The sequence below is a fragment of the Culex pipiens genome, chromosome 1, assembly GCF_016801865.2.
Source record: "Culex pipiens pallens isolate TS chromosome 1, TS_CPP_V2, whole genome shotgun sequence".
Classification (NCBI taxonomy): domain Eukaryota; kingdom Metazoa; phylum Arthropoda; class Insecta; order Diptera; family Culicidae; genus Culex; species Culex pipiens.
Genome location: NC_068937.1, coordinates 9,165,232 through 9,237,320, shown reverse-complemented (window position 1 = coordinate 9,237,320; position 72,089 = coordinate 9,165,232). Strand labels below are relative to the sequence as shown.

Sequence of the window (72,089 nt, the reverse complement as noted above, 5' to 3'; positions counted from 1 at the left end):
CGGGGACGACAAGGGGCCATTAAACGGGCTTTAAATTTACCGTGAACGGTCAGTCCTCAGGAAGAGTTTCGGGCTTCGATGTGGGGAAGATGGAGTTAATCAAAGGTTTTTTTTTTGAGTTTCACAAAAAAAGAAGTGAAAAAACTGTTGGAGTTTATGATGTTTTCTGGTAGATTGCGAAAAAATTGCCACCGTTTCGAGTTAACCCTCAAGTGACGAAAACTAAAAATTGTTTTCAAACAAGAAAAAACTGCAGATGTCAAATGGTACAACCCAAACAAAACACTGTGTGACAGCTGTATTGTCACCAATACAGCTTCACTGAGAATCGGAAAGAGTAAGAAGAAAGAGAGCGAAAGCGTGAAGAACATGGCTGCGTTTTGTCTCTCTGCTACATTCTAGCCCAGCGTGGCGCAAAGGTAGCGCGCAAGCGAGGCATTCAAAGAGCTCCGGTTTGAATCTCGGTGGAATCCTCGCGTTATTTTTGTTACTGTTTTTTTGTTAAGAAATCGCTCAAATTGACAATTTTTCACCGTAAAGTCAATGGTCAAGGGTTAATCCCACTTTTTTCCAACCATTCATCCAACATTCATCTGACAATCATTCCTCCGAGGATGGCCAACCACACGGAATGACCCCTACCAGTACCCGCGAAATATGTCCACCGGCAGCTGGGTGATCTCCGCCGGGCTGCTACTGTTGGTGACATCCCGCCGGTTGGCCGTCGGACAAGGTAATCATTACTCGCTCTCGTACCTGTCTGGCGATGCAATTTCGGTGTCACTCAAATGGTTGAAATTAGACCGGGGTTTTCGAGGAGGGGGATGGAAATGGATCTGCTGCATCAGGAGGTCGAATCGATTTTGGAGTTTAATTGGGGTCCCGGTTTTAAAGTTAATTTTAGAGTATGCATGGAAATTTAAGATCAATAAGTTTAATATAAAGTTATAAAACAAACCAATTGCAAAAACCAAGATTTTAAAACAAAGCAATTTAGTTAGGAATTTACGCAATGCCACAAAATGACCAAATAAGTTGTGGATAACGCAGTTACTAAAGGTAACTGCAAAATCATGAAAGGCGCCTTTAGTCATTGGCGATGTGATTCTCTTATAGTGATTAATAAAAAAAATCACACTTGCTTTATGCACATATAAAATCATAAAATAAAAATCCAGCAAATATGGCAATACAAAATTTAAAAGAGTTACGTTTTAAAATTTAACGCTATTTTCGACCTGGTCACGATTTTAATAAGCAAATTTGAAGAGTATCATAAACATTTTTTTAAGCAAATTACAACTTTGTCTTTTCGCCCTAAGCCAAGTGATTTAACCTTTTTTATCGAGCTTTGTGTGCCCTGTTTATTTAAAATGTTATTTTGCAGCATTCTTGGGACCTTCATAAAAAAATAAAATATAGAAAAATATGAAAATCTTTTCTGAAGCAACTTTTTAATTACTTTGTCATATATGTCATGTCTGTAACATAACCTGCATCACCTGTACTGCTTTTCAAACGACTTTTAAATTTACTTTATGAAAATAAATCAACGGTTTAAATTAACTTTACGTTTCCCAAAGCTTTTTTTCCAAAGTAACCAAAATTGGAATGGTTTGCTTAAGTCTGAATTTTTGTTTTAGCATAGAGCAGAAATTAGAAAAAAAACAATTTTTTAGTAACTTTTAGATGATAAAAAAGAAAAACATTATTTAAATTAAAAAAAAAATCCAAAAAAATCAAACCATCCACATTAACGACCCCCGGGTCTTTTGTGGTCTCTATTGCAAGTTTCTGCTCGAACCTAGGAGTCCGAAGGCTTGAATGGGGAGAGCACCCAAACCTCTTTCTACTCCAAGGAACCTTCCACCCCAGTGTTTGAACTGACGACCTTTGGATTGCGAGTCCAACCGCCGCCAACGATTCCACCGGAGTAGGCTTGGTTTGGTGTGTTGTTTGTACTTATGGCATGGAGACGACTCCTACACCTGGAATGACTTAACGGCCTAACAACCAAGGCCGGGACCGATATTTTACTTCCTCATCCGATGGAAGGTTGGAGCAGATGGGAATCGAACCCAGAATCATCCGCTTACAAAGCGGATAGCGTAACCATTCGGCCACGCACTGCCAAAAAAATCCATTGTGTGGTAAAATACATCAAAGCTATCTTCCATGATCTTCAGGAGTCATCCATAAACCACGTGAACAATTAACCAGACACAAAAATCTGTTTGCATGGTGGACATTCATATTTCGATAAGGGATTTTCTGATCTGGTGTCTTTGACAAACGGAAAAAAGTTTTTTTTTCAATTGTTTTAGGCCGTTGCAAATATTTTTCAAACTTATGTCACCCCCTACTCCCCCCTTAAAATAGATTAAAATTACAAAATTTACAAAATTTACAAAATTTACAAAATTTACAAAATTTACAAAATTTACAAAATTTACAAAATTTACAAAATTTACAAAATTTAAAAAATTTACAAAATTTACAAAATTTACAAAATTTACAAAATTTACAAAATACACAAAATTTACAAAATTTATAAAATTTATAAAATTTATAAAATTTATAAAATTTACAAAATTTACAAAATTTACAAAATATACAAAATTTACAAAATTTACAAAATTTACAAAATTTACAAAATTTACAAAATTTACAAAATTTACAAAATTTACAAAATTTACAAAATTTACAAAATTTACAAAATTTACAAAATTTACAAAATTTACAAAATTTACAAAATTTACAAAATTTACAAAATTTACAAAATTTACAAAATTTACAAAATTTACAAAATTTACAAAATTTACAAAATTTACAAAATTTACAAAATTTACAAAATTTACAAAATTTACAAAATTTACAAAATTTACAAAATTTACAAAATTTACAAAATTTACAAAATTTACAAAATTTTAAAAAAAATTACAAAATGGTGTTGGTGGTGTTTATATTTAAATGAAAAAAGTTTTTTAACATGCACTTTTCACCTGCCCAGTTGTTTTGTAATCATTAGTTTTCAAAATATCTGTGCTTTGGAAGAATTCTTTTTTCGCCAAAATTTTTTTGTTGCAGTTCTGTTCAACGGAATTTTACCAAAAAAAATCAAAATATTTATGATCGATCCCAGACATGCTAGGGGAAATATACCCATTTTAATTACTCTTAGCCGTTTGACCAATTCTAATCACTTTTGTCGTTTTCCGCTTTCCAATCAACATTTTCAGATGTATCAATAATGGAGAGTTGCTTGCTCACTTTTATTTGAGCAATTTATTACTTTGGAACAGTCAAAAACACTTTATGAAAGCTGTAATTCATGACCAAAGTGCTGATAGGCCGATAATAGAAATAGGATGAAAAAGGGTATAGTTCCCCAAAATACTAATTTAAACGTAGGAAAAAATTTCATTGAAATTTTAAAAAAGAAAATTGTTTTTGCCCTCTGATTTTTAGGACTGATTTTGAAGGAAGGGCGAAAAATTTGCTGCAGCCTAAATATCGTAGTTTCGTAGTTTTCAGATAAATAATCTTGCTAAATGTTATTCAAGCACTCCTCGAGTTTTATAGAATGCAAAAACCAGGAAAAAATATAGACATCACATGAATGTTTTTAAGCTGCTATTAAAAAAAACTGATAAGGTAAAAAATGTAAAAATATCAAAATATAAATTAAAAATTTCTTCTCAAATTATTCACAGATTATGGCTTTAAAGAAAGCAAATTTTATAGAAACTATATATTGAAAAACCTTCCTGGTTTAAAAGATTTATTTTTTAAATAAAGAATACAAAAACTACAGAAATAAGTTTTGAAAAACAAATTCATTTTAAAAGAACTGGGCATGTTAAAAGAATACAAAAACTCATAGAAATTGTGTTGGAACAATTGATTTGCTAAAATTAGGAAAGAATGACTCGTTGAATTTTATTTCTCATCATCAAAAAAAAAATGAATAAAATCATCGTATAAATTGAGTTTGAAAATTCGGTGAAACGACTTTACGCGAAATGTCTTGTATCCGATATTTGGTAGTGGTAAGATTTTATTCTCAAGGCAAGCGATCGGATGGTGCTGTTGTGACATTTCTCTTTTATTTAAAAAAAAAATGTCAAAATTGTCAAAATTGACAAAATTGTCAAAATTGACAAAATTGTCAAAATTGTCAAAATTGTCAAAAATGTCAAAATTGTCAAAATTGTCAAAATTGTGAAAATTGTCAAAATTGTCAAAATTGTCAAAATTGTCAAAATTGTCAAAATTGTCAAAATTGTCAAAATTGTCAAAATTGTCAAAATTGTCAATATTGTCAAAATTGTCAAAATTGTCAAAATTGACAAATTTGTCAAAATTGTCAAAATTGTCAAAATTGTCAAAATTGTCAAAATTGTCAAAATTGTCAAAATTGACAAAATTGTCAGATGATTTGCGTGTTTAGATTACATTGTCTCAATTCTCATGTCTCATACTGAGTGCAACTGAAATATTGGTATTTTGAATGTTTTGTTTACCAAAGATCTACTTTAACAGACATTGCACTAGACAAAAAAAAAATAAACAGACTGTTGCAAAACCCATTTCTCTCAACCAACCAGATAAAACCGTTCCCTCTGATTATTCTGGTTAGTATTTTATAAGAGTGAAAATTTATTTTCTAGGCAAACAATCGGATGCGGAAATGATAAAACTGACCAAATTGATCAAAGCGACTAAAAATATTAAAATATTCATATCAATAATTATTTACAGAAAATGTAAGCGCACCATTCAACAAACGACTACTGAACTCGCCCCAGCTGATAACTTTTCACCAGCCAGGCACAAACATTTCCTCCAAAAAGTGCGTCACTTGGCAAACGTGTTTGTTGCGCGCGCAGTAGCTCCGAAGAAACATTATTACATTCAACAAAACGAGCTAATAATTGCCAACGGGCTGCAGCAACATCAATTTCAAAAAGGACTCTCCTCTCTCTTTCCAAAGGTGTATGATTATTTCGTTTCGGGTGCATTGTTTTTGCGCGCAAATTGCCCTGGCACGAGCCCTCCAACAACACAGTCAACGAGACCTTCAAGAGAACTTTAAGAAATACACATGAGAGGTAGCAACAACAGACGGCGACGGAGGTGTGTCTCTTGATAATAGTGATTGCGTGCAACCGCAGTCCGGAATCGACGACGACTTGAGGTCTCTCGCCGCGGCGGAACAGTAGTAGCAGTCGGCGGCGGTTTTGACGTCCTGCGGTCAATCAGAAGGTATTTGGGCGTTTTCAGTAATTACCGTCCACGCGATCATCACCCGTTCTGGCCACAGTTGGACAGTTTTGGCTCGTGCCGAGTGACCGAGTTCGGGACTCGAGATGGTCTCTCGCAAGATCCCAATTTCTATCGATTTCTACGCAACTAGTTCCAAAAACCTACCTCGTCCACTCCGGCCGACGAACCGCAGATCGTTAAACTTGGCCACCTGGTTGCGCATCACGGCCGTGCAGTTCCGCAGCTCGGAGCAAAAGTTCTCGTCGTTGCCGGCCTTGATGGTGACCATCGTGCCGTCGCAAACGTCACCCAGGCACACCACCTTGAAGGCCGCCGGCAGCGTCTTGTTCGAGCGCCAGTGGTTGGGCAGGGCCGAGCAGAGGAAGTACGGGCTACCGGTGCGGACTGAAATAAAAAATTGAAACAAATAATATCAGCAAAGTGAAGTTAAATTACATCGATGACAAGTCTGGGTTGAGAAGCTTTGCTGGAGCTGCGCGAGTAACGCGATATCCCGTAAGGAGTAATTAGTTTCATCTCATTACATCTTTTCGCTTTGGCAAACACAAATCAACCGGCGGAATGGGACTACTGCTGGGGACGGTGGAGTTGAACATTTTAAATTAAAATGAAAAATACATTAACTGTCCTAATTCAAACATGAGGTTTTTTTATCTGAGTAATTCAATATAAATTTTTAAATTTCAAAACAATATTTTCGAAAATCTGACAAAATTTTCTACAATTTTCGTTTCTGGAAATAAAACACTCTTTTTTTAATAGTCCTCAATAACACTTGCAATTATGCCGAAGACACCAATTTTTTTTTCTTGAAATTTGCCATGTTTTGATGAATTTATTCTAGAGCGTCCAATTTCCTGGAGTTACAAAATTCTCGGGAAACGGGAAATTTTCAACCAATTTCTGGGAAATCCCGGGAATTCCCGGGAAATTTTAAATTTATTAAAAATTGTTCTGATTAATATTTTGCATCAAAACTGTATAGGTCAACGACTTTAACTTTTAAAATAAGTGACGATCAACTCTTAGCTTGACAGCATGTAAAAATTCATGCAACTACAAGAAATTTTTTTTTTTATTTATTATAGAGATTTTACACCATTGTGCATTCATCTCTTCAAGGTGGATAGTAGAAGAGGAAAGTTTACAAAGTTTTAGATCACTTGTCTGGCTATATTTCAATAATTGATACCATGCCTTTTTTCTAACGATTTCTGTCTTAGTTTCAAATATTTACGGGCAAATTTGGATCTTAAATTATCAAGTTCTTCACTTTTTTCTTCGTCCTCTTCCTTCGAGGACACTTATTGTAATAATATTTTGCTTGTATGGCATCTTCGTCTTCTTCATCTGTTGATTCTTCTTCAGCCATCTCTCTTCGTTTTGTTCTTAAGTTGTAATCCGCGTCCAAATATGCTTGTAAGCGCTTCCGGGATTTGCGAGTGTGCTTAGAAAGCACGGTCTCGAATCCATCGTTAGATTTTTCGGCAATTTCACTTGTTTGCATTGCATCTGGTTTACTGTTGTTGCTTTTTCTGCTGCTGCTGCTGCTGCTTGGCTCCGGTTCAATCGGTTGTGTAGTGCTTTTTTGGTTCACCTTTTTACTTAAATCCGCACATTTTTTGTTCTTTGCTTTGAGTTTGCAAAGCGATTTTTTGCCTATAATCGTCACTGTTGCAGCAGCATTGTTTACAGTGATTGATTTCGTTGGCTGTTTCAGCAACATCCGCAGGGTCCGAACTCCATTTGGGATTCCTGGGAAGAAGTTAATCCAGCGATCGTTGGTGATGGTCAAAATTTCGCCGTATTTACTCATCACTTTGACTACGTCATCATTGCTTATGCCTAGAGGTAGGTCAAGCACACGAACTTCCGTAGCGTTGTTGTCCAGGTAAATCGGGATTTTGCAACCCTGATATACCAGAGGTTTGTCGATGATGGACGAGGCCATTGCTGAGTCGGCGAACTGCAGCACGGCTATTCTTCTTCTATTGCATAATTGCAATGCTCGCAAGTTTTCTTGGTTTATTTGAAGGTCTGCGAGAAGTTTTTTTACAAGCTTTGGGCTTGGTTGGTTTTGGAGTTGACAAAAATCCAGAACCACACTGTTTTTGTCTACGGTGCACATTTTGAAAAAGCGACGACGCGTACCCAAACTGCGGACTGGTGTTGAGAATACGACTTGTATTGTCGGCGGTTACTTTGCAACTGAACTACAAGAAATTGCATTTTTTCTAATTTTATAAGCTCAAATCGTACAACATATTAAAAAATGAACTTTAGTAATTTTTGTTAAGAAATATTTTTTTGTTATTGAAGTGTTTGGACAGTAAGTAAAATGAATCCATACTCAACAATAATACAATTTCTTTAAAACATGCCTTTTTGTGACAGAGTATGGTTTGACACACATTAAGTTTGAAATGAAAAATGCAGAAATTAAGTTTTTCATAACAAATAAATTTTCTAAAGCAAGTCATACTGGTTTCAGTTCTTGAACAAATTTGTTAAGCTTTTAAGTTTTTTCTTAAAAATCTAACTTAATGTGTTTATTTTACTTTAAACAACTCAGTGTTTTCAAATATTTGGAGCGAGTTTTTAAAATATGTTTGCATTCTTTTCAGATTTTCAATCGACTTCGGTTGAACTTTTTTTCATAGCACAAAAACATGAATTAAATTTAACAATAAATTAACATCATTCCATTATCACTCTTCCATTTTTTAATGTTTAACCTTCCAACACTCATTGTTACACCAGTGCTTCATAATTCTTTTACTTCAAGTTGTAATTTATTGAATACAAGGTATTGAAAGAATTGAAGTAATTCTTCTTGCAAAAACCGTTTTGAAATATTAAATGATATCAATTCAATTTTCACCTTATTTGATCATGGTAAAAAAACGTAAACAATCTCAATTTTGCTTTGGCGGTAAGGGGTTTAACAATTCTCTATTCTTTTTCTTCCATTTATTCTTGAAAAAGTTCACCTGAGTTGTAATAGTTTATTTCCATTAAGCATATTTCCAGTTGCTTCATAAATTAATATAATCAGAAATAAATCTTGATATGAAATAGTGTTTCTTCATTTATTATTTTTTGCAGAGCATTTTCGAAAAAATGGTTCCAAAAAACTAAAAAAATGTATATTTCCGCTTGAATTTTGGGAATTCCCGGGAAATTTACAAATTACAATGAAAAATTTTTTTTTTATTTTTTTTTTATGTTTGAAAGAATGCAAAAGATAATGGATTATTTTTTTTCAAAGGACTGTTCTTGTTTAAAAAATGCAATGCTCAAAGATTTTTCTTCATTCATGTTTTGAAAAAGTGATTCTTTTTTTTACTGTTTATTTTGAAAAGAGTGTAAAACTCATCGAAATAAATAAAATAATAAAATTGATGTTAAAAAGCATGTAAAGGCTCACGAAAGCTACTTTTTTCAAAATTCACAATTCATTTTCAATGATTTTTTACCGTTCGGCGAAACGACTTTTGGCAAAATGTCACGCACCCTTTAAAACATATTCCCATCGGCATTGTAAATTCTGATGTAAATAACATTGCTTCGGAATAGTAGAAAGATAATTGAATGATATTCTGACATTCTAAGAACACTGGAAAGAGTTTAATTTTGGAAAGGGACCATCCATAAATCACGTGAACAGCTGAAATTTCGAATCTCAAGATTTCTACATTTTTAAGAAATGTTATAGAGATGAAATAATTTCTCTTATTGATAGATGTTCAAGAAATGGAAAAAGTTTTGTTTAAATTTATTGTTTATTTTTATTTGTTTATTTTAAAATATTTTTGACATAAAATATTTTTTACTAAAATAGATTGTTTGCTTGATAGCAAACAGAAGAACAATTTTAAAGAATTATATTTTCAGAACAGCAGATTAGAGCCATTCATTATTCCTCTGAAAAGTTTGTTTAAATTAAACAAAATTTACAAAACAAACACGGATTTTAAAATAATACACAACTTAAAAAAAAACAATTTTATAGTTAGGTTAAAGAAATTTGTAATTTATGTTTTTGTCCTCAATCTTATAAAAAAATCCGTAAATAATCCAAAAAATAATATTTTCTTTGAAAAAAACTTGTACAAATTGCTAGTAAACTATTTGAAATGCATTGTGTAACGTTTGATATTGTATTCTTCATCAAATAATGAAAATTTAGAATTTTAGCAAAATTCAAATTTTGGAACCACAGAATGGAATGAAACATAACATTTCAGAAAAATAAATTTATTGATATTTAGCCAGTTTATGGTAGTAGCCTAACTGGAATATTGTGTTAGTTTTGCTTTAAAATTCTGAAAAATAAAATTAGATTTTTTTAATGACGCAAATGATGATAACATAAAAATTGGTCAGTTAATTCTGGCAAGCACACGATTAAAGATGAATTTGAACATTTTTTGTTACGTTTAATTGTCTTCACAAAAAATTGAAGTTTTTGAAAAAAATGTTCTGAAAGAAAACGGAAAAATGCAAATAAAATATGAATCGAAAAAACGTAGCAAATTGCACTAAAGCAGTTGATCAGTTCTCTGAGAAAAGAGCCTATGTGGGAGTTCAAAAATCCTAGGCCTTGGCAAAATTTCACTTCGGATAATCGAATCACGAAAAAAATATTTTTTTCGCTGTCTTATTTGTGATTGGCAACCTTTAGTATGACCTATAATCTACTCTTAAGTGATTTAGATTTTTTTTAATTTCAAGACGGCGGCCAAAATGTCGGTGATGAAATATAATATAAATAAAAATGTATTTTTAATTTTACAGGCAATCAATCATTAAAATTCGACTAAAATGGGGTCGCAGAAATCGAAAAAAAAAATTTAAAATAAGTAAATTAAAAAAATACTAAAAAATATTTTTTTGTTCATGATTCGAATATCCAAAGTCCACCTTCGAATAATCGAAACTTCGGATAATCGAGTCTGAATTGTGTCTTTTGAAGGACTTTGTTGATCGACAAAGTTGTAAGGATGGATGAGAACTAAACAACAAAAAATAACACGCTTTTTTGCTGATTTTTGAAAACCGCTTGTTGTTACTAAAACTTAATTACCGACAAATAAAAAAAAAAATTATTTTTATTTATCTCCTACATTAAAAGCCATCTTTTCAGAAAATTCCAGAAAAGGCAAAAAAAAAATTCCAGAAAAGGCAAAAATAACTGCATACTTATCACTTTTATGTGGATTTATTTTGGAAAAGGTGCACATTATCAAAGAGTTTTGAAATTAGATTTCATAACTTAAAATGAAGCAATTTTCAACTAAATGTTGATGTTTTCGAAAAATCGTTGAAATTCGGAAAATTCAAAAATCTGTACATTGTAAAGATTTTTTGATCGATTTTTTGGTGATTTTTAAATTTCTTTTTGTAACTAAAACTTGATTAAAAAAAACTGTTTTTTCAATGTTTTAAGAGACATAAAATGTCACCTTTTTGGAAAATTTCAGAATAGGCCAAACATCTTTGACAAAGTTAAAGTTTTTTGAAAAATAGTGATTCTTTAAAAAAAAAGAACGTCAACAAAATTAACTCCATGGTTTATGTTTACAACTTTGCCCAAGACACCAAATCATTCAACAACAAAATCCTTGAAAAGACACATATATTTTTTTAAATTTTCACATGCCAATTTTGTACCCGAGCAGAAATAACTTGGGAATAACATTTTTTGATGTTTGAAAATACTAGGCCAATAACATTTTTTGTTATTTATAACAAGATTTGTTTTTTGTTGTTATGATTTTTTTTGTTATTGAATTGTTATTGTGATAACAGACTAATAACATTTTTAGTTATTCTTCGAACAAATCTTTATTATTTTTATATTTTTTTGTTATTTTAACAACTAATCCGATCATCCCAATAACAGTTGGAGGTTATTGCAAAGTTGTTTTGTTATTCCAAAGTTGTTTTGGCTTTCAATCAACATCAGACCAATAACAAATTTTGTTATGATAACATAAACTGTTATTAAACCCTTATACAAATATTGATTATTCAAGAAGATTCCATAACACTTTTTGTTATTTTAACAATATTTGTTATTAAAATTGCATGAATTTCGTTATTACCGTCTGCCCGGGTACGGAAAGCTACCAAATTTGTATGGTAAATTATATGGACAAACTAATGATGCAAAATGGTACCCAAAAAGTTTCAGCCAGAGTCAAAAAAGCAAAAAAAAAACTAATTTAAATTAATTTCTAAAATTAAAATCATCTTTCAAACCCACCCTGTCCTCCCTACATCTACTCCCAGCAGATCTGTCGAACGGGTTTTCAATTTCCAGCAAACGCTGCAACAGTTTTCATTCAGCTTTATTTTTCTGCTGTTGTTGTTTCGCAACTTATCACGCAGTTTTCATAAACCTGAAAGCCTAGCGAAGCAGGAAAATGAGTGCGCATGGCGCAAATCTACGCGCGCGCAACTATGCAAATAAACCAGAAGACTTGAGGCAGAGCTTAGGGTTTCAATCGGGTTTATTTCGATGTTGCTGATGGCGTCGAGTCGAGGAAAATCGAGACGGTGTACTGCTTGATGAATGTGTAAGGTTTCCCGCCTGTTGCCAGGTCGAGATCTCCTCCAACTGTCAGCTACGCGCGTGGGATTCATTCATGATTGAAATTCTTGAGTTATGCTGGTGGAAGCTGGAGGATTTATGTTTCATTTGAATCTATCGTTATTTTTGTCATCTCAATTACGGACTTCAAATTTCAAATCTCCACAAACAGAGAGGAAAAAAGTGCTGTTTTTAAAATAAGGTAAGTTTTAACTGTAGCTGTTGATCTCAACTCTGGTAAGTACAATCACAACCTGTCACATTCTGTCACCAACTGTCACAATCAGTCAATTTGTCACTAGTTCATAAGACTTAACTCGGCGGCTTTGCCGCCGGTAAATGGCCACAAAGTGTCCACACCACATCACACAGACTCAACTGCAAACTCTGCCTAAGCTAATTACCCATTCTTAGACTAGTCGTGGCGGCCACTTCAGACAAAGTCCCAGAGTCAGAGCCCGACAAGCAAAGTCAGTTATACTTTTGTGTAGTTTCCATTTACCTAAAGCGCCTCAACCCCTTCTTTTGCTGGTCATTCAGTGGTAACTAATGCACTTTAGGTCCTCGACGTCGCCGTCAAAATGCAACAGAGTAGAACAAGTCAAGTCTCGAAGTTCATTTACATTGCAAAACGAAACTGACAAACTCAACTTAAGAAGAAAAAAAGCTGGCTGGTTTCGACACTTTTGACACAACAACAAAAAAATATGAAAAAACTCACAAGAACATGAAATTTGAAACCCTCCCGGACGAGGAACGCACACGCTCCCCCCGTAGAAAGGGTTATGCTTCGGAATCAGGAGAGGTGAAGGTGATTTTTCGGGAGCATCGATATCCCTCGATTTTTTGTTTCGTTTCGAAAGAAAGTTCATCATCGTGATGCGCTTGTGGGGTTTCCGACAGCAATCCGGGTGCGTCCGGCGCGTTTTTTCTTGGGTTTGTTTTTTTATGCTGTGATTAAGTATTTTTTTATGATCATGATATAGTTCTGATACCTTGAAGGTTCTTGGGACAAGAATTTTGAGGTATCGATTCGCACGGTAAGGCAGGTTTAGATAAACAAAATTGACAAGAAATTGGTTTGAAGAGGATTTTTTTGGAATTTTCTAAATCTGGAAATGTCTGCGAATTTTGCACTAAGATATGAAAACTGAGATCGTCAGCGAATAATGTTTTGAATATTGTCTTCAGGGTTACCAGGTCTGAATTGAAAAAAAAATATCTGGAAAAAAAACTGGAAAAATCTGATAGGCAACATTCCCCAAAGTAATCAGCAAAAATGTGATAAAAATTGCATATTCTCAATTTTTTCACATAAAAAATAAGCTATCTAGACGAATTTAGTTTCGTCTCAATAAAAAACAGAATTTTATTTGATTGGATTCAAAAATCTGGCACTTTTAGAATTATCTGGCATCCTGGCAGCACTGATAAAAAAATTAAGAAAAAACGCGCTTGAAAATTTAATTTTTAGCATAAAATTTGATTTTTCGAAATAAAAAAAAATCGGCGGCAGCTTTACTGCCCATACTTTTCTATGGCCCAAAAGATGCCCTTGTTGATCGAAAATCTTAAAATTCAAATTTGAAAAATTCGACTCTAAAGTTAAATAAAAAATGATAGTTTTGTTTAAGGGTATGATAATTTTTTCCTGAACCAAAACCATTTAAAACCTGCAACATTTCTGAGGATTACAAATCGATCAGAACATGTCTTCTTAAAATACAGATTTTTGAACATCTACCTTCAATCAATGTTTGTGTGGACAGCTGCCAAAATTGTATGGAGACTTGAATGAGCGAACCAATGATACAAAGTAGCTTCTTTGATTAAAAAACTAAAATTACATGAAATTGCCTATATCGTGGAGAACTATTTTTTTCCTAAATTTCTATTCTGAATCAGGCTTAGGATAGATTAAAAAAATAGGGATCGACAAAACTGGTTCAGTCTGGCTTCAAATGTGTAAATTGTTATTAACCACCAACAGTGAAAACAGAACATGGTAATACACAGAACAAAAATATGATGGTAATATTCATCAGGAAATGGTGACAGATTTTGTGTAAAAAAAAGTGTAATATTACATCAGGAATTGGTAAATATTCTTCAGTTTCACATTTTTACAATTTTTTTAAAGTAAAATTAATCAGAAAAAGAGGTAATATTCAACCAACCAAAAATTCAACCTTCAAAATTAAACTTTTTTCTGTATATTACATGGATGTAACATTCCCAGATCTGGGAATAAGTACACGAAAAAATATGGTAATACTCATCAGGGAATGGTGACAAATTTTGTGTCCGAAAAATGTGTAAAATTACATCAGAAACTGGTGGATTTCCATCAGGTTCACATTTTTACACATTTTTAAAGATAAATTTATTTTGGCTACTAATTTACTTTTCCACCTTCCAATATTAAACTTTTTTTTTATATTTACTGCTAAAAGTGTGTAAATTTAACCGAAATCCAGTGTAATATTACTTCTTCAGTCTTAATTGAGGTAATTTTACATCATAAGAGTGGTAATATTTAACCTTCCAATTTGACACCTGTCAGGTTTACACAATATTTTTACTGTGCAGATTACTAAGATTTTTTTTTCAGAGGCCAATTTTTATTATATTTTATAGAAGCGTAGACTGGACAAAAAAATTGTGTAATTTACATGTAAGAAACAGTTATGAAACAGTTTTTTTTGTAATATTGGATGGTGTAAAATTTAAAGTTTTTACATAAGCTCTTTTATCATGTAATTTAAACAACAGAAAAGTAGTAAATTCACATATTCTCATATGGAAAATTACATATTTTTTACATAAAAGATAAACTCATTCCTAGATGCAATATTAGGGGAAGGTGGGGCAAGACGACCATATGGGGCAAGAGGAACAATCGCTCGTACGGCCGTAATTTTTACAGTTTTGATTATTTCCAGTATGAAGAATTGTTGCTAGCAATGCAATTAGCTGATTCTACTATCACATAACCACCAAAACGACGTAAACGCCACGGGGCATGAGATTTAATGAAGTTTTTTTCAAAAATTTTGTTTTCTTATAATATTTGGAAAGTACAAAATAAGGCTTAGGGTTCGTTTTAAGGCTCATTTTATCAAATTGCTATTTTTCTTAGATCAGTAGTGTCCCTACCAATGACTTGCACCTATTATGAAGTATGGTTTAACTTTTGGTTATTTTTGTTGAGAGCTTTTAAAAAACCTTGTTCAGGTGGGGCAAGTGTAACATATGGATTTTTAGTATGGGAAAGAAATACGAATTGCTGCAACAACATATTTTTTTGGAAGATTAATACATAAAAGTACTTAAAAACTGATAAATAATTGTTAAAAAAAATTTCCATACAAAATATAGTGATATTATGAAAATTTCCTTTTTTTCATCTAAGAAATAATTAGTTTTTGCATAAACGATCAAAATTTTAGTAAAATATTATAATTGAATCTAAAAATGAAAGAAACGTTTCAAATACATTCTAATCTGATGTATCTAAGTGATAACAGTTAAATTGTTAGCAAATTAACATGTTGTTTCATGCATTGTTCCTCTTGCCCCAACGGGTTGTTCGTCTTGCCCCACTAGTCGAGTAGATCGTACGGAAAATCAAAATTTTTAAAATCAATTTTTTACATTAAAAAACAGGATTTTTTAGAAACTTGTTCTATCAAAGTCTTAGTCAAGACCTGGAATAAGATGATTATAAAAAAATCCGACAGATTTTTTAACGTTTTTGATGGGTTATAACGAGCATTTCCTAAGCTTGTTACACTTGCCCCACTTTCCCCTACTATGATTTTTTTTGTAGAATAAAAAACCTTTTTTTAGTAAATAAAAAATAAAAGTTTTATAAGCTTTTGAGTCTGAACTCTTCCAATATATCTTTAATTTATAATTTTCTAGCCAAATTTGCAATTTTTTTATGCAAAAAGCACCACAAAGTACTTGATATTTTATCACAGATTTGCAACTATTAAAAAAATGATAAATATCATTGAATTTAAGAAAAAATACAAACAAATATTTTCCGACCTAATTTTCCAACATTAAAATTTGATTAATTTTTAATTTAACATTTCTAAATTTTCTAAATAAATAAATAAATAAATAAAAAAGTCATAAACGGTTTCCTGACTAATTTACAATCGGTTTTTTTATAAGATTTCGTCAATAAAATTTTTTTGTTTATAAAAAAATTGTTTTGGTCCTAAAGTGATAAATTTAATTTATTTGATTTTTTTGGATTTGAGGAACAAACATAATTTATCCCAAATTTTAGAATAATAAAAATTTAATGACAGTTTTGAAAGCTACTTTTAAAATAGTGCTTCATAATTTTTTTTTTCAAATTTTGTAAATAAAAATAAAAGGAGAGGATTACGATTAAGAAATCATGGCAATTTGACGGTTAATTTTAAAATAAATAAGAAATTTGCTCTATGCGTCAAATTTTAAATTAATATATTTTTTTTTGCTATTTTTTTATTTTATAAATTGATTTTGCACAAATCAAGAAGACATAATTGACGAAGAACTTCCTGAACCCAAATAAACATAACTTTGACAAATAAAAAAAGAATTTGTCATAAATTCTAATATTGATATGATCGCTAATAATAAATATTTTGAATTTTTACATAAAGCTGGCCAGAAATGATCAGTTTTTAAGGTCAGGTAAAAACAAACCGTGAAAATGAGCAATTTAAATGAAAATATATTTTTTTAAAGCTGATCAAGGAACATTTAAAAGGAAGATACCTACATTTAAAACATGATTTTAAGGCTAATTTGTTTCTAAAGAAAAATAAAACCAATGTTAGACACGGTAAAATATATGTTGAATTTTTTGCACATTAGAACTATAATAGACAGTTAAACACACACACACACATAATAATATTTTTATTTTTCAAAACATTCTTCAGTTACACGATGTTGTTTTTGTTAATTCATTTATTTCTGGCAGCTTCATCTTTCTTGGTCATTCGCTGCCCTTACACGATACAAGTTAACTCTCCAACCAAATCACCAAATTTTACCGACCTAAATTTACCGATTTTTCAACTACCGAATTCGGTAAAACAATCTGAGCGTGTAAATTTAAAATTTCATGGCCATTAAAAAAATAAATTTAAAAAAGCTAAACACTTTTATAGCTGTGCTATTGTCACAAATTTGCAAAGTATCAATAAATTTATGAAAGTATGTTTTTTTCCTGAAGTTCTGGGGTTTTTGTTAAAAAAGAATTATAAGCAGAGTTGCCAGGTTAAAATAACTAAAATCTGCACTGAACAAAAAATCAGGGAAAATCTGGCAGACGAAAATCTTTCAATTATAAATGGGCAAAGGGAGGGAGGATATGAATTAGATCAAAAGCTTGTAAAATTCTGATGGTATCATAAATTTTCGACCTCACAATTATTAATTGCATTTTCATTGCAATAAAAATCAGTTAAATTTATCAAATTTTAATTAAACTCTTTCATTTGAATTCAAAAGATGTACGAAATTGGCAGAAAATGAAAACACTTGAAGAATATGGCATACTCAGATTTTTCCTGCAACCCTGTTTATAAACCTTATTTTAATAAAAAAAAAAATGCAAAATTCAACGTGACACTTTCTACTTAAAAAACGAAACCAAACTCACCCAACTCGCCCGGGTACTCCTGCTGCGCCTCCATCACCATCCGCTCGATCCACCACAGATCCCCGGACCCGCCGGGACTCGGCGAGCTGTTCTCCGTCACATTGCTCCCGGTTCCTCCTCCACTGGTCAGTCCCGTCCCTCCCGTCCCGCCACCTCCCCCTCCCGTCGACCCATCCAGCATATCTTCGTCCACTACTCCGGCGGATCCCGCACTTCCGCCACCACCACCACCACCCCCTCCGTCCTTGCTGCCGTAAATGTCCCACTCGGCTTCACCGCCGCCGGACCCAGACGTCGCCGTTCCACCGCTGCTGGGCAAATGCATCCGGAACGACGTTTTGGGCGCAATTTTGGAGGCCGTTTTTTTTGACGTGGGAACTTACGCGAAACCGATTCCCGTTTTCCCCTGAATCACTTGGTCACTTTGAGGTTAGGTTCGATTAGTCACTTTGGCGATCAATCGGCTGAAGATCTGGGCGCGCGCGCGGAATACCAACTAGTTCTTCACCGAAGAAACTGACGGCTGTTGACACAATCGATTATGAGTCACTTGCTAACCCGTGCTCCAACGTTGGCGTAGGTTCCACCGACAGAGAGTGTGAGGTTATGTTTGGTCAAACGTCGCACGCGTGATTCCGAGCGTCTCCAACTCTTCCGGGAGGGCGTCCTAGTAGGCGAGCTGCAAAAATTAACAAACAGGAAAGGTATGACTTATTAATTGCTACCGGCTTGCTGCGACCTAATCGATAATAATAATATTTGTTTAGTTTAGAGAGAGAGCTAGTTTGTGTGGTTGTGGTTGCAAGCCCGGAACTCTCCCCCCGTGTGTTGACCAATTTAGTTTTATGGCCACCGGAGACTGACTTTTCAGGGTCGTCGTCGTCGTTTTGCCACCCTTTTTGCCCATAACCTAACCTCCAAACCCCAAAACAAAACAAAGATGGCACCACCACCACCACACGTGTGAGGTTAGGGTTAGGGTTGTGTGGTGGTCACCGGTTGGTTGGTGTGGTTGTGTGGGGGTTTTGTGGGTTAGTGGGATGACAGATTGGGATGAGGATTGGTGTTTTGTTCTGTGGGTGAATAATTGATAGTGGTTTGTAAACTGAATAAAATCAAACTCATCAATAATTGATTTGTAAGAAAAATCTGATTTTTTATATCTTTTGTTGCGAAAAAATAGAACATCACATGCTTCAAAATTCAGGGCTATTTTTAAACACTGTTGAATTATAAATTACGAAAAATTGTATTTTCTGAGAGAGTTCATGCCAATTTTGTCAACAATTCAGTTTGATCAATGCTGTAGTTTATTACACTGATAACATTCGTTACTAAAAGTGCAATATTTTTCAAATCAATTCCAAATTTACTGAAAAAAATGTTTCGTTTGAAAAAAACTTGAAAAAAATCAAAAAAAAATTTGTTAAAAAATATTATAAAAGTGTATTTTTTCCTAAATGTTATCGACACATTCTTCCGTGACGTGACGTTTCTTTTTTTTCAGTTGTTTGGCTGTAATTCAGAAATTTTTAGGGAAGCACTTCAATATCATTCAATTTTCTAAAAGTACGTAGAATTTGCCATGAGAAACAACTTTGGGTTAAGGATTTCGTTTTGGTTTCTGTTCTACGAGCGAATATGCGAATGAAGTGCTTGAAAACATGATATTTTGAAAATTGGAAGTTAACACTTCACTTGCGTTAAATGTGGAGTTCATATTTTTTTTAAAAGTTTGTGTTGGTTTCAAAAACCTTCAACTAGACAGTAAAAAATATGTAAATTTGGAAGGTGTAATTTTGGATGGTTGAAAATTACCTTATTTATTACCTTATTTACCTCGATTCAGACTGAAAAAGTGACATTACACCAGAAAGGATGTAAAATTACACATTTTCAGAGGTAAAATTACACACTTTTTCCAGGATGGTGCTGTGTCCTATCCCTCGCCTAGACCAGACCAAAATCCATGATAAAGCTGTCAGACCAAGACTGTCAGACCAAAGAAAAAAAGTAAACAATCTTGGTCTTTGACGAAGGTGCACACAAATCAAAAACAGAAAATTTAAAAAGGAATTTTTTTTTCAGTTCAATGACTAGATTTAGGCTGCAAAATTAAATGTACGCCAGAAAATGATTAAACAGTGCGGCGTCCTGTACACCAACAATTAAATAAGCAGTTTAGAGTCAAACCCTCAATCAAATCATATTTATTTTTATCAGAAATTTTCCACACTTTATTAACTGAACAAACTAAACACTCTCGATAAAAATCCAACCGTTCACCTTCGGTTTCCCGGCGCAAATCGGCACTGTTTACGCGTCGACCGGTTTGTCCACGCGCCAATATTTCTACGAAAAAGGCGGCGAAGGTAAATTCAGTAGACTGTTTAGCGTCGACCGTTGACGCTGGGAAGAAACTGGTGACGAAATGCACCTCGTGTCGTCGTCGTCGTATTTAACTTTTGCGCGTGAATGAGTAATCAGCTTCGATTACGAATCGCACGACGGACATGCCTCCAGAATCGACGGCCGATCGACGGGGCCCCCTGGGCAAAGGCCTCTCCGGGCAGTTTGGCAGTTGTTGAAATTTTGGGTTGTGTTTTCTTTGACTTTGAAAACTTTCTATTCAATAAACTCAAACTAACTTTTTTATATAAATTATAAATGTTCACCCTAAAATCCTTTAACAAAAACTTTTCACGGTTTGGATTTCCCCTCTGACGTTGGAACAAAAAACCCCTGGTGACTGTGTCAAAGCTGTCAATAAGGGACAAAGTTGCTCTTGTGAACGACCACCCAGAAGGTTTGGACAAGCGGCGGTGGTGTGCTAACTATTGGCAAACATTGGCTTCTCGTGTTAATTGCTTTGCTAAAGGGAAAATTGTCTTGGAAAGTTTGAGGCTGATAGTTTATTTCTGGATCAATTTGTAGCTCAGTTGAAAGGTGGGATGTTTCTAAGGTCGAGTTAAGAATCTTTATTATAAAAAAAATAAATAAGTTAAAAAACATTAATCGATAATTAGAAAAAAACAGCAAAAGGCAAACTAAAACTGATAGTAAGTGATAGAATTAGCATAATTCTATTAAAAATATGGTTTTTCAAGTATAAAATCATAGAGATCGCTCAATACACTTCAATCTAGACACGAAAAGCAGTTTTTTTAATATATAATAAATTGTAATTTTTTGATCTTTGATGTGTTTTGGATTTTGAATTAACCTTAATTTAAAAAAAATGTGATGATTCACTATGTTTTGTTTTAAATTATTTCTTTTTTATCATTTTTTATATGACATGACCACAAAAGTTTAAAAATTTCTTTGAAACTGTTTTTAAAAACACAGGAAACGAAAACGAATAAAATTCAATGTTAATTTTTTTGATAAGTTTAGAATCTCATACTTTAAACAAAACATGTTTTACAAATTATCTTCAAGTCGCTATCGCCAATTGGGGAAAATCGGGGATTCGTTACTTTTTGTCCTGATTTGCTCCAGATGGCGACAAGCCAAATACAAATTTTAATGCTTACAAATTCTTATCGTTTACTTAGTATTCAATTTGTTTTTATTTTCAATTTCGAGAATTCCTGGGACAATCTATAAAAAGATCCCGGTTTTGGAAAAATTCCGGGAATTTTGTCCTGGGAATTCCCGGGATGGACGCACTAATTTATACTAATCTCTGGAACACGATTTTTAACCTACATCACTAATTCAAAAGTTCAAAAACATTTATGCGAACGGGCCAAATGATTAAAATCAGGAAAATTATATTAAAAACGAAAACAAAGAAAACTTCAAAAACTAATTGAAATTGCTTTTCAAATTTAAATCAATTTGAATACAGTAGTCGTTCGGTAACTGGGCTGAGAACGTAGCCCAGTCACCGAATGTTGCTCGTTAACTGGGCTGAACGAAAAATAACGAGGGGAGCACCGATGCATAATATTTTTCAGATGAAATTTAAAAATAAAAGTTACTCAAATTTATTTAAAATGCTTACTTTTCTTTAATTGTAACTTGAAATTAAACAAAAGTTTGAAAAAAGTTTTTATATTTATTGAATATGATTTTTGCATCCATTAAACCCTCGGTCATTTTGGTTTGTTTTGGTTTTTCGACGTTTGTCTGCTTTTTAAAAAGCAGCCCAGTTAAACAACGCCCAGTTACCGAACAACTACTGTATAATCATATATGCTTAATTTTTTTTTTTTGGATTCACAACCCTTCATTTTATTTTTTTATAAAATTATCAAAATAAGCGAAAAATTTGAAATCATTTATGTTTTGTCAAAATAGACCCTTTAAACACTTTCCCAAAATCTCGCTAACTCACAACTTCAGTCTGAAAAAGGAGCAATAATTCAAAAAAATTATATCAGCAAAACAGCCAAAGAAATTGAACTGGAACTGTTTTTGACAATTTTGTACTATTTTTTTACAGGATTGAATGTTTAATTAATCGTGAGTGGAATTTATAAAAAATTCCGGCCGTTTTAAGGAGAATATATGTTACAGTCTATTGAAAGTCAAACAAATTTCGTTGCAAAAGTCTAAACTAATGATTAAAACAGTAATCAACTAAAATGAATCAACAGTCTTTCAAAATAAATAAGTAAAAACAGGTTAAATATGTAATGTTAAAATTTAATAGATGAAATTGACACTTTTCATGTAAATTTACCTAAACTTCAACTAAAAACCTTAATATTTTAGTCGAGCTCAAAAATGATAAACATAATTTTCAACACAGGAGAATTGTTGCATTTAAAATTGTTTCAGTTAATTAAACTTCTATTTCTTTTAAAATTTTGAAGATGTCTTGAAAAAAAAAATTGCTTCAGATTTTGACACACACTTTAAAAAATATTTGCAACGACCATGATGTGTATAAAAGTGAAATTGAACAGAAATTTAAAATTTTTCACCAGTCTCTGATGTGAAATTACACTTTTTTTCGACACCCAAAAACAAACGTTTAATAGTGTGTGTGAACTCCGTGTACAAGGGGTGCCAAACTAAAAAGTGACCCCGTTCGTTTGACAACAGTTGGTGTCAAACCATCGGGGTTTGAGTGTATGTCTAGCGTTGTTGAAAATTTGAAGGATAAATATTAATCCTATTTTTATGTAATTTTTCCCAAAATAAATAAATTCAACAGAAACTGATTGAAATTTCATCAATTCCTACAATAAAATCGTCGCTGTCGTGTTATCTTTTTGCATGTGCATTTTGGGCTAAATTGAGTTAAGAACGCCATTTTGTGTAGCTCATAATACCTTTTGACCCTCACAGATCCCCAAAAATTCGATTTCAATCCTGATATTTAATAAAAACCGAAAAACTCCGGTCCCTTTCCATATGAAAAAAGTTTCAATCTTGTCGTGTTATCTTGACACACCCAGAAAATTGATGAAGTGCGACAACTGGCCAACGGGATTTCGGGTCAGAACGCGTTTGACACACGTACAAGCCCGACTACCGTAAACATATGTAATTTAAACTCGGGACTTCGGCAACAAAATTCAACCAAACTTCGGGACAATGCACAGAATGGTCAACCAAACAAAACGTGTTCGTTATTCTTTACATAGCGTGCTCTCGTTTTTGTTTTTTCATGGTCAAACATTAAAACGCGATTTTCTCGAAACGTCAAAAAACGATGTGTGACAAGATAGCGTCGACTTGGTAAAATATTACTAGATTCTGATGAATTAAAATTTTTACGCTTTTAATTTGGTACAATTTCATAACTTAAACCTTTTAACTCAACTGTTTTTACAGTGTAGCTTTGCAAAATAGTTTGCCTCATGAAAACAAAATGTTAAAAAAAAAACATATTAAAAATAACAATCTTAACGCTAAATATGCAAGTCAGCTGGCATAAATGTTGTTAAAAGTTATGTTATTCAAATAAATCTTTTAAAAAATGTGTAAAGCTTACCACAATACATGATTAAAAATATTAATCATGAGTCAAATATTACAAGTCAAAGTACATGTATTCGAAAATTATTTAAATTCAAGTCAATGTCACCTCAGTGTACAGTACTTTGAGTCGCATCAGTTCGCTTTAAAACTGTAAGTTGCAGATTGCAACTGTTTTATTATTAATTGAAACTAAGTTTTCTTCGAAACTCGTCAACAAGAAAAATTCATGATTACTTTAACATTTAAGCAAATTAGCAGTAATTTATTGTTCAACTGTATAACACAGTTGACTCATTAAATTAAACCAAAGTTTAAAAAGTAATAATTCCTTGAACAAATGTTGCCCTTTAATAATTTTTGACCATAACAAATGATTCGATAGTAGAAATAACAACACAAATAATATTATCACCATCAGCACCACATTAGTCATCCTTAATTTACAGTTAATCACACCGCTTAACACAATTGCGCAACCCCTTTAAACTCAAACGCAAATGGGACGGGAGGCCCGTAGATGTGTAACTTTGATTCGATTTGTTCAACCTCTCGCCAGACTGAACTGATAAAAAACTTCACCCAAGTCCAGACCCAGAACACGACCGGACCGACGCACCGTCATCATCACGTGCGTGACTCAACCCAAGTCTACTGCAGCGAACTTTTAAGTAAATAAATAGAACTTGTTATTACCACGATTTGTAATTCACTCGAAACTCAGGCCGAGAGTTGATTCAACTCTTTTGTTGACAATTTCCCAGCGATGGTCTTTTTTCTCATCGATGACCCACAAAACCGTTTTATTGCGGTCGGGTTCTTCACCTTAAGTCAAGTTCACCGGGACACAACCACAACGCCCAACACTAGCGGGAGCAGCATCCGGAACGAGTCCCCGGTCCGGTCTGTGGTCCTGCCGGATTTTGTCGCTTCCCCCCGTTCTTGAGACTGGACCACAACAACACCAAACACTAATCTTCTTCTTAGTCTTGCTGCTAGACAGGACACAAACCGCGCAGAGATCAACCGCGAATACCGCGAACTTTCACGCGCAAAAAGCACACACACACACCCACAACTATGCTGTGTCACACACTTGACCAGCGTTTATTCCGAGAGATTTGTACGAACGAGCACGTCTCGCCACTTCCAGCGACAGCCGAGAACTGATGAATGGTTCAAGACGCGAACCGCACGCAACCGCAAGCTGATGTGGGAAGAGATAGAGAGAGAGAGAGAACGAGGAGAACAACAACAAAACAGCACTCGCCCACAAAAGCTTGTTTGGGGGTATGGGAGGGAGGGAGATGGAGAGAAAGAGTTCATTTTCGTGGGGGGATTTGCGCTTTCTTTCTCTTTTGCTCTGCAGGGCTGGCCCTGGATTCACTGTGATGAGCAGACTTTGTCATTTTCACGTGAGGATTTTATCGCCGTTTTTTGTTCATTCGCGTGAGCTGATGGAATGTTGTTAAATTAAATAATTGATAAATGAAGATAAATTAAATGCTGATAATTGAAATTTCGAATTTTTTTTCACACAGAACCAGTTGCAAGATTCTTTTCATCATGTTAGAAGCTGACACGATTATCCGAAGACCGATGAAAAATTTCACTTTGAATATTCAAATTAAGGGATAACCGAATAACGAAAAACAAAATCCTTGTCTTATTTTTGATTGTCAAGCTCGAATATGACCCCGACACTACTTAAAGTGACTTAGAATGTTTAAATCCAAGATTTTGATATTTTATATAATTCAAAATTGCACAATTTTGATTTAACACAAAAATTAGGCAGGTTTTAAAAACATATTTTTTTAAAACTAATTTTCATAAAAAGAAAGCCTTTTTAATTTGTGTTTTTTTGTAATTTTTAAGTTGATTTTTGTCCAACCATCGTGAGTGAGTGATTTCTGATCTTTGAACTGAAAATCAGAACCCTTGTCTGACGCTGCTTTTACATGGCTTTAACACACACTACCATAGGTCTAATTGAGTTGTACCCACGGGCACCTTACAACAAGTGACAGTTTGTCACGTTACATTTTAACTTTTTTAGACCGTGAACAAACTATAAAAACGTCAAATCGTGAGGGGTTTAGCGTGCTGCAATCCTTGCAAATAAATAAATTTAGAAAAAAAAATTTCTTAGTGTTTTCCCATACACCATAAACCAATGTTTTCAAACCGTATTTTATTATCAGCCACTTTTGAATTTGATTATTTTTAACTCTGCGTATGCAAATGTTATTGTACATTTATAAATGATGTTTTATTTGTATGTCTAAATTTTCAATATTTTTGTAAAGCCTGTTATTTTTTTCAAACATTTATCTTAACTAATCCTAACAATTATTTGAGAATATAACCTCTTGTGAAAATTAACAATTCAACGGCTTTTTGTGAGTTACAATTCTTTTTAATTGGCGACTCAAAACTTATTGCAGATGAAAAAGTTGTCAAAAAAATGCCATCAACCAGAAGTTTTTTTTTTTATAAATTGCACCGGTACAAATGTAGCCATTTAGGTGTAAATTTCTGATTTTCTTAAGCTGAAAATATTTAAAAAAAATTATTGAGTTGAGATATTGGCATTAGAAAATGTAGGTCTGTTTGGATAAGACTTGAAAAACTTGAATTTTCTTGTTTCTTTTTTTTATTCGCTGTATTTCAGCAATCACATGTCTAATTTTCAATGTCTCTTAGGCGATCTTATTGGAAATTTTCTCAACCTTTAAAAAAACTGGGAATTGTCCGGGCACAATACAATAAACCATATGCTGAAATTTTTAAGGTTAAAATATTTTAATTCTTAGTTTAAATTGCTATATCTTGAAAACTGTGCACTTTATCAAATAATTTGTAAATAGTTTTATATTGTAAATTACTTTTAAATTGCAAATTTGATTTAACATTTTAACTTCAGTTTGAAATTTTACGAAATTTGACATTTTTCGCGTAAAATTTTAAGTTAAAAGTTGAGGTTTTGTCCCCTCATACACCCAATCAGCGGTCGCATGATTGTGATACATGGCGGCATGAAAGTATATCAGAATCTGCATGAAATCTGTCCTCATGCATTTTTTGCGATATAGGGGTATGACATTTTTGCCCGTTACCGACAATTATCGACATTACCGACGGTTGATTGATTGTATTGCAGAAAAAAAATCTTAACAGAACGAGGATTGAACCATCAACTTCTAGGTTACTGATCCGTCACCCTACCACCGCGCCATGGACGCTTGATGAATTATGAGGGACAGAGCGCGAACATATTGTTCTCTCTGGAGTGTTGCTCGGGGACGCGCCAGCATTATATGTGTTGGTGAGAACTGCAGATCGCTGACATGTTTACACGCGGGCAAAATTGAGCTATGAGCTTGCTGCAAAAACTGTTATAAAATGTAACATTTTCTGTAGCAAATCTACTGTTGCAGATTTTGAGCTATATATTTCCTTTGGGTGAATCATAACAAATTTGTGTCCTTTTTTCAGCAACAAAAAAAAAACAGCAACAATATTTTTTAAATTGAGAATTAAGAAAACAATTAAAAAATCAAGTTTTTTAATTTCATTTTTTAATACAGTCCAGACTCGATAATCCGAAGGCCTCGGAAAAGTTCCACTTCGGATAATCGAATCAATAAAAAAATGTTTTTTCGTTGTCTAATTTTTGATTGTCGAGCTTAGGTATGACCCCTAAACTACGCTAAAATGATTTAGAATTTTTAAATCCAAAATGGCGGTGATGCAATATTGGAAAAATGCGTTTTATTTTTTAATAAGGCCGTTGCAAATATTTTTTGAAGTTTATGTCCCTCGACTCTGATCAAAGTCGAGAGGGGGGGGGAGGGGGGCAAAAAAATAAAAAAAAGTTAAAAATTGAAATTACAGGCCACGATGTCGACATTTGAATGAAAAAAGTGTTTTAAAAAGCATCATACACCTGCCCAGTTGTTTTGCAATCATTGATTTCCAAAATTTCTAAGTACTGACGAAAATTTTATTTTTGCGAGAAAAAAAAGTTTTTGCGGTGCTGTACATTGGAATTTCATAAAAGTTCAAAATATTTTGAAACAAGTCCAAACATGTTAAATATGATTATCAATGCAGAAAAAGGCATTCTAAGATTGTTCTCAGTTTATTAGACTTCTATTTCCATTGAAATTTTGATATTTTTCTGAAAAAATATTTTTTGCCCCCTGATTTTTCGGACCAATTTTGAAGGGGGGGCGACATAAACTTTGAAAAATATTTGCAACGGCCTAACTCAAATTTGAATAAAACTAGAACTCAAATTTTATGATAAAAACAAGAAAAAGAAAAAAAACGAAAAATCATTTTTTTTTGTTTGTGATTCGATTATCCGTAGTCCCATACATACCTTCGGATAATCGAACTTTGGATAATCGAAACTTCGACTAAATGAGGCTTTGGATAATCGGGTCTGGACTGTACTAATTTTGTCTTATTGAAAACAGTTTATAAAATTGTTATAACGTTATCTCAAAAAGTTTAATGAATTCATGGTTGGTTTTCTTGTTCAATATATACAACATGGGTTTTTGCTGAGATTAATTTTATCCCCGTAGAAAATCATTGATTAATGTAGCTCCCAAGATTTTAATCTCAACCTTCAAATTTGCTTCACTGTTCTAAAAAAAATGACATCCGTGAGAACTTTTGAAAAAAAACATGTTTCCATACGACGGAAATATCGTATCGTATCATATCACACGAGCTCCAACCGAAACTATCTGCGTTATAAAAAAAATCAAAACAAAAAAAAAGTCTGCCAGCAAAGCAACTCGTGATGGACGTGGAAGAGATAACAAAAACCAACCTAAAAAAAATGTATCACTTCATAAAAAGCAACTACATGTGAAACATAAGCCGATACAGGCTGATAATGAAAAAATTGAAAATAAAAAGGAAAACATGATGAGAAGAGGGTGAGGGAGACCTCTAATCTGCATGAAAGGGTTGAAAATAATGAACTTTCAGTGCTCAAAAGTCCCTTTTGTGAAAAAATAAAAATTCAACTATGCTGACTTTTTTTCGGCGTTGACGATGATGACGGGCGGCGATGGCGAGAATAAACAGCACATTTTTGGCCAGATTTTTCTGCCTTTTTTTCTCGACCAACTTTGCGGTTTACCACTGCCGCTTTGTGTAGACTTGGTAATGTGTATAAAACTCACCCGCTGGATGTGTAACGAACTTTGGAGCTTATGTTGGAAACTTTTTTTTCTGTTTCGTCCAGGTCACCACTCTCGCTGTCGTTTGGCGGGAATTCTGGACTCTTTTTTTTGTCTTGTGTCCCAACATCGGATTTTTCGCCCAACTTTCGACGATGGGGGTTTCAATTTCATCAAACATAAAGCATAAAAATTCCCCCGGCCAAGGTTTAGCGTGAAAAAAGTAGGGGAGGAGGATGCTGATTGAAGGGGTGCCGCTGGGAAAGGAAGTTGGGTCCTGCAGGCAGGACGCAACTTGAAAAGGATTCACTCTTGGGTTGCTCTTAATTATGTCAAAGAAGTCGGTCCCACGATTTCGGCGGGGGGTCTCGTTAAAAATTTCCGAAAGTGACCGTTTGAAGGAGCGATGATGAAAGGATTAAAGAATGATTTTATGTTGTGAATTTGTTGAGATCCAAAAAAAAAAATATTTCTAGCAAGTTCAAAAGTGTTGAAAATTTATTAAATCCATATGATTAAAATTAAAAGAAGCATAACAATTTATTTCAACTATTAGAATATTGTTTAAATCAGTTTCAAAGGTTTAACAAATATTATTTGAAAATAAAACTGATAATAGTTTTATTTTCATTGATATCTATAAAATTTTTGGTAATCGTAAAGCGAGTTATTTTTGAAGCCTTGCTGGTTTCCCATTGGTATTTATAGATTATTTCTAAATTACAAATAAGAAAACGAGAAGTTTAGATCGCGTGTTCAACATTTTGCATGGATTTTAGGTAATGTTTTTTTCTCAAAATGTGCATATTTCACAGAAAGTATACACGGTAAAATATTGCGTAAAATTGGAAGGTGTAATTTAGGAAGGTTGAATATTACCTCTATTATGATGTAATTTTACCTCAATTTAGACTGAAAAAGTGACAGTACACCAGAAAAGTGGTATAATTACACATTTTTAGAGGTAAAATTACACATTGATGTAATATTACCATGATATTTTTTAACTGTGTACCGTAAATAAAATAAATTTGGCTAAATTTAACGAAAATTGAGTTTTTACACCCAGAACTGGGTATCGGCATACGAGAGGATAAAGAGCACGATTCGGTAGTAAAATGGTACTGTGTGCGGACGGAGAGGATAAATCCCGAAATTACCGAGAGTACTTTACTCATGGTTCATCTTCAAAAAAAGTTCATCTATCAAAACGATCATTTGTCCATATAAGCCACTCAATGGATGAACTGTTCCAATGAACGAATGAACACGCGAGAGGACTTTACTCTCGCAAAGTAACACTTTCCTCACGTTTCTTTTCGTGAGGACTATCCGCTCGTTCTTTAACTTTGGGTGTAGTTTACCGAATTGAGCAACAGTAAATAAGGCTGGTACAAATATTTTTTTAAAGCTTAAATCAATTTAAAATGCATTCCCCTGCGTTTATAAACACTTTTAGCATGTTTGGGTGTATTCAAAAATCTTTTGAATTTTTGAAAATTGTTAATGTACAGTGCAAAAGTTTTTTTTTAGCAAAAAATTTTGTTTTCGTCAAATCTGACATTTTTTTAGTTTTTCAATTTGGTTTTATTGGTGAATAATCTAAATACAATGAGTTCTTTTGAGGTATATACACTCAAAACTGGCCAGCGCTTGTCCAAGAGAGTAATAGCCTCGAGCCAAGAGAAAAGTGGTACCATTTACGGGCACAGAGAAAATAGCTCGAGATGGGGGAGAATTATTCCCTAGAGGTTCATTAAAAAAAATAGTTCATTCGTCAAAACAGAAATCAAAAAGTGTCGACTACGGGAATTGAACCCTAAACCTTTGACATATTAGCCTGATAACTTAACTGCTTCGGCCACAACAGCTTGGTGTCCAATTAGTGGTCAAAAGCCGATGCATGACACTTGTTGGAGCTCTATTCTTTCAATTAACAAATGAACACATTTGTTATGATGGTGTGAGTTGGTAGCATTATTCATTCGATTTTGGCACTGAGGCCTCAATAAGTTTTGAGGGAACGATTCTCTCGACTTTGAATTTTGGGTGTAACAAAGTTTTGGAGTTCGTTTCAGCTATGTGTTACATCATAATCCATTTTGGAACTTATTGCTTGTAACTAAAGAGATACCAAGTGTAAGAAAAATTAGGAAAAAAAAACTGAACTGGTGTAAAAACACATTTTTTATTGAAATAATAAGACTATGGCTTTTTATTTCAATTTGGTAAAAACTATACGAAATTCGGTAGTGAAGTTCATTATTGTTCATCGTACAACCGAAATTCGGTAAAATTTTGTTCATTTTGACAGATGGTTTACCGATCTAAATTTTACCGATTTTTTCAACTACACAGCAAAAAAAAAGTTTAATTTTGGAGTGTTGAAAATTTGGTAGGATGAATATTACCTCTTTTTTGAGTATTATTACATTAAAAAATGTGAACCTGATGAATATTCACCAGAAACTGATGATATTCATAATTTTCCGATGTTATATTACACATTTTTTTGACACAAAATCTGTCACCATTTCCTGATGAATGTTACCACCATTTTTTTCTGTGTACCGAATGCGGTAAAAAAAATCTCTGAAAAAAATGTCTGATCATTGTATTGAACGAAATAAATCCAAATATTGTGCAATAATGGCTTAAATAGTTGTTGCAATTTACCGATTAAATTTTATTAAAAAATCGTTTATTTCACAATGAAGAAAATATCACTTACACTAACGAAAATCATATAAACTTTTGTTTATTTCGCATTTTGGATAAATTTACATCTTGAAAAACTCAAAAGAAAAAAAAAATCAGAAAGATTGCTGCGACACAACATTCACCTTATAAATCGAACGCAACAGGTCGCCAACACGATGCCATCTCTCTGCCACAGTTCCAACAAACAAATGGTCCACCATCATCATCCCGCGCAACCACCCACCAGTTGCGGAACGAAGCAAACGAAAGAAAAACAACCAAAACGAAAACAAAGCCGAAAAGAGAATCCTGCAAAAAGGGGCCGACCCTCAAAGGAATGAACACTCGCAAGCGCCGCCCCTTTCCGATGAATGGAATGAACTTTTGGTAGAAGCTTTCGACTGGATGGAAAAAAGCTTCGAAAAGCGCAGGTGCGAAACTTTTTTTGTTGTTCCTGGGTTGCTTTGTTTTGTTGTGCTCTCGTTTTCTCTTTCGCTCTTGTTTTGTCGAGAGCGCGATGGAACGCCAAAACAAAGCGCAACCGGTGTTGGTGACACATGTTTGCGCTGGATGGGATTTTCGAGGGGTTTGAGATGGGGTGGGGTTGGATGATTTTTCTGAGGAGATTCGCTCAGTTTAGTTGATAAAAAAGAAGCGTGTTGTTAAACGTGATGAAATGGCCCTTTCGGGACTGGTGGGATGAAATTCAAATGAATTGGTAAAAATATTCGAAACGTATTAACGAATTAGGCAAATTTTTTGTGAAATTTAAGTATTCGATTCGATTATCCGAAGTGAAATTTTTCTAAGATCTAATCGATTCTATCAGTCCAGACTTAAGACTTAAGCTTAAGTATGACCGCTAAACTTCGCTAAAGTGATTTCGAATTTTTAATTCCAAGATGGCGGCCAATATGGCGGTGACGAAATAATGGAAAGATGCATTTTAATATTTAATAGGCAATCAACCGCAGTTAACTATACAAATTTGACTAAAAAGGGGTCACAGAACTTGAATCAGATTATCCGAAGCCTCATACAAACCTTCGGATAATCGAGGCTTCGGATAATCTAGTCGGTATAACTTGATTTTTTTTAAAGTCTAAGCAAATAGTGATTTTTGAAAAGTATCTAAAATTCACCCAAAATAGCATGTAAAATCATTTTTGCAAGTTGAATTGAATTTGGAATTTGAAAGTACTTTTGTATATTTTGGATGAAATGCACCGTTTTCGAGTCAAGGCAATTTTAGGTTATCATTTTCTGAAAAATTGTCGTTTTTTTAAGTCTAAAAAAATTCAAAAAATTCAGGCACAACAACATCAACAACTCATGTAGGAGTAGGGGGTACATTTCAATTGAAATTGTGATGTTTTTTTAATTCAATATTGTTCTGCACCCTGATTTCCGGGCTTATTTTAAAATAAATAAATAAATATTTCGTCATTTCGACAATATAATTCAACTGCCAAAAATTGACAAATGCCTTTAATTATCAATTTTCTGATATTCGTTATCCGAAAATGCAAAAGAAAATATTTTATTTTTACCCTTGAATTCAACGAGTATTATAAGCAATATTTTTCAGACACAATTAGTAATATTTTATAATTTTTTGAGCAAAAAAAAAAGAAAAAAAAAACAAATTTCAGGAATAACTATCAAAAGTTTGTCTGAAGCGGAACAGCATTTGAAAATTACCCTCTCCGATCGTACTCAAATTTGGCAGGGCTGTTGATACTATCAAAACATGCAAGAATCCTGAATTTCATCCAAATCGGATCACTCCCTCCATTTTTGTTCCTCCCCAAAAAATCGACTTTTTGGCGATTTTGGAGCGAAACCCCTATCTACAAACGGCGATAGCTCAGGAAGCACAAATCTTAGAAGGTCGATCTTAGACTCAATTTTGAAGGAAATCGGACGTAGAATCCATTTCCGTGATCAAAATTTTGCTAAATTTATTTTGTATACCTGTATTGCGCAATTTAAAACTTCAAACGGCCGTATCTCAAAACACCCCAACTTATTTTTTTGATTTGTCCCCACCATCGTATTCCCCGGCCGATTTTACATAAGAATCACTTATCGACAGAAATGAATATGTTTCGTTCCAGAGATATCGAATTTGAAACTTTTGTGTTTTCGAGATTCCCAACTGGGTGTTGTTTAACTAAGCTGCTTTCTAACTGGGCCCTCGATAACTGGGCTGAAGCCCAGTTAAAAAGCAGTCAAACGTCAAAAAACAATAACTAAACCAAAAATGACCGAGGGGTCACCGGATGCAAGAATCAATTTCAATTAAAATAAAAAGTTTTTTTCAAGTTTTTAAGAAATTTTATGTTTTACTAAAAGAAAATTTGAAGCTCTGGAAAAATTTCTGAGAGTATCTAATTGAGTCCTAAAATCAAGCTTAAATTTGTGGTATCATTGCTCACAACGATGAAGCTTATTTTTTTGAGTACAATGACCCTTTGAACAACCGCAAAGAATTTAAAATGGATTTTTAATTCAATTTAAAAAAAAATAACTTCACGGCCCTTCTTGGCAGAAAAGGTCCTACTTGACAGCTCTTTCCAAGGGGACCATAGTCGATCCATCGAAAAAATGTTGTCTCGTCAATATTTTTTTTTGCATTAAAATGAAAAAAAGTGATCAGAAATGGTTTTTAATCGTGTTTTTACCGTTGTACATAACAATTTACATAGGGCTTTAGTACCCAATTGTGCTATTTTTATTAATAATAATTTTGCATTGTCGTTCCCCTCGTCATTATTTGGTCAGCCCAGTTAGCGAGCAGCATTCGATTATTGGGCCATGCTTTCAGCCCAGTTACAGAACAAGTACTTTTCTACCAAAAATTTTGCGAAATATCAATGGATATATGAAAAACATTTTTTCTTCTAGAGTTTAATGTCTTTTTCCGATCTCTTGTCAAAAAATTCAAAATTTGAAATTGATTTAAATGAAAATTGTAAATTAATGTTTGCAATGTCTTATCAATATTAAAAACAAAAAAATCAAACAGTGTTGAAATATTTTGGAAGAGCTTCTTCAAGCACGAATTTCTATCGAGATTTTTGATTATTTTTAAGGCACAAATTTCCTGAAATAGCAAAAAAACCACTGCCTTTTCCCGGTCAAATAAAATTCCATGAAGATTGCATGTTTTCCCCCACTTTTCCAAAATGAATGAAAATTTGATAACCAAGGCAAATTCAGCTCTATAAAAATTGTCAAGAAAAATGACGTATAATACAGTTCAAGAATTAAAATATAAATAAAACAAGATTTTTAGTCGACTTTTGCAAACTGCAACTTTGTTTCGTTCTTTATTACACAGCTCTCTATTCTAATACTAATCAAAAAAGGATCAAACTTTCGCAAGCGAAAGCAACCATTCTCCTTACACGACACTGATTGTTACAATAAATATTCATAAAAAATACGTCAACAGTTATTTTTGTTTCGTTTCCTTCCACTCTCTTACACGCTGCTAACATTTTACGGGGATATCTTTTTGCTCATATGTTTTACACATTATTTTCTCCTCTCTTAAAGTCTACAGTTTAAATTTTGTTTTGGCACTTGGATTTCACTTAAAAATACACGTTCAACACACTCTTCAACTCGCCATATTGGCGATTTGGTTTGCTTGGTGTGTCATTTATTGTTTTTGGTTGATCACATTAGTAACGTTTCTCCGCGCATCTCTTCCCCACGAGCTCAACTCGGATTGGCTCCGCCGCCGCCACTTGGCGGGGGATTAGAAGGACCACTTTCGTCGGAACCGATTATCACCCAACCCGCTTCCGCCGTCGAATCTTGCCGTTGGAGGGAGGAGGGACTTGTGGTGGCGGAATTGGCAGCTTGGGGAGGTGCAGCGGACTGTTGGTGGTGGTTGTGCTGAAGGTGAGGAGGGCCCGATGGTGAAGGGCTGGTGGTGGTGGCGGCTGGGGTCAAGGAACTCTGGTTGCCGGCGAGTCGCTTCCTCTCGTCCAGCTGCTTCTGGAGGTTCGCTTTGAACTTGAGGAGGGCTTCCTGAAAAAGGAGAAAGAATACAATATTTTAGATAAAATGCAATGAAGTTAAAAGTATTTTTTAAATATTTTTTTGATATCTTGTTTTGTTTTTATTTTAAATTTGTTTTTTGAGTATTTGTACAATAAAAGTACTTTTGAGAAGTTCTATTAAGCGTCTCATTATAATGGCTTTTAAAAAAAATGAGAAAGGATATTTCATTCGAAAAAAAATACCGGAAATAGGGTTTTCCGAATAACCGAGCTTTCAGCAATTGCTAATTCCCATCAATACTTTTAAACTCCATTTTTTATAGGTACACCAATATATTTTTCAAGTCAATATTAAGTAATCAATTCAATAAAGATATCTTTAAATTTTAAAATTAAATTTCTTCATTGAAACTTTTTTTTTAATCTTCTATCAGTGAAAGTTGATCATTTTTTCAAAATTCTGCAATATTTAATCCTTTAAAAATAATAATAATAATCTTTTTCTAACAGTTCTTGTTAGCAGCAAATCCAAATTCTTATAATTTTATTTTTTATCATTCACATATGTCAATCTCGACTAAATTTTTGTAAAGAAAAAAAAAGTAGTAAAACAATGTCAAATAACTTTTTGTTGTTTGAAATAAAGCTAGAACTCACAAAAAGTATTTTTTAAAACATCAATTATTTTCAAAGATCAAGTTATTTTATTCAAGAGCGGGTAACGAGATGGAGCTGTGTCTAGAGCAAGGTTGTCAACGATAACGATAGTTCTGTCGTTATTTCGATAATTCTATCGGTGATAATCTTATCGCCAATAATTGACGATAACTCAATTTAAAAATCTTTCTAAAAATTGATCGATTGAATTTTCAATGCTTTCACTAAGAATATATTTCTTGAAAATATAGAAATTTCAAAGTAAATGTGTACTTAAAATTGTTCACAAAATACCGTATTTTTTCGAAAATATTCAAATTTTCTAATTTTGCAACGAAGCGAAATTTCACTTAATTAGAGTTTTTTTTGGAAAAAAACACTAAAATTTTAACAAATTGTATTTTTTCGAAAGTACAAGAAATTTTTATGATTTGCAAAATGGGTATTAAAAGAAGCGAAATTTTTTATGCTTTTCGCATTGATTGAGTTTTTGTTTGTGAAATAAAAAAATTTCACTAAATATCGTATTTTTTTTCGAAGATACTAAAATTTTCATAATTTGCAATATGGGTATCAAACAAATTGAAATTTCGTATGCTTTTTCAATTAATCAAAGTTTTTTTGAAAATACTATAATTTTCACAAATTACCGTATTTTTTCAAAATTAGATTTTTTTTAAATTTGCAAGATAAGTATTTGAGTATTTTTGAAAAGATACGGTTATTTGTGAAAATTTTTGTATTTTCCAAAAAAAACTCTAATGCTTTTTTAGCAAACGAAATTTTAATTTGTCTGAAACCAATAATGCAAATTTTGAAAATTTCGATATTTTTTGGAAAAAAAACTGCATTTTGTGATTTATTTTAATTTTACAATAAAAAGCTTGAAAAAGAATACAACATTTCGCATCGTTATATTGCATGTTTAAAAAATTGAGTGTTTTTGAAAATAATACGGTATTTTGTGAAAAATTTTCAATACATATTTATGCTTTGAAACCTACAAAATTTTCAAAAAATACTTTCTTAGTAAAAGCAATTTTATAAAGATTTTAAAAATGAGTTATCGTCCACTTTCGGCGATAACGCCGATAGAATTATTGAAATAACGATAGAATATTGTCGGTTGAAAAACACTGTTTAAAATAGAATTGTATGATTTTTTTTTCAAGCGAAATTTATATAAAGGTTTTAAACCTTGACAATTTTTCTGCTTCCGCAAATATATATTTTAATTTTTTTTAAACTGGAAAATAATCCAGTTAAAAAATCTTAAAAAATAAATTTTGAATCATACTTTTTATGAGGATACGACAAATCCCCTTCTTAAACGGTTATTCGCAGAGTTATCTGAAAAAAAAACACAACATTATCGCAAGCTTTTTATTGCTGTTTCTTCGCCTTGTGCCAAACCGTCATCCAAATCCATCATTTTCTCTTGGTGTGCGGTGAAGCTAGGGAGTAGCCGACAATGAACGGCTGACATTGTGGTGATACACATGACGAAATCCAGTGCGTGAACCACATGAATCATCATCTTCGAACAACCCAAATATTTTCAAAACAATTAGAATATGACTTATATTTTCGTTTTTAACGTCAATTTATTCGAATCGTAACATACCTTTTCCTCCAACTTTTTCAAGTACTCCTTCTTCAGTCGCAACTCCTCGGCTGGCATGTTCATCTGCAGAGCATCACGATGAGCTTGGTTGGTAACGATTTGTGTTTGGATCTAAAATGAGTTCAAAAGTTTTAAATTTTCAATTTCCTCGTCACAATTCACAATTCAAACGCACCTCCCAGTACTCCTGCACGAGCTGTTTGTGCTCGTTGTGGATCTGCTCGGAGCGAGGATTGCCCGGAACCGGCTTCAGCGGCCGCAGATTGTCGTCCAGGATGCTGTTGAGGGATTTGTAGTCGAGGGCGGCCTCCGTCGTCGTGGTGGTCGTCGTCGCCGTCCCTGCCACGGCGTTGGAAATGTTTAGGGACTGCATTCCGGCGGACATCAGGTCGACCGGGTGGGTTGACGGGGGTGGTGGTTGGCCTACACCTCCTCCTCCACCGCCACCGGTGTTTATGTGACTAGATTTGCCGGTGGTGGCGGACACGGCCACCCCACTGCTGGCATCGATGGGGCCGTTGTTGCGTCTGGTCACCACCAGGCGTTCGGTGCCCTGGTTGTTGGCTGTTGGGTAGTGGAAGTTTGGTATGTAGAAAATGAAAAGGGATTTTTGATAGTGTTTTTTTGTAACATTATTGTGAATAGTTAAAGGATGACCATCGCGTGTCGAAGCGAAAATAGTACTTTATTTTGTACGCGAAGAATTGGTATTAAGAAATCAATAAATGGTATTAATAATTTATCAAGTAATATCAGTCTAACTTCCATTTTATGAATTCAGATTTTTTGCTCTAAAATCACTTTTTGAGCCGGTTTTGAGGACGCTGTAACTTTTTTTTAGGGGCAAGCTAGCACCGTACTCGCTTCGGGAAAGTTGTAGAGCACCTTCAAGAGCATCCAAATGTGTCCGAATTTGTTTCCATCCAAATACCCATAGAAAATTGAATCGCTTTGCGCAAAGTGAAGACTAAAAATATCGTTATCGAACTTTGAGGGGTTGTTAGGACCCCAGAAGGGATTGAAAAATTGCTGTGCTCACGAAATTTTGACAGCGTTTTTTTTTTCATGCCACCATATAACACCCTGTTGATTCACACGAGCGGGCATGATAGTACAACTTCAATGAAATGTGGTTAATTGTGCAGGAAACTAAACATTGAGGCTTTATTACGTTCCATAACTTGTGTCATTACAATACATTGCTTGAGAAAGTTCTCGTATGTTTCAAAGGTAAAAAAAAACAGATTATTTTTTTTTAATCAATTTAGGCCGTTGCAAATATTTTTTGAAGTTTTGCGGTGCTGTTCATTATAATTCAATAAAATTTCACACACTTTTATTTGCCACAAAATCTGTCACCATTTCCTGATAATATTACCATAATTTTTTTGTGTATTTATTTTTCGGTTTCCGTTAAAAATGCATTTTAGGAGCTAGCCAAATCATTTTGCCAGTAATTGTACTTTTCAGAAAACCGTGGAATTATTGTGTTTTAAAACCAAAAAAAGGTGAGGGTCACTAAACCCATTTTTAAAGCCTAATATGAACAGACTTTTTATTGAACACTTCGCTGAAAATTCAGGTTTTTAGTTATTGCACATGATTTGAACAAAAATTTATAGAAAAAAATGTTGGCAATGTCAAAAAACGATATTGAGCTTGAGGTTCAAAATAACAAAAAACTTAAACTACAAAAAAGGATGATGAGTGAATGAAAGATTTTAAAATCAAGTATCGATTTTTTCACGCTAATAAAAAAAAACATAATTCATTTAAAAAATAATATTCAGTTTGGAAACAGTGTAGCAATACTTGAAAAATTAATATTTGTAATGCTGAAATTTTTGCTTTAAAAAGCTTCAAAGATTTCAAATGTTTTGTTTTTTTTTCATTTTAACTTAAATTTATTTGTCAAATGAACAAGTTTGAAATAAAATCTAATTAAAATTCTGTAATTTTAATAGTTTTTAAATTAACAGTACACAGCAACCAAGGAAGTTGTTGTCTTCTTATTCCAAAATTGTTGAACTAACGGACCCAATCCTGACAAACTTGGCTTATTGAATTTATTCTCTTGAAGAAGGTAAATTTAGAATAGACATAAGGCCGTTGCAATATTTTTCAAAGCTTATGTGTGTGTGTGTGTGTGTGTGTGCAACCAACCAAACGGGACCACGCGGTCGCTTCTTACAAATTGAGTTGTTTCCATGTATTTTTAGCTCTCATTCTATACATGCAAATAACTCGCATAGGCATTTGGAAGGTGTTAGCTCTGCCGAGCTTCGGTGACCCATTTCTACGCTGGCTAGCCGAGCGCGAGGTACTTCAGCTTTGTCGACAAGCCCCGCCCTGAAGAACGTTTGGACCAATCGGATTCAAACGTTATTTAGAACTTCCGAACCCTTGTCAAAATGGACAAGGACCCAGCGCGTATATAGTTGATGGTGGTAACAGTATTCCTAATTCCAGTCATAGCTCACCAAGTCGCGATGGCCTAGTGGTTAGCATTTTTGCTTACCAATCCAAAGGACGGGGGATCGAACCCCGACTCGAGCGACTTTGATTTTTCGTACATGTTCAGAGTTTCAAGATTTATATTTCCTATACTTTCTCGTTGGGAGCAGATGGGAATCGAACCCAGGACCATTCGCTTACAACAATATTTTTCAAAGCTTATGTCGACCTATATTTCAATACTGGCTCTAAAAATCAGAGGGGAAAACAGATTTTTTTTTTCAAAAATTATTCGCGATTTCGTTCCACAATTTTAGTGGGAAAATACGTCAAATGAACTTGAAACATTTGGAAATTAATTTTCTGTCCTGATATATTATATTTAAGCATGATTGAATCAGTTTCAAAGTATGTTGAAATTTTGTTTTCAGTTTTTATGTACAGCAAAAAGGCATTAAGTTTTTGTCAGAACTAAGAATTTTCAAACTTATGATAAAAAAACAACTCTGCAGTTGCAAAAATTTAACAAAAAATAAATTATTATTTTGTTAAGGTTGAGTCAAAGAATTTTAATTTGCATATTATATTTTCAAGGGACATTAACTTGAAGAAATGCATAGTCAAGCATAGTTAAGAAAAAATATGGCAAATAATTTCTTGATTTAGACCGATGCTAATTTTGTTACCTCTCAAAAATTAAAAACTAAATAAAAATTTAATTAAAAATCATAGTCTCAACATTTGAATAAAACAAGTGCTTTAAAATGCGTTTTACACAAGTTCAGTTGTTTTGCAATTTATTAATAAATTTATCATTATTTTTCAAAAAAAAAAACTTCTGCTTGCGGTACTGCACATCGAAAATTCAAAAAAAAATCAAAAGATTGAAAAAAAATTATCAATCTTGAAATGTGTAATTTGTCATTGAGAAAATAAACACAATTTCATACTAATATAGTCAGTGCTTGGCCTAAATTTTAAAATAAATAATAATTTTGCATTTAAGGATAAAAAAGAAGAAGTTTTCATAAAATTTTGAAATGTTTGATTAGTAAAATAACTATAATTAAAAAAATATATTGATGCATAGCATTGTTTTAAAAACGGAATACATTATCTTTGGACAATTTTCCAATAGGAGAAGATAAAATAAGTTTGTAAATAATAAATATTATGTTTTTTGAAATGTAATTCAAAAATATCTTCAAATTTATAGGCATTTTCAATAGAACAAATTTCATACAAAGTGTGAAAAGTTTGATTCGTGCTTCGAATTCAGTTTATTTTAAATATGAACCGATAACTTTATAAACAAAAATAGTTTTAACAAATTTCAGGCAAAATTGTGACTTTTTAGCAATTTTAAATACAATTTATTGATATTTTATTAAAAACTTGCAAACTTAGATAACTAAATATTCATTTTTTTCTTTAAAACTATACTAGCAAACTTAGTGATGAGATATTTGACGTAACAATATAATTTGAACACCTTAAATCTGATTTTAACAAGAAAAACTATGACTATCAAAGTTACCCCGGATTACAACATAAGAATTTTCAACTATTTTTAAGCACTATTGAAAAAACTTTTTTCAAAAATAGTGCCTGGACCTTGTGTGGCCTACCCCAGTACATGTTCTAAAAATAATAATCTGAAAACCCTTACTAATTGGAAAATATTACAAAAATAAAATGATATCCTATCAATGTCACCCCGGTTTACGGTACCGTAAAACGGGGTGACTTTGATAGCCGGGGTGACTTTGATAGGTTTGAGATTTTTCCGTAAAATGAAGAGTACAATTAAAATACGTAAGGAATGGTTCAGAAACATACTGACCGTGGTAGAGAAGTGTTCAAAGTACCTCATGAAGAACTTTTCATAAATTTTTGAAAAGTTTATAAAGTTAGTTAACTATAGTTAAGAAAATGTGGATGAAAGTCATTATTTTAAACTTCTTAAAGTGTCATGATTTTCTCAATGAACATGATTTTTAATCGGAAAATGGAATGCATTTTCGGATTCTTTGGACAATTTTCCACTAGGAGATGGTTAAATAAGTTTGTAAATAATAAATAATATGTGTTTTTGAAACACAATTGAAAAAAAATCTCCAAATTTATAGGCAAATTCAGTTGAACAAATTTCATGTAAAATGTGAAAACTTGTGATTCGTGCTTCGAATTCAGTTTAAAATGCAATATAAATCGATAATTTTATAAACAAAACTATTTTTAACAAATTTCAGGCTAAATTCCGACTTTTTAGCAATTTTACCTAAAATTTATATGTATTTTGTTAAAAAGCTTATAAACTTAGTTAACTTAATATAAACATTGATTTTTTTCTTATAAACTATATCAGCTACTTTAGTGATGGTACATTTAACGTACAAATAAAGTTTGAACATCTTAAATATGATTTTAACAAGAAAAACTATGACTATCAAAGTCACCCCGGAATTAAAACCAAGAATTTTTAGCGTAACTATTTTTCTAAACACTATTGAAAAAACTTTTTTTCCAAAATAGTGCATGAACTTTGTGTGGCCTACCCCAGTACATGTTTTAAAAACAATAATCTTGAGAAAAACCTTACCTGTTGGAAAATATTCTAAAAACAAATTGAAATCCTATCAAAGTCACCCCGGTTTACGGTACCTTAATTTGAAATAAGTTTCGACATCACAAGGCAACAACGAACTGTGATTTAGTATTTGACTTTTCTTTAGATTTAGAGTTGCAAAAGATTTTTTTTAGATTCAACCATAGTTTTTAAAATAAATTAAAAATATAAAATTTTAAATTGTAAGCCATGGTATCAAATTTGGATGTAAAAAGTGTTTCAAAATGCATTTTATCCAAGTCCAGTTGCTATTTCACTATTTTTGATATTTAATTAAAATTAATTATTTTTTTAAAGGAGTTCAAACATGCTAAATATGATTATAAACTCAAGAAAATGCATTTAAAATAGGTTTCCGTTGCTTAAATAATGACAGCTGTTTGTGGTGACTTTATGACTTATGTTAGGAAATCGATATGCATTTCCAAGTTAAAAAAAAAAATGTTGAGCCAAATTAAAGTTTATTGACACCTACTGTAGACAATCCAGCAGCTCTGCAGACTGCTGGAGGTGCTCGTCGAGAGCACGGTCGCCGTCACGCTATCACACATTTTTCGTAGATTTGGGTTTTTTTCACTTAAATTTCTTGGAATTCTTTTTCAAACAAAACACACACACGCACGTCCGTTTTCCGCTTCCACGTGTCGTTTTTTTTTGAGATGAGATCAGTCTTGTCGAATGTTGGTTTCTTTAGCTTTTGTTGTTTGTTGTTATTTCCGGCTTTTCCACTGCACGACTGCCATACTTTTTTTTTTCGCTGTTCTGTTCCAGCTTCTCAGATGTTTTGATTCTTACATAATGCGTTGTTGGCTAAACGACCACAAATTGCACCCAAGAAAAAACAACAACAAAAATCACAGGAAAATTTTCCTCTCTCTCGTTCTTTCCATCGTTTCTTCCTTATGAAGTCAGACTTGGCCGCTCTTGATGACGATATGGATGGTGAAACGGCCACGGCCAGTTTTCAAAAAAGGGGATATTTTTAGCCCCCAAAACCAAAACGAAAACCAGCAAAATATTGCTTTCCGCTGTTTAGAACGCTCTGCTGCTCCTCTCTTTATGTCGTAAAACCTTCGTTCTCCCTTTTCGAAAGTGTTTTCAATCGTTTCAATTTTTCATTGGTTTCGAAATGTTCACTTTAAATCATTTAAAATCACATTTTCAAACAAAAAAAAAATCTCGAAATTTTCCTCCAAGTTCAAAAGTCCACCCCGACTAAACACGATGACTAAGAGGAAACTCGCGCACAAACACACATACTGACTTTTTTTTTGTATGTGTGTTTCGAAATCCGGAGTGGCCACACGATCGCGACGCGGGGACCGACAACAGGCGAGACCTAATCCGAAAGGGCCGTCTCAAGCGACTGAAGCCGCGCGCGGCCCGCCGAACCCAGACTCAGCTGAGGGAAAAATCTCTCTCAAAAGTGAGACAAAAAGAGAGAGAAAGAGAGCGATCGCAAAAAGAGTCCATTAGGAAAATACATAATTTTCCGCGACGACGACGTCGAAGTAGGCGACGGAGGTCAGCGGCATAAAAGAAAAAAGCGAGTCGCGAAAGTTTGTTTTTGTTTTGGAAATGGAAGAAGCTGCCGGGATTCGGCACTTCCTGGTGATGGTTGGTGTCTGGAGCGAGACTAAACAGTTGGGATGATGGTGATGATGATGATGACGGTGGGAGAGAGGGCATGGGTCGTAAATCTTAGGACTGAAAACAGTTTTTACTTTGAAGAAATTGAACTGAATGTAATTTGAATCATAAATTTGCAATTTTGAGAATATTTCTTCACTTGAACTATACGTAGTTATATTTCACTGAATTTAATAATTTGTATTTTCTGAAAAATAATACTTGAATAAACAACAGAAATTTACAAGTAAGAGAACGGCATGTATTTAAATCGGGCATCTTCGCATATCAGCACTTAGTCGTTTGATTTCAGCTGTCACAAAGCGTTTTCAATCGATATCAAGAAATAAACTTGAAATAAACGAAGAATTCACCTTTTTCAGCAAAAATATGACAAAAATTTGTACGTAAATTCACTTAACTAGGGAAAATATACCCTTTCTAATCAAACACCTATCTTCGTCATATGAAGAGTTTGATGCTCGATTAAAGCTCCAAAAATACAATTTAGGTTATAAACTTACCAGCAACAGAACCGCCTCGAGTAAGCACGCAAATGTATGCCACTTACTGGCCAAAAAGATCAAATTTAATGCACTTTTGATCATAATTTGTATTTTACGAGACCATTTCTCATCATTTTGGTGGCACACACATCCACACGCAAGATCAGATGAAAGTCGCCATCAATAACTTTTCACTTGCGCTAACGTTTTCATAGCGCTTAAGATATGAAATTGCTTCTAACTACCGGCAACATGTTATTTTGCACATTAGTTAGTCATTCACTTGAAAAATAATCCCGAAACATGTAAACAATTTGCAAGTGCCATAAAAAAAACAAACGCGCAAAATCTTTTGACGATTGACTTTTGACGACCCATTCCAATCGAAGGCTGAAGAAAACCGAGCGAGAGGCGAAAGCAAATAAAGAACAAAGAGTGGGCACCAACACCACCAGCAGCACCTGTTGGAGTGAGCCAGTGATGCCAGGAAACTTTATCTATAAATGCTACTTTTCGTGAGTGCTTAAAATTTCATCACAATGGGTAGCACTAAGCAGATCCAAAAGAGCGCTGGAAGAAAAAAGAACTAAGCTGAACATAGAAAAATGGGCGTGGCCCAATGCACTCGTCTGATTAGAATACATTTGGGAAATATTTCTATAAATGCTTGTGAAAGGAATAGAAACACAAAAATGTTTACAAAAAGTTGCTTTATTTGTTGGTGTACTAGGTTTTAGTTAATTTCAAGAAACACTCCACATTATCGAGCATCATTCGAACAGGACCGCTTATTAGGCTTAAAATGGGTATATTTCCCCTATAAATGCCATCTCTTGAGCTATGGTACAAGTTTATTAAATTCATTAAGCAGTGCTGCCAATTTTTCGAAAAAAATCTAGTTTTTTGAAAAACATAGAATAAGATTTTTTAATTTTAAATTTAATTTGAATTTATTTCCAAATTTGAAAATGCACATTTATTTTTGACTTTTTCAAATCTGTTTGTTTTTAATATTAGGACATTTTTTTTAAAGATCAAATAAAAAAAATTGTTTACTCTTGACGTGATTTTTTTCAAACAGAGGTATTTAAAAACCCCAAAAAGCAAAATATAAAAATTAGGGTTTTGGCCCTTTAAAAAAAAAAAACTCCAGATATTTTTTCTTAAAAGCTAGGATAATTTTGTGATACTTGAATATTTTTGACATTGAAAATAGAGTGCATATTTGCTTAGCTATCGTCACTTAAAAATTCAACCTCCTTTTTCTTGTTCAATTTTCTTTCGAAGGCTGCACCTTAGCAAAATTCTCTTTTTGAAAATTTAATAGCCTTTTGTATGGACACTGTTGCAAACAAAAACTGTATTAAAACATGCATGAACGAACTAATGATGCAGAATGACATCTTTGGTCATAGAAAAAATACACAGAAAGTTTCATCCTAATCAATAAACATAAAAAAATCCAAAAACAATTGACAAAATTAAAATTTTAAATTTCCAAAATTTGAAGATTTTTTTGATTTGGTTTTCATTTACCAATAAAACATAATAGAAATTGAAATAAATTTTAAAACATAACACGTTTTGAATGTATTTAGTCGGCTCCCTGGACTTATGATTTTTTAGTTAAATTTTTTATTCAGATTTGCTTTTTTCATATACATTCATTCGAACAAGGTATTATTGAGTGTCCAATTACAATCCCTGATTTTTCAGTTCATCCCTGGCTTAATGGTTGTGACTTCTGTTTCACTAATCAGAAGGTTCAGGGATCAAATCCCGATCAATACCCTTAAAACTGTGAAATCAAAAATTAAAGCTGTATGAAAAAAAAACGAGCTTAATCAGATGGGGTTCGATCTCGCACCTCTATATTGGTGGAATGGGACGTTAAACCTTCGGCCATCATTAGTTTTACACACTTGAAGTGAATTGAACAAATATTTCATAAATATTTTTAATACTAAAGAGGCCAGACATTTTTAGATTTTTTTAAATAATCAAATATGATTGATTTTTTGAAAAATACGGTTTAATACTTGTTTACTAAAAAAAACAGTTAAATAAAAAAAAAATCAAAATTGTCTTATATTTTCTTAAGAAAATATTTCAATGTTAGGGTGACATTAACGGAAATGTGGTCATTCGTCATTTTTTTTTTTTGCTGGAAGATGATTTTTGCAGCACAAGTCGCACATTTATCCAAACTTTGAAACAGTATAGAAAACTATTATTTCTGGATACAAGTGCTGAAAAGTATTACTTTTCGAAACTAGCATTTCCGAAAACACCCTTTGAACAGAATTACAGGACAAATGTCCATGCATTGAGTCAATGAATGGTTTAGATTTAAAAAAATAATGAAAATTATAACTCTTCCAAGTGCTGAAAACTTCAACTTTTCGGCATCAATTTCAGTGCAGAAAAGTAGATTTTTTCAGGATTTGTTTTGAAAAGTGTTTACTACTAGATTTTGTAATTTTTGGTACAGAATAGTAGGCTGTTTCGTCGTTCGAGAATGACAGGAAAAGTAAGTACACAGCAAATAAAGTAGTAATCCAGCTGCGTGTAAAAGGCTTGGGTATAAAATAAATTTTGCATTTTCTAATGAAATTCTGTGTAATATTACACCCTGAAATATGTAGCCCATCAGTATGGGAAACCTACTTGACCGAAATGTCAAGCTCAGATATGCATTTATCCTTTCCATTTTTCATCGGTCTGATGGCCGAGCGGGCTAAGGCGCCAGCCCTTACTTATGGTGCTGGGTTTGAATCCCGTCAGTTGCAACTTTTTTTTTGTGTTTACAAAAATTGTACATGCATTGTGTAATATTAAGTGTTTATTTTGACGAAGGTGATGTGCATGCTTTTGCATGCGATTTTACCATCGGATTTTTTGCTGTGTAGTTTCACGACGGAATTGCAAAAAGTACTTTTCATTACTGTTATTTTTGGCGATGAAACGTAGGCCGTTTCGTCATTTGAGAATGACAGGAACTAGTAAGAAGTGTCACAACGGAGTTAAATGAGAATTTTTACTGTTGGCACAAAAAAGTCAAAATTTGTTTTACAAAGTAGGAAAAACTTGTTCAATCGACAGTAGTTTGTTTAAGAATGATTTTTTTTCCTTTTTTTATAAAATGGAACACTTTTAAGTACATTGGAATCTCTGGTTGTCGATATTATCGATATCAATATTGCTCGGACTGTCAATACATTTTTCAGTCCCTTCAAATAGATTAAATTTGATTTTTTGTTCTATAATTTGATAACTCCAGCTCTCGACGGTCCCTTCAATATCGACATCGAGAGAGTTCACTGTATTTCTTTTTCATTCCCTATTCAGGGCCGATTGGAAAAAGACATAAAACTATTGGAAAAAATATGCTCGTGAATGTTCAGATGTTTTGCAAATTTTTGACAGATTGTAGATTTTCCGAAAACTTTGTCTGATATTTTTGCATTTAATTTCAAAAATAATTTGAAGTTTGGAATGTATTTTTATTAACCAATGAAATTCAAGCAAATGTGTTCAAAAAAAAATGTTCATAATTTCAACCATAAAAATTCTTCCAAATTTAAAACTTGATCAAAATAAACCTTACAAAAATCATGTTGATTTCGTTGGGAAGAAGTTTGTTGAGTTAATGCCTGATTATAAAATTTTCCGATTTGAAAACAAAAGTTTAAGCAAACAAAAAATAATCAAATAGCTCATATGAAGAAGGATTGTTGAAAAAAAATAGCGCCCTGATCATGACAATATGGCAATCAAAAGAAGATGTGTTAGCTTTAATTTTTTCACAGATTTTATTTATTTCATGAGGTAAAAAAAATCGCAAACACAAAGGCTTATTTGACCAAAAAATTGGAGGATTTCATGCATGTCCAATATTTCAATATTTTCATGATTTTTAGGTCCAAATTTAATAAAATAAAATTTCTTAGGGCTAAGCATCCTTCAAAATTTAATGAACTTTTATGTTAAATGTACACGTTTTCAAACAATGTGCGTGCAACTGAAAATTTTAATCATAATTCTTGATCTCGAAAGCAATCGATTTGTCTAAAGTCTAAAAAGTTGCTCTAAATTAAAGCATTCTCCGAAAAAAAAAACTCTTTATGACTCAATCCCCGAGCCATGTCCGTGAGATTTCCTCCATCAACTTGCTTTCTTTTGATGTTATTTTTCCATGTTCACGCATCTAATGCTTTTTCCCTCCGCCGTCGCAGAGTTGAGTCATCCCACCCGAACGCTTGAACACCATCTGCTGGAACATTTCAATTCAAGTGAGAGTTTTCCAAAAGTGTGACTCATCCTCCGAGGGAATTTTCCTTCGCAAAGAAGAAGTAGGAAAATTTCTGCGGAGACGCATTATGATTCGTTTCACTTTCTGTCTCCGCGAAGCGGAAAATGTTTTCTTCTTTTTAAAAGTTAAAGAAGAAAAAGAAGAAAAACCTTATTGCTCATCTGTTCCGTTCGCGCGGTTTAATGAATCGGCCGAGCACTGACACGCAAATCGCAGTCGTAAGAGAAGAAGCTGCTGCTGCTGGTGCTGGCTGAGGATGAGGCTGAGATACTGGGTTAAGCGATGTGTAACAAGGGTACTACAAAAATAAATCACAACGGCTGTGTGGAAGTCCGTGACTGTGAGGCGACCGAATCGACCAACGAACCTATTTGCCAAATGTGTCTCTGTGTGTTTGAGTGAGTGTGCGAAAATGAGCTGGCCTGATTCGATTTGTGTGAGTGAGAAAGATGGGAAAGAGTACAAAAAAGATTAGTGTGCTGAGAAAGTCATCTAGAAGTGTTCAGAAAATTATGAATTAAGTTCAATTTTAAATTTTAAGGCGTACAAAAGTGAGAAGTAAATAGTGAAAATAAAAAAAAATTAACATTGTTAATTGAGAAGTGAAAATCCAAATATTGAATCATTGACTTTTGGATTTTGACTTTTAAACTTTTAAAATTTTGAACTTTTGACTTTTACTTTGGAATTTTTAATTTTAGTGTTTGACTTTTGACCTTCGACAATCCGGAGCATTTCGACAGTTTCGACAATTTTGAAAAGTTTTGGTAATTTTTTGTGAAATTTTTTAATTATTTTTGGTAAATTTTTTGATAAAATTTTGATCAATTTCTGGTAAATTTTTGATCATTTTTTGGTAAATTTTTGGTCATATTTGATAATTTTTTGGTAAAGTTTCGGAAAAAATTAATTCAATTATATTTGGTAAATTTTTCTTACATTTTCGATCATTTTTTGTTACATCTTAAATCATTTTTTGGTAAATATTTGGTAAATGCTTCGTAAATTTTTGTTCAACTATTGGTAAGTTTTTGGTAAATTTGTTGTAAACTTTTGATATTTTTTTGGTAATTTAATGTTTAATTTATTGTAATTTTTGATTTTTTTTTTTGATATTTTTGATAAATTTTTGGTTAATTAAATAAAAAAAATTTTTGGAAAATTTTTGAGCAATGTTTGGTAAATTTTTAGTAATTTTTGATAAATTAAATTTTCAGTAAAAAAAATTTAAATTTAAATATTTGTTAAATTTTTATTATATTTTTGATCATTTTCTGTTACATCTTCGATAATTTTTTTTTTGGTAAATATTTAATAAATGTTAAGTAAATTTTGGTCAGTTTTTGCTCAATTTGTGGTAAATTTTTGATCAATTGTTGGTAATGCTATGTAAATTTTTCTGGAATTTATGATAATATAACTGATATTTTTTGATAAATTTTTAAGACATTTTTGGATAATTTTTTGCTAAATTTTTGGTTATTTTTTTGTTGAATATTTAGTCATTTTTGTAGTGTTTGGTAATTTTTTTGTTAAATTTTTGATTTTTTTTTTATACATTTGTGATAAATTTTTGAATAATTTTTGTGTAAATTTTTCTTCATTGTTGGTCATTTTTGATCAATTTGTGATAAATTTTTAGTTACCTTTTTAAAAATTTTTGGTTAATTTTGGGTAATTTTTTGGTCATTTTTTGGTAAATTTTGAATAATGTTGTAAATTTCGTCAATTTTGTCAATTTTGTCAATTTTGTCAATTTTGTCAATTTTGTCAATTTTGTCAATTTTGTCATTTTTGTCAATTTTGTCAATTTTGTCAATTTTGTCAATTTTGTCAATTTTGTCAATTTTGTCAATTTTGTCAATTTTGACAATTTTGACAATTTTGACAATTTTGACAATTTTGACAATTTTGACAATTTTGACAATTTTGACAATTTTGACAATTTTGACAATTTTGACAATTTTGACAATTTTGTCAATTTTGTCAATTTTGTCAATTTTGTCAATTTTGTCAATTTTGTCAATTTTGACAATTTTGACAATTTTGACAATTTTGACATTTTTGACAATTTTGACAATTTTGACAATTTTGACAATTTTGACAATTTTGACAATTTTGACAATTTTGACAATTTTGACAATTTTGACAATTTTGACAATTTTGACAATTTTGACAATTTTGACAATTTTGACAATTTTGCCAATTTTGACAATTTTGCCAATTTTGCCAATTTTGACAATTTTGGCAATTTTGCCAATTTTGGTAATTTTGTCAATTTTGTCAATTTTGACAATTTTGACAATTTTGACAATTTTGACAATTTTGACAATTTTGACAATTTTGACAATTTTGACAATTTTGACAATTTTGACAATTTTGAAAATTTTGACAATTTTGACAATTTTGACAATTTTGTCAATTTTGACAATTTTGACAATTTTGACAATTTTGACAATTTTGACAATTTTGACAATTTTGACAATTTTGACAATTTTGACAATTTTGACAATTTTGTCAATTTTGCCAATTTTGCCAATTTTGACAATTTTGACAATTTTGACAATTTTGACAATTTTGACAATTTTACTTTTTCCTAATAAATTTCCCTAGAAGAAGGATAATCCGGGTTCCGTTTGGCTCAAAGTGAAATTAAAGCACCGCGATAAAAATTTGGCATAACATGCACGCGAGAGAGTCTTTGAAGCAAACCAAGAAAAAAAAAACAACAACAAGAAGCAAACCCCTCCCAGCACGAGTGACTCAGCGCTGTGAAATGTTTTTCGAAAATAGATTTACATCTGTGTAAATTAGAGTGGATTGTGTGTTGTGTTTTGGCTCAGGCCAGCAGTGTTATTGACTCACCACACACTCTCCTCCTTCTCTCTCTTGCATTGAGAGGCCAGTTTTTCCCAGGGGGATTTCACGCTCTCCCTTTCGCTCTCAAGTGAGAAGATTTTTCTTTTTTGATCTCGCGCAAATTTCGACCCAAAACAGAAAAGAGCTGTTTGGACTTGGATTTGCCATAAATTTTTGTGTTTGTGTTGATTTTCTGGTTTTTTTTGTTGCTCCGAATATTGGCCTCCTCTCAAAGAGTGTGCAGTTGAAAGGCAAAAGAAAGGATTAAATCATCTCGACCTCGAGACTCCTGAAAGTAATAACAACGAGATTGACAAGTGGCAACAAAATGAGGGGTGTAAATAAAAGAAGGCAAGCTCTCAAGGTGCATTAAAAAGATGCCTGTCAACATCGTTAACACCATTTTGGGGAAAATGCAACAAAAAAACATTTGTAAATATAACTTTTATGAATAAAAACTTTCCGTCGATGTGCCATCCGAGCAAATACGACATAAAGAGGGTTAAATCAGTCTTATTTATCGAATGAATAGTTCCAGAATGCTACCAAGAGAAATACAGATGAAAGAGTGTTATCGTGAAACAAAATCACTTTGTAGACTTCCGTCGACGTGCCATCCAAGCAACGCTGCTATGAAGTTGACTTCATTAATCAATTTTTCTCACATCTTTGTTATTTTATCATGTTTAATATTGCCAAATTACTCATATATGAAAATTTGGAAATCAAAACTACTCAGTCTTTCCACGACACCGACAAATTTCGATGACTCATCCATTTCATTAAATCCAAGAAGATCCCAACTCAATCTCATTACAAATCGCGTCACTTACGCACGCGGGGTTCGATGTTCGATGTGCAAACATGTGCTCTCCCTTCTGGCTTCCCCTGAACGCAGTTTTGCGGCGATGATGTGTGTCTGACGAGAATGATATAAATATAGCCGCTTGGTGTGTTATTAAAAATAAAAATAAACAAATCGAGCCGATTAGGGTTGATTTAGTTTTGGAAAAGATTGGAAGGGATTTTTGGAAGGAAATAAAAGAATTTCAAGTATGACCTTTCTATTACGGACTTCAAGCAGTACCTCAGTGGGAGGGGTTCAGACAATGTTTGAAGTGTTTTGTTCCAGATTTTTAAGATTCAGGTAAGTTTTTTGGTGCAAAGTGTTCTGTTCCAGTGATCATTAAAATTTGGTAAGTACTAACTCTGTCTGTAAACTGTCAAATCTCTTGAACTTCACAAAGTACCAAGCAGTTTCTTGATACTTTGATGAAATTCTCGAAAAGATCACATTTTCCCCAAAAAGACGACGCGTGACTCATCCCATCTTTTCGAGAGTTGAGGAGGATCACCGCTCGATGATATCTTGATGATATTTCGAGCTTATTAGTGAAGATCGCACGAGGAAGAGCCGCTGCATCTGTTTTCACAAGGAGGTGGGACGAACTTATCTGAGTTTTAGATGAAATGTTGGGTGACTCAAAATAGAAAATTGTGGTTTGAACTTTTGCCGGTTGAACCCAAATTAGAAGAACTGCCCTACCTGTCATGTGATTCTGAAAAGGGGTTGTTTCTTCAACACAAAACTAAACAGCTAGGAAAAGTGCACACTTTGTAAGTCAAACTGCTCGGAAGATCCCTCGGGAGACACTGGTTCCTCAAAGGCCTTCAACGATTCTCGCGCATCGCGCTGTTCAAATGTGTAAATGTCTTTCAATTAATTATTTAATTAAGTCTAATTAATTTGCTGCTGCGGCTCGCTTTGGTGTGTGGTGCAGTTGAACCCGTTACCCTTCCCCGGCCTAGTTTCAGCCTAGTTCAGGCAATTAGCAGGGTCAAACCTGATCTCGCTCTTTTTCGTTCAAGAAGAGGTGCTGGCAGCGAAACATCGTCACGTCACCCCGTCCCTTCTAGGTGACCGATTCGTGACTACTCGCCCTCATGATGAGTTTTATTTTTACGCGTGTGTTACCGAGAGTTGTACAGTTGTTGTTTTGCAGTTTTTCGCTTGTTGGTGCAGGGCAAATTAGCATAGTTTTTCTTGACTCGCGAGGTCTGATTAGTGCTGGCGGTGCCAGTTTGGGGAGGAAGACACGGAAAAAAATGCGAAATAATCGAAGAAATGTTTGATTCCGATCTAGCAAGTAAACAAACAGAGAAAAATTACAAATGAATACATGTCAGAACTCAAATCTATTAAATATTTATAAGGCTTTCTAATGCGATAGGAGGAAATGAAAAAGAAAGTGAGTTCATTTTGTAAACTTCCGTCATTTTAGTCATTTAGGTCATTTTGATCATTTTGATCATTTTGGTGATTTAGTCATTTAGGTCATTTTGGGTCATTTAGGTCATTTCAGCCATTGAAGCAATTTTGGTCATTTTGATCATTTTGGCCATTTCGGCCTTTTCGGTCATTTTGATCATTTTGATAATTTTGGCCATTTCGGTCATTTTTGTCATTTTGGTCATTTAGGTCGTTCGGGTCATTTCAACCATTTTTGACATTTAAGCCATTTCAGCAATTTTGGTCGTTTTGATCATTTTGGCCATTTTATTCATTTTCGTCATTTTGATCATTTAGGTCATTTGGGTCATTTAGGTCATTTGGGTCATTAAGGTCATTTCGGCCATTTCAGCCATTTAAGCAATTTTGGTCATTTTGATCATTTTGGCAATTTCGGTCATTTTCGTCATTTAGGTCATTTGGGTAATTTAGGTCAATTCAGCCATTTCACCAATTTTGGTCATTTTGATCATTATGGTCATTTCGGTCATTTTCGTCATTTGGGTCATTTCAGCCATTTTTGTCATTTCAGCCATTTCAGCAATTTTGATCATTTTGGCCATTTCGGTCATTTTCGTCATTTTCGTCATTTTGGTCATTTAGGTCATTTGGGTCATTTAGGACAATTCAGCCATTTCACCAATTTTGGTCAATTTGATCATTTTGGTCTTTTCGGTCATTTTCGTCATTTTGGTCATTTAGGTCATTTCAGCCATTTTTGTCATTTCAGCAATTTTGGTCATTTTGATCATTTTGGCCATTTCGATCATTTTGGCCATTTCGATCATTTTCGTCATTTAGGTCATTTGAGTCATTTAGGTAATTTCAGTCATTTTTGTCATTTCAGCCATTTCAGCAATTTTGATCATTTTGGCCATTTCGGTCATTTTCGTCATTTTGGTCATTTCGGTCATTTTCGTCATTTGGGTCATTTAGGTCATTTCAGTCATTTTTGTAATTTCAGCCATTTTTGTCATTTCAGCCATTTCAGCAATTTTGGTCATTTTGATCATTTTGGCCATTTTGGTCATTTTCGTCATTTTGTTCATTTTAGTCATTTTGATCATTTAGGTCATTCGGGTCATTTAGGTCATTTCAGCCATTTGAGCAATTTTTGTCAATTTGGTCAATTTGGCCATTTCGGTCATTTCAGCCATTTTGGTCATTTTGATAATTTTGGCCATTTCATTCATTTTCGTTATTTTGATCATTTAGGTCATTTGGGTTATTTAGGTCATTTCGGCCATTTTGGTCATTTCAGCCATTTTGGTCATTTTGATAATTTTGGCCATTTCGGTCATCTTCGTCATTTCGATTATTATGGCCATTTCATTCATTTTAGTCATTTTGTCATTTAGGTCAATTTCAGCCATTGAAGCAATTTTGGTCATTTTGATCATTTTGGCCATTCCGGTCTTTTGGGTTATTTTGATCATTTTGATAATTTTGGCCATTTCGGTCATTTTCGTCATTTTAGTCATTTTGGTCATTCGGGTCCTTTAGGCCATTTCAGCCATTTCAGCAATTTGTCATTTTGATCATTTTGGCCATTTCGGCCTTTTCGGTCATTTTGATCATTTTGGCCATTTTGGTCTTATTCGTCATTTTAGTCATTTTGGTCATTTTGGTCATTTGGGTCATTTAGGTCATTTCGGCCATTTTGGTCATTTCAGCCATTTTGGTCATTTTGATCATTTTGACAATTTCGGCAATTTTCGTCATTTTCGTCATTTTGATTCAGGGTTGTTAAAATATCAAAATATCAGCTCTCAGCAACTACAATTATCCCGCCTGAATATTCATGCCTCAAATACAACTGTTCTTCTCTCCTTATTGAAACTCTCAGCGCCGAACATAGCCGAACACGTTTTCGTGTTTACACACTCGCGATTGACATTTTCCTTTTCTCTCTCATTCCCGCTTGCACGATCATCCTACCGCAAGAGCGTTTAACCAAAAAAGCCGCCACAAAACCAATTTCGCGAACGCAGATTAACGGGACGTCATGCGTGGTCGGCTCCTAATCGCCATCTCGCGTTCTCTCATTGCAGTTTTCAGAGAGATTGAGAGACTCAGCGGTGAGAGCGCATAGTCGAGGAAAAGGGGAGGAATGATAGAGAGAGAAAGACATCGCTGAGAATCACGAGACACAAGAAGAGATCTCACAAGCTATAGTCACGGCCGCTAAACTCTCGGATGATTTTGGTGCAGAGATAATCATTTGATAGCTTTTTTATCACTCATTTGCAACACTGTTTTGGTTATTCAGGACATTTCGCCATTTTGGTCATTTTTATCATTCTGGTAATTTTAGTTTTTTAGGTCATTTAGGTAATTTTGGTAATTTTGATAATTTAGGTTATTTTGGTCATTTTGATCGTTTTGGTCATTTAAATCATTTAAGTCATTTAGATCATTTCGGCCATTTTGGGACATTTTGATCATTTTGGACATTTTGATCATTTTGGTCATTTTGGTTATTTTGATCTTTTTGGTTATTTTGGTCATTTTGATCGTTTTGGTCATTTAAATCATTTAAGTCATTTAGATCATTTCGGCCATTTTGGGACATTTTGATCATTTTGGACATTTTGATCATTTTGGTCATTTTGGTTATTTTGATCTTTTTGGTCATTTTGGTCATTTTGGTCATTTTGGTCATTTAGTTCATTTCGGCAATGTTGGCCAATTTGGTCAATTCGATCAATTTGGCCGTTTCGGTCATTTTGGTAAATTTGGTAATTTTAGCCATTTGGATCATTTTTGTAATTTTGATTATTTTGGTCATTTCGGTGATGTAGGCTATTTGATAATTTTGATTATATTGGTCATTTTGTCCATTTAGGTCATTCTGATAAATTTGGAAATATTTTTCATTTTTGTCCATTTGGTCAATTTGATAATTTTGATCAATTTGGCCATTTCGATAATTTCGGTAATTGATGTCATTTCGGCCATTTTGGTAATTTTAGCCATTTCAGCCATTTTGATCATTTGGATCATTTTGGCCATTTCAGTCATTTTCGTCAGTTAGGTCATTTGGTAAATTAGATTATGTTGGTCATTTTTGAAACTTGATCAATTTGGTAATTTCTGTTTTTTGAGTTATCAAAAATCAAATCAAATAATTCGTTCTACAGCATTGCCTTGGCGTTCTCGATTGCGAGATTCCTTCTCGAAACTAGGTGTCCGAAGGTTTGATTGTTGAGGCAATTGCAAACCTCTTTTTACACCTAAGCTTCCATCCACACCGGGATTTGAACTGACGACCTTTGGATTGTGAGTATTTTAGTATTTTAGTATTTTAATATTTTAGTATTTTAGTATTTTAGTATTTTAGTATTTCAGTATTTTAGTATTTTAGTATTTTAGTATTTTAGTATTTTAGTTTTTTAGTATTTTAGTATTTTAGTATTTTAGTATTTTAGTATTTTAGTATTTGAGTATTTTAGTATTTAAGTATTTTAGTATTTTAGCATTTTAGTATTTCAGTATTTTAGTATTTTAGTATTTTAGTATTTTAGTATTTTAGTATTTTAGTATTTTAGTATTTTAGTATTTTATTTTTTTAGTATTTTAGTATTTTAGTATTTTAGTTTTTTAGTATTTTAGTATTTTAGTTTTTTAGTATTTTAGTATTTTAGTATTTTAGTATTTTAGTATTTTAGTATTTTAGTATTTTAGTATTTTAGTAATTTAGTATTTTAGTATTTTAGTTTTTTAGTATTTTAGTATTTTAGTATTTTAGTATTTTAGTATTTTAGTATTTTAGTATTTTAGTATTTTAGTATTTTAGTATTTTAGTATTTTAGTATTTTAGTATTTTAGTATTTTAGTATTTTAGTATTTTAGTATTTTAGTATTTTAGTATTTTAGTATTTTAGTATTTTGATATTTTAGTATTTTATTATTTTAGTATTTTAGTATTTGGCCATTTTGGACGTTTTGGTTATTTTGGTCATTTTTATCATTTTAGTCATTTTGGCTATTTAAGTAATTTTGAGCCATTTTGGTCATATTGGCCATTTTTGTCATTTTGGCCATTTTGGTAATTTTGGTCATTTGGGTCATTTGGGTCATTTGAGCCATTTTGGTAATTTTGGTAGTAGTTAGAATGGACTAAATGACCAAAAGGATCATTTGGATCATTTTAGTCATTTAGGTCATTCAGAACATTTCGTTCAATTTAGCCATTTGGGCCATTTTGGTCATTTTGACCATTTTGGTTATTTTGGTCATTTTAGTAATTTTGACCATTTTCATGCATTTTGGGCATTTAGATCATTTTTGCCATTTTGGTCATTTAAGACAATCTAGTCAACATGGTAATTTGGATTTTTGGTAATTTTTGCCATTTTGGTAATTTTGACCATTTTGGTTATTTTGGCCATTTTGGTCATTTTGTTCATTTGGTCATATCGGCCATTTTGGTCATTTGTATCCTTTTGGTCATGTTGGTCATTTTGATGATGTTGACCATTTTGGTTATTTTGGTCATTTGGTCATTTTAGTCATTTTGGTTGTATTGACCATTTTGGTCATTTTGACTATTTTGGTCATTTTGATCATTTCGGTATTTCGGTCATTTTGGTTATTTTGATCTTTTTGGTCATTTTGGTTATTTTGGTCATTTTGGTCATTTTGGTCATTTTGGTCATTTAGTTCATTTCGGCAATGTTGGCCAATTTGGTCAATTCGATCAATTTGGCCGTTTCGGTCATTTTGGTAAATTTGGTAATTTTAGCCATTTGGATCATTTTTGTAATTTTGATTATTTTGGTCATTTCGGTGATGTAGGCTATTTGATAATTTTGATTATATTGGTCATTTTGTCCATTTTGGTCATTCTGATAAATTTGGAAATATTTTTCATTTTTGTCAATTTGGTCAATTTGGTAATTTTGATCAATTTGGCCATTTCGATAATTTCGGTAATTGATGTCATTTCGGCTATTTTGGTAATTTTAGCCATTTCAGCCATTTGGATCATTTGGATCATTTTGGCCATTTCAGTCATTTTCGTCAGTTAGGTCATTTGGTAAATTAGATTATGTTGGTCATTTTTGAAACTTGGTCAATTTGGTAATTTCTGTATTTTTGAGTTATCAAAAATCAAATCAAATAATTCGTTCTACAGCATTGCCTTGGCGTTCTCGATCGCGAGATTCCTTCTCGAAACTAGGTGTCCGAAGGTTTGATTGTTGAGGCAATTGCAAACCTCTTTTTACACCTAAGCTTCCATCCACACCGGGATTCGAACTGACGACCTTTGGATTGTGAGTATTTTAGTATTTTAGTTTTTTAATATTTTAGTATTTTAAGTATTTTAGTATTTCAGTATTTTAGTATTTTAGTATTTTAGTATTTTAGTATTTTAGTATTTTAGTATTTTAGTATTTCAGTATTTTAGTATTTTAGTATTTTAGTATTTTAGTATTTTAGTATTTTAGTATTTTAGTATTTTAGTATTTTAGTATTTTAGTATTTTAGTATTTTAGTATTTTAGTATTTTAGTATTTTAGTATTTTAGTATGTCAGTATTTTAGTATTTTAGTATTTTAGTATTTTAGTAGTTCAGTATTTTAGTATTTTAGTATTTTAGTATTTTAGTATTTTAGTATTTTAGTGTTTTAGTATTTTAGTATTTTAGTATTTTAGTATTTTAGTATTTTAGTATTTTAGTATTTCAGTATTTTAGTATTTTAGTATTTTAGTATTTTAGAATTTTAGTATTTTAGTATTTTAGTATTTTAGTATTTTAGTCAGACGTGCATCCGCTCTAACTCCTCTTTTAGAAGAACTTGTTTGGCATTTGGCGTAGATAATTCCCAACATGTTGTGCCAGTGTTTATAGTACACTAATTATGCTCATCTTTAAGGCTCCCGAAGACCCTGAGAGGCTATATTATAAACCAAGTGAGATATAGGGTAAGAACCGTTAAAAGCACTCAAAGAGCTTTTAAGACGTTCTTCTCGAGAGCTTATGAGAACAGTCACATGAAAATATACCTGAAGTCGGTTTTTCCAATAAACCAATGTTTTCTACACATTATTTATGCTAAAAACAAGACGTTTTTAACTGGCAACAAGCATAACATTACTTTAAACTTAAATGCCAACCAGAACAAGCTGAGTGCCTTTAAAAAGAGCTCTTAGTGCCGATGCATGTCTGATTTTAGTATTTTAGTATTTTAGAATTTTTAATTTAAAATATATTTCCTTTTTTGAAATTTTAATATTGTGTTTTGCCTTCCTCACCTCACTGAGGCAAGGCTATAAAATCACTCGAAAAATGAACTTCTTAAATACGACTCCTAGATATACCTTCACGTATACCTATCGACTCCGAATCAAATTCTGAGCAAATGTCTGTGGGGATGTGTGTAGACATGATTTTTTTTCCACACGATTATCTCAGAACTGGCTGTACCGATTTTGGCCGGATCCACCTTATTCTTTTCGTTTTGGGGTCCCCTAAGACCCTATTAAATTTCATTCTGTTTAGTGAAGTACTTTTAAAGTTATGCCAAGAAAATTTTTTTTTGAGGCTACAAAAAAGGGTGATTTTCGCATAACCTCAAAGGCCGGGTCTTTTTGCTTTTTTGACTTTTTGATCACGCGGGGGATTGGCAGCCACACCCCCTTGCATGCGTATCGCCCGGTTGCCACATCGCGTAAGCAGTGTCTGCGTCTCTTCTGGAAAAAATCTGTATTAATTATGTTGCTGCATCATTTTGTCTAGACAAAGATTTACACGAACTTTTTACTGAAATATTTAACTCTTGAGACTTTTCACCTTTATTTTGAAGAGTTGGTAAAAAAGAATTGAAAATTGCTGTTCAAGTAAAATCAATAATAAAAAAAAACTCTTAAATTAATTTGTAAATACCACCTAAAATACAACATGAATGCGAGGAAGGCACCAACCACCTTAAGGTGGATTAAATAACGTTTTTTTTGTGGTTTTGATTACAGTGTTTTTGTATTTCTGTGATTTATTTTGTTTTTATTATTTTCTTTTTATTTAAGTTTTTTTTAAAATTATATTCTGTGGTTTTTTAGTTTGGGTTTTTCTGTGCTTTTTATTTAAAATTTTAATTTTTGTGTAATTTGGTAATTGGTAAAAATGGTGTAATTTTTATGTATTTTCGTAATTTTATTACTGTGTTTTTTGTGTTTTTTTTCCCAATGATTCAAAATTTTCCGTTACAACCTTCTTGATGACGCTTACCCCTTTCTCCCCCTTCAAAACCAGTGTTGCCATCCCCTTACTATCCCTGCCTAACATACAAATGCAACTTCTGAGCAGAAGATTTATCATCGTTCAGCAATGCGTAGCGAAGAATTTCGGTGTCACCCTCCCCTTCCCCCTCTTTTATCCACAAACCTGAAAGAGGCCACAACATTTTGGCACTTTCAGCGCAGCGCAGAGTTATTTGAGTGCGCACACACTTTCACTGCAGGGCCCGCTCAACTGTGCCGAATCGTCACCACACCAAACTGTCTCGCACAGAAAAGTGCAGTTTTAGTAGGTGGGAGGGGTTAACGATGGAAAGAGAGGGGGGGGGGATGTTGATGATGACTCATCCTGAAATGTGATGTACGTCAGCTATTAGAGGCAGAACGGATCAATTTTGAACGCTTGTGGACGCGGGGAATTAGTAGTGGAAATTAGTGCGGGAGAGGTTCCCAATCACGGACTTCAACGAGTACCTTAGTGGGGAAGAGGTCACCGAATTTGAAGTGTTATGTTCCAGTGATCCGGCTGATTGGGTAAGTACGATTTAGGCTAGTCTGTCAACTGTCAAATGCCTCAACCATGCTTGAGGGCCGAGCTGTTTCTTGGCCCTTTTGACATGTTAGGCGTCAATTTAGGTTAGATTGATGTAGGACAGTTTTGATGAATTTAGTTAGATTTTCACTAGATAAATTTCAAGTGACGCAAGCTAACAGATGAAATCGATACTGTCAAGTTATTTCTTTCGCTTAGATTTGAGGAAGTTCGTAATTTTTCTGTGTGGCAGGGGCAACAATGGCCGATTCCGCTTAAAGTGGCGATGACTGTTTACGTTTAGAGAATGATTTACAGCTGTTTTTGTTGTCGGCAGTCACAGCGGTCATCAGTAAAGAGAGAAAAGCGCGGAAAAAGTCGTCGAAGAAAGTTTGACGAGGGGCGGAGAAAAAAAAGGCCAATTTGGATGCTTTTAGCGGTTCCATTGTCAAGCCCGGCTTAAAGCTAGAGTCCTCCAAGTACGTGTCTAAGCTACCTTGAAATTCAAAATCTTCATCCAAGCGCGCAAAAAAAAAAAACCTCAACAAGCCACGTCAAATCATAATAAATCTCCCCGCCCCAGGCGTGCTCGCGGCGCGAAAAGGTCCCGATTTTAATGCATCAATAAAATTTCGAACATTTTAGAATTTTCATCCGACGCGGCTCAGCAGCAGCAGCTGAAAAGGCCAACCAACCTTCTCTCGGGCAGAGAAGTGTGGTGCGATGATGAGTCACGGCGTTTTTCGAAAACGAAAACGAACCTCTCGCTGGTTGGTGTTGAGGCAGGACATTGGTTGGGCATGAGAAGAAGTGGCGACCCTGTCAGGGACCTGATTGAAAATTTTTGATTCAGACAGAACTTTGAATACGATTTTTTTCTTATTTTGGCATATTTTTATTTTTTTAAATATTTTTTTTTATGATTTTGCAACATTTTAGTCTAATAAAATTTGAAATAATATTTTGTTTTTGAAGTTTTTTTTATATTGTCTTGATATCACAAAATATTTTTCTTAATTTTTCCTTTTATTTGCGTGCAAGAGATGTAAAATCGAATATGATTTCGATGTGTTATGATTTCGAATCGAAAACTTTTTTCTCTGATTTTTTTTTTTTCGGAGAAAGGTACAAGTCAAATTGTTTGAACTACGGACCAATTTTAGGTCAATTTGAAAACTTTTTTTTTGCAATAATTGTCAGCATTGGTTTCAAACGACACTAAACTTAGCATGGATTTTTACTTTATATAAAAATATTTAGATTTCTTAATTTGCATACGGATATTCAACAACAATTTTGTATAGATTGCAGCTACTCTAGAATTATAAGGGAAAAGAATTTAAGAATTCAAAACAATTTATGTTTTCTTATAAAAAAAAAACATTTTTTACATTCTGAACAAAGTGAACAAAGCTCATATCAACTCTGCAAAAAACCTTAGTGTTTAACATTGGATTGTTTACAAAATAAATTTGACATTTTTACGCAAAATATTTACTTTTTCACAAAATTCCATAATAAAAAAACATAACTGGGTTCGAAATCCGTATGCCAATTTGAGCCATAGAACGAATGCCTGAGAAAAAGAAATCCACAAAAAAGATTTTAATTCGTTCAAAATGTAAATAAGCTCAGATTTTTTTTCTATTTGTGGTGAGATGAAATTCGCAATCAGAAAGAGCATTTAGGATCAAATTACTAAAGAGGGCATAGAGTAATAAAAAATAGTCAAAATACTTTGGTCACTTTGACCATTTTGAAATATTGGCCATTTTGGCCATTTTGACTTTTTTAGTCCGTTGGATCATTTCGGTCTTTTATGACATTTTCGTCTTTTTGGCCATTTTGGTCATTTAGGTCATTTGGCCGTTTTGGTAATTCAGGACATTTCGGTAATTTTAGCCATTTTGGTAATTTAGGTCATTTGGCCATTATGGTCATTTAGGACATTTTAGTATTTTTTTCTTTTTGGTCATATTGGTCATTTGGGTCATATTGGCCATTTTGGTCGTTTTGGTTATTTTGGTCATTTTTATCATTTTAGTCATTTTGGCTATTTAAGTAATTTTGAGCCATTTTGGTCATATTGGCCATTTTTGTCATTTTGGCCATTTTGGTAATTTTGGTCATTTGGGTCATTTGGGTCATTTGAGCCATTTTGGTAATTTTGGTAGTAGTTAGAATGGACTAAATGTCCAAAATGGATCATTTGGATCATTTTAGTCATTTAGGTCATTCAGAACATTTCGTTCATTTTTGCCATTTGGGCCATTTTGGTCATTTGGACCATTTTGGTTATTTTGGTCATTTTAGTAATTTTGACCATTTTCATGCATTTTGGGCATTTAGATCATTTTTGCCATTTTGGTCATTTAAGACATTCTAGTCAACATGGTAATTTGGATTTTTGGTAATTTTTGCCATTTTGGTAATTTTGACCATTTTGGTTATTTTGGCCATTTTGGTCATTTTGTTCATTTGGTCATATCGGCCATTTTGGTCATTTGTATCCTTTTGGTCATGTTGGTGATTTTGGTGATGTTGGTCATTTCGGTTATTTTGGTCATTTGGTCATTTTAGTCATTTTGGTCATTTTAGTCATTTTGGTCATTTTGGTTATATTGACCATTTTGGTCATTTTGGCTATTTTGGTCGTTTTGGCCATTCTGTTCATTTTAGACATTTTGGTCATTTTTGCCATTTTGATAATTTTGTTCATTTTGGTCATTTTGTTCATTTTGGTGATTTTGGCCATTTTAGTCATTATGGCCATTTGGGTAATTTTGGTCATTTTTTTAATCTTGGTAATTTTGGCCATTTTGGTCATTTTGGCCATTTTGATATTTTTTTAATTTTTAGTGATTTTGGCCATTTTGGTCATTTTGGCAATTCTGTTCATTTTGGCCATTTTGATAATTTTGTTCATTTAGGTCATTTTGTTAATTTTGGTAATTTTGTGAATTATGTTATTTTTTTTAATTTTGTTAATTTTGTTATTTTTTGAAATTTTGGCCATTTTGGTCATTTTGGCCATTTTTGCCATTCTGTTCATTTTGGCTATTTTTGATAATTTTGTTCATTTTGGTCATTTTGTTAATTGGTCATTTTGGTCATTCAGGCCATTTGGGTCATTGTGGGCATTTTGGTAATTTTGTTAATTTTGGTCAATTGGCCATTTGGACCTTTTTTGTCATTTTGGTGATTTTTGCCTTTTTATCTTTAGGTCATTTTTGCCATTTTGATCATTTTTGTATGTCTGGTCTTTTTGGAAATTTCGGCCTTTTATAGCATTTTGGTATTTTTTTCATTATGGTAATTTTGGCCATTTTGTTAATTTTGGTCATTTTTATAATTTTGTTGATTTTGGTCATTTTGGTAATTTTGGCCATTATGGTAATTTTGTCAATTTGGGTAATTTTGGTCTTTTTATCTTTAGGTCGTTTTTTCCATTTTGATCATTTTGGTCTTTCTGGTCTTTTTGTCAATTTTGGCTATTCTGGCCATTGTGGTTAATTTGTTAATTTTGGCCATTTACCAAAACGGCTAAACTCACTAAAATTAACAAAATTATCAAAATGGCCAAAATGACAAAATGATCAACATTTTGTCATTTTGGCCATTTTGATAATTTTGTTAATTTTAGTGAGTTTAGCCGTTTTGGTAATTTTGATAATTTTATAAATCTTTTTAGTACTTCTGGTACTGACAGAGTCAACCCTCTCCCCGCCAAATCCCAAAGACGCTCCCGTTCGGCCACCCGATTGGAGGTGAGCAAAGCAGCTGTTGCGCTAATGTTATGTTAAACCACCCGTCGTCCTACCTCAACACAACCCTCAAACAGTCATCCCACCCTAAAGTTTGTAGATCGAACGTCAACCGTCGAAATACCGCCCCAGCAGTGTCAACGTCAGGCTTTGACAAGGTTCGACAACTAAACATGCTGCCACGCGGCACGGCACACTGCGATGGTCATCTCGCAAAGTTTTTTCGTGGAATTCACCAAGGTAGGTACTTACATGAGCTGCTGTCAACCAGATCCCGCAACGGTTCGTTGGTGTCCACGGTTTTCCACGTCATTGACTGAAAACGGCGAAAAATTAGTCACTTTCACTTGGGAAAACTTCCAACAAAACCTAACCTCATCAATGTCCAAACTGAGCGGATTCTGCAAATGTCCCCTGACGGTTCCCTGCGGCGACGGTAGCGACCGCTGCGGAACCAACGGAGGCGGAGGCGATCGGCCCCGAACCTGTCTCCGGTACGCCCCGGGACTGGCGTACCCGGTACCGACGGCCGGCCGGGAACTCTTGGTGTACAAACTTGCTCCGGTGGAACCGGAACCACCCGCACCTCCACTCCCGATCTGATACCGACCGTAGTCGGAGCCCCGACTGTAGGCGTTTCTCGTGCTGCTGCTGGGAGGAGGAGGTCGGTAATCCGTGGTGGTGGTGCTCCGGTGGTAACCCGTGGAGGACACACCCCGTGCCGGGGGTAGATTCACCGGAGTGTTGACCATCGAGGGGTTGTAGGAGGAGGAGGAGGAGGTTATCGTGCTGTGGTGGCCGGGCACGGTTCTGCCATAAAACGTTGAGCTGTAGTGAGAGCTGGTCGAAGCTGCCGTGCCGTGAAGGTTCGAGTCCAGGGTGCCGTCGTCGCGGGCGTAGGAAGCTTCCTGCAACAAGGGGGAAGGGATAAAGTTTGCATGTTGGGATAAAAGCGTTCGCGAGAAATTCTCTGGAAAAGTGAAAGTAGGTAAATCAAAGGTTTTATTTTAATTAAAAACTTAAGATTCCTTGTAATATATTTTTGTTAGATAACTCTTGAAATATGTCATAATTTCCATCATTCTCTGCATATAGGGAGCGTTCTTTTATTACGTAGCGTAAAAAAATCGGATTTTTATACCGTAACATAATTTCCATACAAATTCAAAAATTTTGTATGGAGCGTAACACGGCCTCCAACCCCCATCCCCCCAACTGCGTTACGTAATAAAAGAACGCTCCCAATATGAGTCCAAAAAAAAAAATATAAAAGTTCATCAATAAGCTTGGTCGGGTCAAAATACAGTGGTAGTTGACACTTAAGTCCAAATTGACGTGTCAGAAAATAAAAATGTTCGTTTTCAACTTTTTTCTCTAAATCTTAACCCTGAATTGCTACGTTAAAAAGATGCTTTCTCTAAATTTGGTCGTGGATTGCTAGATAAAATTTTGGTGTCTTCGGCAAAGCCCGACGAGCCCTAAATTTTTTTGGAAGACGAAAAAAAAATCCAAAAGTATTCCTGAAAAGTTAGATTTTCAAATTAACCCTAATCGTCAACTACCCTAATTTGGAACCAAACCAAATGTTGTTCATTTTCATTTGCAACAACTCTTCTAAAGATACCAACGCTCCAAAACGTCACATTTTTTCGGAAAATCTATTTTCCACTTAATTTTGCGATCTGGACCACTGTGCACTGTGACAAGAGGTTTTTCATTTTTGAGTTAAATTATATATTTTTTTCACTGGGCCTAGAAAGCTTATTAACTAGTTTTGATTTCAGTGGAAATAGCCGACTATGTTAAAAAAGAGTCACCTTGTTTTTTTTAAATTGTAATTTTGGAATATTTTTTGATTTTTTGTAAAGGTCCAATAAATCAATTTTTTTTTGCTTTTTGGGTGTTTTTAATATCCCTGACTCAAGGAGGTTTCAAAAACACCCAAAACAAAAACCGAAAATTTGGTTTATTTGATCTTTTAAAAAAACTCCAGATTTTAAATATTTTTAAAATTTTGAAATCAACTCTAACATTTCCAAGGGCATTATTTTGAATATTTAACCTTTTCAAAATTTTCGTCATGATTCAAAAATTAAAGAAAATATTTCGGAGGGATCAGAAAATTTTACATTTATTTTGTAACATTGAAAATATGATCCTTAGTTTCTGCATATTAATACTAGAAATTAAAGGGATAGACTTAAAAAACTTTTATTTTCTTTATTTGCTGTATTTCAATGTCTCTTAGGCATTTTAATGGAAATTTTCTCACCTTTCCAAAAAATTATAATGATAAAAATGTACAATTATGACATCATTTCAAAAAATCGAAATACTTGAATTTTTTCTATTAAAATTTAACTATAAGTGGCTTTATCTTGAAAACGGCGCATTTTATCAAAAAAAAAAAAAATTGTAAAATACTTTCTGTTGCAAATTTCATTTTACATTTGAAACTTAATTAAAACAAATCGAGCAAAATTGCTATTCATCCGTGCGGTTTTTTGTCCCCTAAAATATATCCAATAATTGCAAATTGATTTAGGAAATATAGTTTTTTGCAAAAAATAGTAGATTAAAAATAGGCATTTTTTATTCAGTTTTAAGTTTTCATTTTCAGTTTTCTTTGCCAAAGACACCAAACCGATCCGATAATTGTTTCAAAAGATAGAGATTTTCGAACATTAACGCACCATTTTGTATGGACAGTTGCCAAAATTGTATGCGGCCTAGTATGGGTGAAGCATTGACACACAATAGCTTTGTTGGTCATAGGGAAGGTCCCAAAAAAGTTTGAGCCAATTCAATAAATATGAATAAAATCCGGTTTTGGTGGAGAATTGCTCATCTTATTGTAAACATTTAAATGCAAAAAGTATCGAAGCACTCATGAAAAAATATTTTTGTTCGAATATTTGTCTTTTTCATATATGTGATCCCTTAATATTTTTTTTAACTTTTTAGAGTTCCATTTGATTGTTTTCATGTTTTCTGAATTTCCGGGCAATAAAATTCATGCCATTTCAATAACAAATACTGTTAAAATAACAGAAAGTGCTATGGAATGTTCTTGAAAAATCCATTTTTGCATGACCCGAGCAGACGGAAATAACTTGGGAATAACATTTTTTGATATTTGGAAATACTAGGCCAATAACATTTTATGTTATTTAAAACAAGAATTTTTATTCGTCGTTATGATTATTTTGTTTTTGGATTTTTATTGTAAAGTCAGTTATAACACGTTTAGTTATTCTTCGAACAAATCTTTGTTATTATTTTTTGTTATTTTAACAACTAATCCAATCATCCCAATAACAGTTGGAGTTATTCTACCATAACAAAAAATGTTATTCTCAAGATTTTTTTGCTTTCAATCAATATCAGACCAATAACAAATTTTGTTATGATAACATAATGTGTTATTCAACTCTTATGCATAAATGGAATCTTCATAAAGAATTCATAACACTTTTAGTTATTTTAACAGTATTTGTTATTGAAATGGCATGAATTTTGTTATTACTGTCTGCCCGGGAATCCAATAAAAAATCATCACGGTGAATAACAAATCATGTTTTAAATAACATAATATGTAATTAGCCTAGCATTTTCAAATATCAAAAAATGTTATTCCAGAGGTATTTCCGTCTGCTCGGGAAGATGCCAAATTTGTAGCTCTTGATCTACACGAGAAATATGCCATTTTTTCAAAAATAGTCAAAAAGGCACTATTGGCAGCACGCTCAATGCACCAAATGAGAAAATTTTGTTAATGTGTCACACTATTGAAAAAATGCAATGCTTTCATAATGTGTTTCACCGACGTGACCTTAAGTAACAAAAACGGTTACAGTTTTTCACTGAAATTGCACTTCCCATACAACGACGTGAACTTCAAGTACTCAGAATGCATAAAATAAATCAAACTGACAACAACTTCGTTATTCAACGCAATTCCGTTTATATCCAATTTTCCAGAGAACTAATCCAACTGAAAGCTTCCCCACTCACCTCCTCATCCTCATCATCCGGATCGTCCGGATAAACAATCGCCTCGTTCTCCCCCGGGAAAAACTTGCACAGCTGGTTCATCGTGTCCACGACCTCCTGCATCGAGGGACGCTTCGTCGGATTCTGGTTCCAGCAGCTGGTCATCAGCTGCGCTATCGGCCTCGGACAGTCCTCAATGGGGGGAGGCCGCGTTCCCTGGTGAACCCGCCACATGATGGCGTAACTGTTTTCGATGCTGCGGAACGGTTGCTCTCTGGCGATGACCTCCCACAGGATGATGCCCCAGCTGAAGACGTCGCACTTTTCCGTGTAGGTCGAACCCTCGAACACTTCCGGGGCCATCCAGGCGGCGCTGCCCTTGTTGTTGGTCATCCGGGTGGATTTATCCGTGACGGTGCCAAAGTCGCAGATTTTAAGGACGGTTCCGCACTTGATTAGAAGTAGGTTTGGGGGTTTGAGGTCCCGATGGATCATCGGCTTCGGGGTCATGTCGTGGAGGTAAGCGACGCCCTCCGCGCACTGCCGGGCCCAACTCATGGCATGGGCCGCCGTGTAGAACGGCTTCGGCCTGCAGTGCAGTGCCGTATGCAAAGACCCCCCGTCGGCGTACTCCATCACCAGACAAACGTTCGGACGCTTCGTGCACGCCCCGTACAGCCCAATTATGTTCGGATGGGCCACCCGCGACAACTGACAGACCTCCGTGATAAATGCATTCCGTTCCGATTCCAGCTCGATGTACTTGACCGCCACATAGTTGTCCTTCCAGCGGCCCTTGATGACCGTCCCGAACGAACCCTTGCCGACAGTCTAAAAAGAAATAAAAAGCAAATTAACCCAACAAATCCAAGAATAACAACCCAAAACGCCTCACCCCAATCGATTCGATCTCCTTGATGTCGATCTCGGTCACAAACGACGGCAGGATGTTGTTGATCAGACTGTTCCGTTGCGTTGCCATCGCGCGCTCCCGGGAAGAACCAACCAGGCCGGAAGCCGGAAGAACCAGGTCGTGTGTGTACGGTACAAACAAAAACAAAACAAACTTACCCTTTTCCCCGACGGATTGACGTACTAGTGCGCCCCCGAAACTAACACACTTGGACACTCTACGGCACGTTACGGAGTGGAACCACGCGCACAGGACCGGGTTAGATTGCGGTGGAAATCATGATTATTTTCGGGGGGTTTTTGCGTGAATTTTTGCACCAGGTAATTTTTGTCTGCCCGCAATATCTCACTGGCAGCTTGCGCACGGATTCTGACGTTTTCGGCAAAAGCTTCCCAGCTGATGGCGAGCCAAGGAACGGAATGGAAAGTGAGAGACGTCAGCTGTGCTGTGTTTCGAGCGTTCCGAAGCGAGAGATAAGGAACGTTGTGGAAAGTGGAATCCAGTAAGAATCGCAATTAGGTTTTACGCCGACTCAATTTGGAGGTTAGAAGGAGTGCACTGTTTACATGGACTTTCGTGTTTTAAACCTAAACCACCAACCTAAATTTTAAACATTTTGATGCATGTTTCTATTGTGCCCAGTCAGTTCAATTCGAATCCTGAAATGGTATCTAATTAGAATCGTATACAAATTCCGTTTCAAAATAAGAATTGAATTGACAGGGTGAATTTTATTCAGAAACACTAATTTGATAAAATTATCGGTCTTGACCCGCGTGCCTGCAGTTCCCGTTACAGTTAATATGGAATTCCAATAAAAATGTAACAGAAAAAACGCGCTTCGGGTCCAGATCGAGTTCGAATCTAGGTTCGAATCGAACCTGAAAGGGCTAGAAACTACAGCAAAATGAAAAGTAAAACAGTTAAATTTTTAGGGACTTATCGACATTTTAGTGAAAAAATGGCACTACTTTAAAACTTAAATAAAAATGTGTTTCATCCAGACATCAACTCGATACAACCTGAAGCTCCCCAGTCGACTCAATCGGAATTCTGAAACGGAATTCAATTCGATTCGTTTACGTATTCTGTTTCAAACGCAACAACCGGTACGTACACGTTTAAAAGTTGTGCCATTTTTTCACTAAAATGTCAATAACTCCCTAGAAATTTAACTGATTAGGATGTTTTACTTTTCATTTTGTAGTTTTAAGCCCTTTCAGGTGCGTTTTGAATTTTTAAATTAAATTAAATTTTGCCTTTGTTAAAGCTATTGAAAGATTTTCGA

The 72,089-nt window shown here is 33.6% G+C and overlaps 2 protein-coding genes across 2 annotated transcripts in view; both read right to left on the bottom strand.

The window, feature by feature from the left end:
- LOC120413308 (protein lozenge-like) overlaps window positions 1-24,633 on the bottom strand; it is an 84,756-nt gene extending 60,123 nt beyond the window's left edge. The window contains exons 1-3 of the mRNA XM_039574070.2: window positions 24,183-24,633; window positions 17,553-18,231; window positions 5,431-5,670 (exon numbers count right to left, since the gene is read on the bottom strand). Coding sequence (XP_039430004.1) covers window positions 5,431-5,670; window positions 17,553-17,877 — 565 coding nt within the window. The 5' untranslated portion in view covers window positions 17,878-18,231; window positions 24,183-24,633. The remainder of the gene's footprint in view (window positions 1-5,430; window positions 5,671-17,552; window positions 18,232-24,182) is intronic.
- Window positions 24,634-34,678: 10,045 nt separating this feature from the next.
- Window positions 34,679-71,173, bottom strand: LOC120413294 (mitogen-activated protein kinase kinase kinase 7). The gene is made up of 7 exons (XM_039574052.2): window positions 70,784-71,173; window positions 69,910-70,719; window positions 66,270-66,803; window positions 66,148-66,211; window positions 37,857-38,245; window positions 37,682-37,792; window positions 34,679-35,428 (listed from the first exon to the last, which is right to left on the bottom strand). The coding sequence occupies exons 1-7, from the start codon at window positions 70,868-70,870 to the stop codon at window positions 35,114-35,116; spliced, it is 2,310 nt and encodes a 769-aa protein (XP_039429986.1). The 5' UTR covers window positions 70,871-71,173; the 3' UTR covers window positions 34,679-35,113.
- Window positions 71,174-72,089: the final 916 nt, after the last annotated feature.

Excerpts from the sequence above, each read along its gene's own strand:
- LOC120413294 (XM_039574052.2), bottom strand. The coding sequence starts at position 70,870 with ATGGCAACGCAACGGAACAGTCTGATCAACAACATCCTGCCGTCGTTT. Across the intron at positions 66,804-69,909 it reads CGGATGATGAGGATGAGGAG|GAAGCTTCCTACGCCCGCGA; the intron begins GTGAGTGGGGAA and ends CCCTTGTTGCAG. Across the intron at positions 37,793-37,856 it reads TCGTGCAGGAGTACTGGGAG|ATCCAAACACAAATCGTTAC; the intron begins GTGCGTTTGAAT and ends AACTCATTTTAG.